General features: G+C 34.2%; 6 protein-coding genes and 2 long non-coding RNA genes across 19 annotated transcripts; 4 read left to right on the top strand and 4 right to left on the bottom strand.

The window, feature by feature from the left end:
* Nucleotides 1-8,017: 8,017 nt before the first annotated feature.
* Nucleotides 8,018-12,768, top strand: LOC7467694 (lysine histidine transporter 1). Its single transcript, XM_002298561.4, has 8 exons — nucleotides 8,018-8,186; nucleotides 10,351-10,505; nucleotides 10,623-11,006; nucleotides 11,243-11,636; nucleotides 11,729-11,834; nucleotides 11,949-12,040; nucleotides 12,150-12,218; nucleotides 12,299-12,768. The coding sequence occupies exons 1-8, from the start codon at nucleotides 8,139-8,141 to the stop codon at nucleotides 12,395-12,397; spliced, it is 1,347 nt and encodes a 448-aa protein (XP_002298597.2). The 5' UTR covers nucleotides 8,018-8,138; the 3' UTR covers nucleotides 12,398-12,768.
* LOC127905482 (uncharacterized) lies at nucleotides 12,521-13,936 on the bottom strand. The gene is made up of 2 exons (XR_008059541.1): nucleotides 13,767-13,936; nucleotides 12,521-13,646 (listed from the first exon to the last, which is right to left on the bottom strand). It is a non-coding gene; the product is annotated as an uncharacterized LOC127905482 (long non-coding RNA).
* A 472-nt stretch (nucleotides 13,937-14,408) lies between these two features.
* LOC7467696 (lysine histidine transporter 1) lies at nucleotides 14,409-19,244 on the top strand. Of its 6 annotated transcripts, none has more exons than XM_052454065.1 (9): nucleotides 14,409-14,544; nucleotides 14,682-15,694; nucleotides 16,417-16,565; nucleotides 16,708-17,091; nucleotides 17,454-17,847; nucleotides 17,967-18,072; nucleotides 18,154-18,245; nucleotides 18,374-18,442; nucleotides 18,526-18,887. In XM_052454065.1, the coding sequence occupies exons 2-9, from the start codon at nucleotides 15,665-15,667 to the stop codon at nucleotides 18,622-18,624; spliced, it is 1,323 nt and encodes a 440-aa protein (XP_052310025.1). In that variant the 5' UTR covers nucleotides 14,409-14,544; nucleotides 14,682-15,664; the 3' UTR covers nucleotides 18,625-18,887. The 6 variants fall into 6 exon arrangements, 3 of the variants coding, with proteins under 3 accessions (XP_052310025.1, XP_052310028.1, XP_002298599.2); XR_008059539.1 differs by lacking the exons at nucleotides 14,409-14,544; nucleotides 14,682-15,694 and adding exons at nucleotides 15,727-16,010; nucleotides 18,992-19,244 and having other exon boundaries at nucleotides 18,526-18,751; XR_008059538.1 differs by lacking the exons at nucleotides 14,409-14,544; nucleotides 14,682-15,694 and adding exons at nucleotides 15,727-16,010; nucleotides 18,951-19,004 and having other exon boundaries at nucleotides 18,526-18,751.
* A 2,294-nt stretch (nucleotides 19,245-21,538) lies between these two features.
* On the bottom strand, nucleotides 21,539-22,597 carry LOC7467697 (TLC domain-containing protein At5g14285). The gene has a single exon (XM_002300049.4). It carries the CDS (start codon nucleotides 22,315-22,317, stop codon nucleotides 21,574-21,576), a length of 744 nt encoding a protein of 247 aa, XP_002300085.2. The 5' UTR covers nucleotides 22,318-22,597; the 3' UTR covers nucleotides 21,539-21,573.
* Nucleotides 22,598-23,694: 1,097 nt separating this feature from the next.
* Nucleotides 23,695-29,979, bottom strand: LOC7456210 (transcription factor GTE8). 2 transcript variants are annotated; one of them, XM_024582928.2, is made up of 11 exons: nucleotides 29,667-29,979; nucleotides 27,923-29,312; nucleotides 27,792-27,840; nucleotides 27,556-27,690; nucleotides 26,626-26,699; nucleotides 26,419-26,491; nucleotides 25,761-25,841; nucleotides 25,555-25,670; nucleotides 25,381-25,447; nucleotides 25,090-25,220; nucleotides 23,695-25,003 (listed from the first exon to the last, which is right to left on the bottom strand). In XM_024582928.2, exons 2-11 carry the CDS (start codon nucleotides 29,156-29,158, stop codon nucleotides 24,734-24,736), a joined length of 2,232 nt encoding a protein of 743 aa, XP_024438696.2. In that variant the 5' UTR covers nucleotides 29,159-29,312; nucleotides 29,667-29,979; the 3' UTR covers nucleotides 23,695-24,733. The 2 variants fall into 2 exon arrangements, with proteins under 2 accessions (XP_024438696.2, XP_024438694.2); XM_024582926.2 differs by having other exon boundaries at nucleotides 27,923-29,219.
* Nucleotides 29,980-31,488: 1,509 nt separating this feature from the next.
* On the top strand, nucleotides 31,489-39,276 carry LOC7456211 (thymidylate kinase). 5 transcript variants are annotated; one of them, XM_024594436.2, is made up of 8 exons: nucleotides 35,209-35,879; nucleotides 36,019-36,067; nucleotides 36,210-36,261; nucleotides 36,412-36,768; nucleotides 37,693-37,804; nucleotides 37,891-37,950; nucleotides 38,530-38,634; nucleotides 38,955-39,276. In XM_024594436.2, the coding sequence occupies exons 3-8, from the start codon at nucleotides 36,230-36,232 to the stop codon at nucleotides 39,069-39,071; spliced, it is 783 nt and encodes a 260-aa protein (XP_024450204.2). In that variant the 5' UTR covers nucleotides 35,209-35,879; nucleotides 36,019-36,067; nucleotides 36,210-36,229; the 3' UTR covers nucleotides 39,072-39,276. The 5 variants fall into 5 exon arrangements, with proteins under 5 accessions (XP_052310014.1, XP_024450204.2, XP_024450215.2 ...); XM_024594447.2 differs by having other exon boundaries at nucleotides 36,210-36,265; XM_052454054.1 differs by lacking the exons at nucleotides 35,209-35,879; nucleotides 36,019-36,067 and adding an exon at nucleotides 31,489-31,505.
* Nucleotides 39,277-39,625: 349 nt separating this feature from the next.
* LOC112326488 (uncharacterized) lies at nucleotides 39,626-40,893 on the top strand. The gene is made up of 2 exons (XR_002980084.2): nucleotides 39,626-40,231; nucleotides 40,596-40,893. It is a non-coding gene; the product is annotated as an uncharacterized LOC112326488 (long non-coding RNA).
* A 10,973-nt stretch (nucleotides 40,894-51,866) lies between these two features.
* On the bottom strand, nucleotides 51,867-55,421 carry LOC18095268 (kelch repeat-containing protein At3g27220). 2 transcript variants are annotated; one of them, XM_024610860.2, is made up of 7 exons: nucleotides 55,101-55,413; nucleotides 54,764-54,952; nucleotides 54,345-54,574; nucleotides 53,439-53,595; nucleotides 53,165-53,272; nucleotides 52,841-53,047; nucleotides 51,867-52,215 (listed from the first exon to the last, which is right to left on the bottom strand). In XM_024610860.2, the coding sequence occupies exons 1-7, from the start codon at nucleotides 55,299-55,301 to the stop codon at nucleotides 52,051-52,053; spliced, it is 1,257 nt and encodes a 418-aa protein (XP_024466628.2). In that variant the 5' UTR covers nucleotides 55,302-55,413; the 3' UTR covers nucleotides 51,867-52,050. The 2 variants fall into 2 exon arrangements, with proteins under 2 accessions (XP_024466628.2, XP_024466625.2); XM_024610857.2 differs by lacking the exon at nucleotides 51,867-52,215 and having other exon boundaries at nucleotides 52,899-53,047; nucleotides 53,165-53,270; nucleotides 53,435-53,595; nucleotides 55,101-55,421.
* Nucleotides 55,422-56,405: the final 984 nt, after the last annotated feature.

The raw sequence follows: 56,405 nt of genomic DNA, 5'->3' as shown, positions 1-56,405 counted from the left end.
ATCATTTTACACCACCGAGAGACGTTGCACGTGTTGCCCAAAATGCACGGCATCTTCCACGCGCTAGCGCATGCTAGACCTGCGTTAGTAGATTTTTGCATTTAAAAATCATAAATTAAATGGTAAATTACATTACAACCCTCAACCAAACCAATAATTACAAAACAAACCATGAGAAAAAGATGTTAATACCCCTGTTTCAATGGCTTAATTTTTTTGTCCTTAAGGTTATATACGTAAATTTACTGTATTCTAAAAAAAAAGACAACAACACCTTTGCCCTACAGTGTTAGTTTTTTTTTTTTTTATCCCAGGAGTATTTTGGTTCTTTAATTATTCATAAATATATTGAATAGACAGAATACCTCCAAACAAATTTATAATGACTAATGCACCGTATAAAATGATAAAAATACCCCTGGTTCAAAGGTAAGCAATTTTTCTTGAGAATGATAAAAAAAAAGTCACCACAATATAGTGGTGAATAGAAAATATGAGGGAAGCTACAATGTTTTTGCCTTCTGTTTTAGTTGTTTTGTAATATGAATGCTTGTAGTGTTGATCCCATAAAATCTTTAAAGACCTCATATCATTTACAATATGTTCTCTTCGTGTGCTTGTTGCAGATGAACCCAGTTTTTATCAATATATCTTTACCAAAAAACACTAGATCAAGAAAGACTTTATGCCTTACTAGATAGAAACTTGTCCAAAGTGAAGCAATTTATGAAAAATCACATACAGGTTGAAGAGACCAATTTGCTACATCATCGACTTCCTTGTTTTTACAAGAATAACCAGTGTAAATGATTTTTCAAGTGAAGTAATCAGGGTATTCGAAGCAATCTTAATGTCACCTCCAAGACATGTTTTCTTCTAAGAACTTCTCTCATACCTATCACTCAAATCACCTCAGGATGTATAATCCTTGATAAAAATACGAGTTTCTTGAATATGAATGACTTATTCAAAATGACTATTTATTCTTTTCAATTGATGGCTGAAGACCTCTTAAAACATATCCTAGGAAAGGGATAAATGTAGTCTTCCCAATGCTATATGCATCAATCTAGTCTTCCTAGTGCTATATGCACCAATCTTTAAGTGATAGACATAGTCTCCCTAGTGTTATATGCACAAATCTCCAAGGGATAGACATAGTTTTCCTAGTGCTATATACATAACTCTCCAAGGGATGAACTTGGTCTCCCAAGTATAAATAACAACATCATGTAATCACCACTCACAGTAAGGGGCTCTCATGACCCGTCAAAAATAAAATAAAAAAATAAAAAAATCATGATGACCACTCTTTAGTGAAAGGTTTTTAAGCCCTATGACAATATTGAGAAAATTACAGGCTCTCATTCACCAAGAACCTATAATCACTTAGAAATTTCTAACTATAGGTTCACCCTCATTGGGTTCCACATAACCACTTAGAAATTTTTATAGATAATGGGTATGGTATCCTCAATCTCTTAGAATTTTTCAAAGTACATATTCTTGGTTTTTTGTATATGAAAGAATTTCTTTTAGTCCACTTGTATATTCTCTATTTTTTCCCGGCTTACCCCCTTTTTATTTGAGCAAAACTTACTACTCTCCTTAAACTGAAAGATTAATTAAAGTCTTTGCATATTATTATATCGCAAAGACTAGGAGGTTACTGATGAACCAAGTTTTTATCAGTATATTTTTACCAAAAAAACACCAGATCAAGAAAGACTTACGGGTATAAATTTTTTGGACCAACCATAAGACCAATAAAATGAATGGAATATAACTTAAAATGCAACTCAAAATATCATGAATATGAAGTTACATTTTAGCCTCTTTTCCTCACAAAAGGATAACTCATGGGCTATAAACACATTATGAGACATTCAAAACAAAGATTCACAATCTTTATTCTTTACTGCACGCGCGCACACACGTATATATATTCAGAGCATCCATCTCTAGAATATTATTGTATTTTCTCTCTCTAAAAAGATATTTATTTAAGTATTGGAAAGTCCTCACCTCCATCAAAAGGGACTTTTTGCAGATATTAGCCACAAGCCACATTGGTCTATCAAGCACCTAATATAAGTTATCAATCACCTTGGCTAAATAGAATGGATGAGATTGTTAGCATCAATTGATTAAGTAATTATCCAACCCATGAACTCTACTCCTAGATTATTGATATTTGGTACTTCATCGGCATATAATTGCTCGTAACAATTAGCAACATTAACATTTTTAATTAATGATGGAAGTGTTGCAATCACTTCAAATTCAGAACTACTTTAAGGCAACCAGGTTCGATGGATTTCTGGAGTGTTAATTTGGGTAGCCAGCGAAGCAATCCCCTAATTGCCTAATGGGTATGTGTTGACATTTGACAAGAGGGAAATACTTGCCACCCATGGAAGCCAGAGCTTAAGTTTTTAATTGCCTAATGAAATTTCATGTTTGAAATAATTTTAAGTGTTAAAAATTGAATTCCAAATAGAATTCAATCTCTAAAAAATATACAAAAGTATATCAAAAGCCAACCTTTCTAACTTGCTACACTAAAATGATAAATTAATATCAAAACTATTTTCCTCTAGATACTCTTTTTTTTTTTAGAGTTTCGAAGGAATAAGATGAAAGTAATGACAGTAATACAAGAAACAAATTGAATTGAATTATATTTATTTTAGATATGTAAATTCAATTTATTTTTTAATTGAATTCAAATTAAACATTATAATTAAATTTAATTACAATAAAAAATCGATTCCAAACAACGTGTTTTCCGGAATATGCTACCATGGCGACTGAATTGCCAGGAAATATCTCAAATGGGCACGAAGCTGGTCTTCATGGAGTTTCATGGCATATCATGAATTCGTAGAATTTAAGGATAGTTGGCAATGCACTTTGTTTCACGTGTACCAAGAAAATTGGTGATGTCTCGTGCTGCATTATAGCATTGCAAGACCTCTGCCAGATTTCAAATCTCTCTCTATCGAAGCAATACGAGAAACACATGGAGTATAAAAATACAGAATCCCGTAAAAATACAAGAAACACATGGAGTATAAAAATACAGAATCATGTAAAAATTTTAATTTAAAAATTTATTATTCAATACTTTTTTTTCTTGGTAGCCATGCTTCTTCTTTAAAAGGTTTATAACTTTTTAAATTGATTTAAATAAATTAGGAAACCTAAAAATAAAAAAAATAAAAACTCTAAATAAATTTTAAAAAAATAATAAAAGATTTATAAACCAAATAGCAAAGAAAAAAAAATCATACACCAATTAGAAAGAATATTGCAAATTTTAAGCAGTAATTTATGAGCCTTGTTGAAAGCTTTCCTGACCTTTAGTTGCTACAAAATTTTAATATAAAAATAATTAGGTTTATAAAATATTATATTAATTTCAACTTGATTCAACGAATACAAAGTTATCAGGAAAAAAAAATCTCCGGCCTCACAATGATCGATTTGTTGAAAATGCTATCCTGCTCGCTCTGTGTAAATCCTGAAGATCATCAAGATATATAAGTTGCGATAATGCTGGAAAAAAAGGAGGAGTAAAACGATAAATAGAATATGAGAAAACAAACAAAAAATCAAATCATCATTATAGTTGCAGAGGTGGGTAGGTCTCTTCCCACCAATGTGGAAGGCTTCAATCGTGGTCAAGCGATGGAGCACCAGCACAGAGCTGTCGTGGAAGAGATTGTCAAAGCTTAATTATATATGCCACTTAAATAGGATCACATTGGGCAATTTTGATGATTGATTTGCGCAAATTGAGCTATTATGCATTGTATCTCCCATTATTGTTGCATGTGTGAACATATTCTTGGAAGAATAATTTTTCAAGTATTTTAAGGGTAGGGATCTCGTATTTTCATATGAATGAATTATTAACAAGAGAGCCAGAATTTATGGTGATATTATCGTGTTTCAATAAACAGTTTATTTATTATTCATTGTAATATAATAATGTAATTATTATATTATTCCTTAGTTATATTCTTTCTTAGTTTTGTTTCGGGGGATAGGGTGGGTTTTTTTTCCATGACATAAATGTCTTTTAAGAATTTACTAGGTTATTTTGGTAATTTCTTTTTAAAATACACAGTAAAATAACTAATGTAATCCTATAATAAAATAATCAAATGCCTTCTGTATAAGGATGTTTTTGTATTTTTATGTTTGATAGAATACCAGAATTACTACATTACCTATATCATTCCAGTTTTTTAGCCATGGATTCAAGGGCTTGGTAATAATTTCCTCATAGTTTATTTGTTAACTAGTCTTGAGGGTATTCTTGGTTTTGTACAAATAAAAACAAAAACAAAAATTATTGGCGCATGCAAAACAATCGTCAGCGCGTCAACCGCTCTGCCAACTTTGAGCGATGCGTGCAGCTAACTCTGATGGTTGTAATGGCGCTTCCACCACATCATTTGATTCGTCCTGACTTCTTCTTCCTCCCTAGATGACCCGTGTATTGTGGTTTGACGAGGTTTGACCGAAACTGACTTTTCTTTTTTCTTTTCCTTCTCTTTTTTCCTTGGATTGCGTGCTGGCCATGCAAAAAATCATATCAGCCCTTCAATTTATTTTTTCTTTCGATTCAGTCTCTCTTCTCCTATTTGTAATTTTTGTATTTACATTAATTATTTCTAATTGGATTTTATTTTTTATTTCATCTCTAGTCATTTTATTTTTAAAATTTGATACTCAATTCTTTGAATTGCTATTTGTTTTGTTTTGAATCATTTTCTTGATTAATGTTTTTTACAATTCCACCCCTAGATATTTATTTTTATTTAATTTTTGTGTCAAATTTGGTCATGCTTCTTTTAATTGTTATTTTTAATTATTTTCTTAATGGATTGGCTTTTTACAATTTCATCCCTGAATATTTAATTTCATTTGATTTTTATGTTGAATTTAGTCTTAATTCTTTTAATTGCTTTTTTTTTTGCGTTGTTTTTTTTTATTATGAGTTTTTTTTTTCTCAATTTCATCCCTCGATGTTTGTTTGGTTAAGAATTTGGATTTTTTTTTTTTGGGTTTGCCTTTAATGAGGTCACACCGATATCATGACCTGGATCATAGATTTAGAAGATTAGTCAGAGTCGACTTTCTTTTTTTTTTTTAAGCTTTCATGTTTATAGCGTTATCCCAAACTCGTGTCCTAGGTCATGTGTTGGATTTCTTAGCCCGGGTTAGTTGCCAAGTTCGCTCAAGGCCTTTTTTGTTTTTTTTTTTTTTGCTTTAACAAAAACTTTAAAATTTATATTTTAAAATTTTCTTATAATAAACTTCTTGATAGGACCCAGATCTAGGTTTTCATAGGTTGCGAGCTTTTTAATATTTGATCATGTTTAGGATGTTTGTCTAGGTTTACTTGGTTTTTACATATGTTTTCAATTTCACCCGCTATGATTTTTTTTATTTTTAAAATTTGATTATTATTCTTTTAATTTTCTTGTTGCTTTTACAGGTTTTTTATTAGTATTTTTGTAGCGATCTTATCTTTTGAAATTAAATTGGTTAAAGATTATGCTATTTTACTATGGATAAAAAATTTTAGTTTGCTTTCAACAATTTTTTTTATTTCACCCCTATCATTTTTTAATTTATAAATAATATATCATATTACAAATGATTTTCAATTTCATCTCTTATGATTTTTTAATCTTTCAGGTTTGGTCTCGATTCTTTTAATTGCAGTGTTTTTAGGATATTTTTATTATTTTTTTCAAAATTCATCTTTAATGGGTTTTTTACTCTGGATAAAAACTTTTGGTTTGCTTTCAACAATTTTTTTTTATTTCACCCCTATCATTTTTTAATCTATAAATAATATATCATATTACAAATGATTTTCAATTTCATCTCTTATGATTTTTTAATCTTTCAGGTTTGGTCTTGATTCTTTTAATTGCAGTGTTTTTAGGATATTTTTATTATTTTTTTCAAAATTCATCTTTAATGGGTTTTTTCCTGTTAGATTTGAGGCCTTTTTTTTTGCTACTCCTTTTATTTTGTAAGTTTTTTTATTAGTAGTTTTTCAACTATTCCATCATTCAAAATTAAATAGGATAACATTTAAGCTTTTTGATTGAACTCGGATATATGATCTAACAAGTTGCAGGTTTTTTAGATTAGTTTAGGTTTAGGAAGTTCACCTAAGAATGCTTTGTTTTTTCCCTTTTTTAAAGTTGATGTTTTTTTTTTTTTCTTTTCTTTTCTTTTTTGAAGTTTGACTCTCTTTTTTTCTGGTTTTTTTTCAGTTAGGTTAGTATTGAGTTGTTTGATAATCCGGATAGGCTCAGGTGTGATTTTTTCTATCTTTTTTTCATTGTTTTTTGGTCAATTTATTTATTATTGTTGTTTTTTTTTTTGTATTATTTAAATTGCTACTTTAACCAATGATTTGAAACTTAAATTTTTTTTCTTTAACAAATCTTCCATTATAGTTGCATGTGTGAACATGTTCTTGGAAGAATAATTTTACTAGTATTTTAAGGGTAGGGATCTCGTACTTCCATATGAATGAATTATATCATTCTACAAGGACTAAATTGCACATAAGCCTCCTTCATTATTTATCAAAGTGCCACTAATCTCTGAATTAAAAATTACTTCTTTAATAAATTATTTAATTTGACTTAATTCGATAATTTGTTTTTATAGGTTTTTGTCAATGAAAAAACAGCCCATGAAAATTACCTTTGTGCTGTTAAAAAAAGGACTTATTTAATTAAAAAAAAACTCTTAGCCAGCATTTGCCGGCCCGTACACTCAATTTATTTTGATTGTGTCCTTATTTTTTATTTATTTATTTTATTTGAGTTGTAAAGTATATTTTATTCCCGATTGGATGTGACATTACCTTTATATACAGTTTTAAAACTCAATTTGGCTGACCCGAAACTGGAACCGGGCCGGATTAAAGAAAAAACAAGGAAAAAAAAAACCCGGTGTAATCCGGCTGACCCGATGGGTTGATCCGGCAAGACCCGGTAAAAAACCCGATTGCAACCCGTTGACTTATGTTTATTTTTTACTAAAATAACGTCGTTTTGATTTTTTAAAAAAAAATTGACCCGAACAACCCAGTGACCCGGCTAAAACCCGGAACCCGGACCTTGAACCAAGTCGGGTCTAAAAACTATACTTTTACCGGCTTGATAACCTCGAAGGAATAGAATTGAATTCTAATAATGAAAGGATTAGAATTTCTGTCTCTTTCTACCAGTAAAAAAAAAAAAAACTGTCGGTTTTATAGAATTATTATTATACAAGGAATAGAATTGAATTCTAATCATGGAAGGATTAGAATTTCTTGTTGCTATCGGTAAAAAACAACTCTCCTTATCAACCCTATAAATAAGTTATCTTCAGATCGAGAAGGCTATTATTCTCTTCCCCAAAAAAGCAAAAAACAGGTAATATTATTTTACAAACGAGAGTGAAGTTTATATTATTATTAATTATGCTGTAGTCATTATTTTCTGCTAAACTTATTTTTTGTCCCCTCATGATTTCTTTGAATGTTGACACTAATTATGGATGATAAATATAATAATATATAGGTAAAAACGTCTATGTTACTGCTTAATTATACTGTAATTTATCCTGTGCTAGGCTAAACTTACTGGTCCATAGTAAATATTCCTTTTTTTCTTACTGTGATTACCATGCAACCAGCTTAAAATTAAATTACAATGAAAACGATAATTTATTGTGGGTTTGATACTTCAGTGTAGAATATTTTTAAAATAAAAATATATTAAAATAATATTTTTTAATGTTTTTATAATCCATACATTGAAATCATTTAAGAATATATAAAAAAAAATTAATATTTTTAAGCGAATGCAACTTCGTGGAATTTTCAAAAAGATGAGGTAGAAGATAGGCTTTTTGGCTGTCCCCACAAGGACTTTAATCAAGTCAAACAAAAAACTTCACTCGGTTCTCTCCGTGTTGTGTGGTTTATCTTTATAAATAGAAGGAAGGATTAGCGCTTGAGTTCGAACAAAGCACGTTGGATGCAATATTTCATCTTATAGCTCTGAATTTTCTTGAGCTTCTCAGCGTGTCATTCTCTGCAGTTTGAAGACATGGGTGTTGAAACTACCAACAATGATCATGGCTACACCCAGAAAGAGGTGAGCCCACCCCCCTCTCTCTCTTACTTTTTTCCTAGATATTGTTAGTTTTGCAGAGAAACAAGACATGAAAAGTGATGAATACTTTTCCAAAATGGTTGGAGTTTTGTCTTTAGTTAGCTTTTAACTTGATTCTTGCATCATTAACCTCTCCAATTAGCACCTTTTGTTATGTATTAGAATTTCTTTTTCTTAATTCCTGTCCCTTTTTTTGCTTTCGGGACAGTTTTGGCACATCTTTCTTCTTGGCAAGTAGAGGAGAAAATGAAACGTTTCAGCTTCTTGCTTTTATTTTTATCCAATTTCGAGAATCTAATTAATGTAATTAAGAATGTTATTAAAAACAAGAACTCGCCATAAACGTTCAGGTGCTCTGCTACGAATTAAGTGGTAAATCTGTGTGCATCATGTATTCAAGAACTGAGGGCATAACAAAGAACAAATCTGCTGATGTGATTCACTGAGGGATTCACAGTGTCTTGCTTCTTCTTTTTCTTAAAAAAACAAAAGGGCATCTACATTTTGTCTCCTTTAATCTCTTAAACTGCACCAGTCCCTTTAATTTACTGCAATTTCATCAAGCTGGCAATCTTCATGTTCATAGCCTGTGTCCAGTCAGTTTATTTTCGTTTTTTTTTTAATTGTCCGAATTGAGTATATGATAGCGATGCTATATAAAAATAGTTATGTTTATTGCTCCAATATACTTCCCTTTCCTTCATAAAGAAGGAGAAGCATAGAAAGAATCCTCAGTATGTTTCTGCTGCACATTTTTTAGTTTTTTTTTTATTATGGTTAATTAATTTCTCAAAAAAGTTGTGGTTTCTTAAATTATTGTTTTCTATTTCTTGATACTTTAGACTTAATTAGACAGCTTTAGTAACACGTAATTGCCTTCAATATGTTGACTTTACAAATTTAGACTCTACACGCACATCAACTGCTTCGTTCTTCTTGTTAATTTTTCCAAGCCTAACATTTATCTTTGGAAATTTGTATCCACTTGACTCACCACTATGCTCCTCTTTTTCTCTGCCATATTCTAATCTTGCATGTCAGCTACCTAGCTAGCTAGGTCAGCAATTCAAATTAATCGTTTTCAATATTTTTCTTTATTGGTTCTCAACGTTACAAAGTATATTGCCAGTTGCCACTGAAAAATGAAAATAAAAAAACACCTGTAACCATCATCATCATCATCAATGGATTTGGGGGATTCTAGAGTAAAAAATTGATTAAAATTTAATAGAGGGTGCACCAAATAATTAACACTTTCTAAGATACCAGTACCCTTTTACTTAATGAATTTCTAAGATATGCCTTAGTTGTAGCCTTGTCGGTGTATACATACAGCTCATAAATTTTCTACTACTATAATTTTTCCTTTTTCTTGTTATGGGACGATTGCGGTTTTTACTCTTCATGCACATGGCTACTTGCATATTATTTGACCCTTACACTCATTACAGCAAATAAATATGGTTTGTTTTGGAAAATAAATAGTTCTTTTTTTAAAAAAAAAAAAAAAAAAAAAGGATAAGAGGAGTATGTGTGTGGGAAACCATGTTAGATCAAGCAGGACTTGAGGAAGAGTAGATGATTATTTCTGAAGTCTTTATCGGTGGCTATGGTTGTTTTATATTTAGTACAGGGACACTTTTTTCCATTGCCAGAAATGATGGGATCTATGTGTAGCTAGTCAAAGTCAGATTAACGTTATAAATAGTGGTGGTTGGGTGATGTGTGAGCCAACCAATTGGCTGATAGCTAGGTTCCAAAAGTATGAAGATTAAAACTTTGGAAACTGAACTACTAGAAAATGGACTAGTTGACAAATGATCTAGTGCTTGTTATTCCAGAGGTTTAGGGATATCTAGATCCATAGGATTGGAATATTAAAAAATAAATAATGAAAAGAACTAATGGGTGCGCTGAGGACTTTTCTGCAAGCTTTGTTTTACAGAATGAACTGTGTAGTGTCAACTTGTAGGATAAAGGGAGGGAAATAAATTTATTCAACTTTTTTGCGTTGTCTGATATCATTTTCTTGAATTATAGTCTAATTCTGTTGCTGATTCAATAGCAAGAAACAACGATTCTGTTGTATTATTCTGTATGTTTTGCTGTTAAAATTGATGTAGAAATGTGTAATCATCAATGACAGGATGATGAAGTAGCAAGGCAGAAGGCAATTGATGATTGGCTTCCAATTACTTCTTCAAGGAATGCAAAATGGTGGTACTCAGCTTTCCACAATGTCACTGCCATGGTTGGAGCTGGTGTCCTCAGTCTCCCCTATGCCATGTCAGAGCTTGGATGGTATGTTCAGCAGCATATTTTTTTAAAGGGAAAGAAGACGTCTTCCCAGCTGTGGCCCATTTCATTATGATATTAATGACTTTTTTATCAATGTAACGTTCTATTTGTTATTTTCAGGGGTCCTGGTGTGGCTGTGCTAATCCTATCATGGATCATCACGCTATACACACTATGGCAAATGGTTGAGATGCATGAAATGGTGCCAGGAAAGAGATTTGATAGATATCATGAACTTGGTCAACATGCTTTTGGTGAAAAGCTTGGCCTCTACATTGTTGTGCCGCAGCAACTTATTGTTGAAGTTGGTGTGTGCATTGTGTACATGGTTACTGGGGGCAAATCATTGAAGAAGTTCCATGATATTGTGTGCAGCACATGCAAACCGATCAAACAAACCTACTTCATTATGATTTTTGCCTCTGTTCACTTTGTGCTCTCCCATCTCCCCAACTTCAACTCCATCTCTGGTGTCTCTCTGGCAGCTGCAGTCATGTCCTTGAGGTAACCCTACGCTTTTAGGCCTTCACATAAAATTTACAGAGTCTGGGTGCCAAAATTTGTGATATGGAACCCCACAACACAATTAAAAAATAAAAAATAAAAAAGTAAGTAAGAGAAATTTAAGGGGCTAGAAATTGATATGTTTTTCTAACATTCCAAGTCTTAGGAAACTATGTTGCCATCTATAAATCTATGAACTTCACTTGCACTAAAATTGATTTACATTTTCATTGCAGTTATTCCACGATTGCTTGGTCGGCTGCTGTTGATAAGGGTGTTCAGCCAGATGTGCAATATGGATATAAAGCTACTACTAAGGTAGGAACAGTCTTTAACTTCTTCAGTGCCCTGGGTGATGTGGCTTTTGCTTACGCTGGGCACAATGTGGTCTTGGAGATTCAAGCAACAATCCCATCTACACCTGAGAAGCCATCCAAAGGACCTATGTGGAGAGGAGTCATAGTTGCCTATATAGTGGTGGCTTTGTGCTATTTCCCTGTTGCTCTAATTGGGTACTGGATCTATGGAAATTCAATCTCCGACAACATCCTCATCACATTGGAGAAGCCTGTATGGCTTATTGCAATGGCTAACATGTTTGTTGTGGTCCATGTTATTGGAAGCTACCAGGTGCAAATCAAAGCTTATCTTAGCCTTTCCTCCTTACTTCAGATTGATATTTATTGCAGATTTTTCAACATTATTTTTTTTCCACAATGCAGATTTATGCTATGCCAGTGTTTGACATGATGGAAACTGTGTTAGTAAAGAAATTGAATTTCCGGCCCACTATGATTCTTCGTTTCTTTGTACGCAATATTTATGTTGGTAAGAGAACTCCTCAGTTATTAAGTTTAGGTTTTGAATTCAAGGTTTTCATGTGAAATCAAGTAGATCGAGTTTGAAATTAGATTTATTTATCTGTTCTTGTTTTCATTGCAGCATTCACAATGTTTGTTGGCATTACCTTCCCTTTCTTTGGTGGTCTTCTTGGATTTTTTGGAGGATTTGCTTTTGCCCCGACTACATACTTTGTAAGTGGCTCTATTTTATTTCAGTCTAGTATGATTGAGAAAACTATTATGTGATTGGTCTCTTAAAAGATTTTGCATCAATGCCTAACCTCACTGTTTCATTCTTCAGCTCCCTTGCGTAATGTGGCTTGCCATCTACAAACCAAAGAAGTTTGGCTTATCTTGGTGGGCTAACTGGGTAAGTTGTTGAAGATCTACGCTTATGTATTTGCTTTCTATCTAAATTCACTTAACCTTACTTAATTTATTCAACCGCAGATCTGCATTGTCTTCGGCGTTATCTTGATGATTGTATCACCCATTGGAGGGATGAGGCAAATCATAATTCAAGCCAAGGACTACAAGTTCTACAATTGAACAACCTTTCCAAACCTGCATGAAGGGGATTGCTATAAAACAAAAATCCTCAAGTGAAGAAACCAAAATGGTGACAGCAACGATGGCAACAAACAAAACTAGATCTTTAAATAGGGCTTATCCAGTATTATTAAGACCCCAATAGACTGTTTTGGAGTATTGACATGCTTCTTGCTCGTGTAAGTTTGAATGGTGGCCGCAGATTCATAAGAGGGTTTCCTACATGCCTATACTTCCTTTTTTTTTTTTCACCATTTGTGTATGCATATATCACGCCTTTTCCATTTCATGTTTTGTTTTAGCTCAATTTGGCTTGTCAATTCCCTTCTTCGATTACTGAAATGAATACAGATAAAGTGTTTTAATTTGCATTTAAGGTGAATATGTTCGTGCATAGATTACCATCTTTTTTATCTCACGTCAGAAATCTCTGCAGCACTTTGCCATTTCCACATTTTATAACGGAAAGTCTTGCATCTAGTTGCCTGGAATTTGCTCACAGAAATTTGGAATCCTCATGTTAGAGCTATCAAATAAAGAAGACGAGTCAGAATGTCTAACAAGAAATGCACTCTGAATAATCATAGCAAAAAAGATTACTCTGTAACCAAAAAAAGATCACTTTGTAGTGGAATCGAATGGCAAGCTGTACAAAGTAGACTTTGCTAAAATGTTGCTATGGATATCATAATAATAAATAAGAAAATCAAGTTCAGTTTCCCTCATATCATACCATATACTCCTGCTAAATCCTAAACAATATCAGCTTTTGAAATATGACATCCTAGAAGTTGTGTAAGAACCATACCTACAACGAAAGCTGCAGAGGGTATAATAATAGCAAGAAATCCTGCACGATTTTCACCAGCTGATGTTAAGGGACAGCAAAAGGTGATGCCTATACTAACTCAAGGAATTGCAGAAATATACTCTTGATGTGATCATTGGCTTCCAAATGGATCAACTGTTGATAAAAAGGAAGAACAGGATAAGGATCAATATTTGTCAGGACTTAGGCAAAAATGTTAAGGTAACTTATCTCGTTAGGCTTGAGATCGGTGCCCAGAGATGGCACAGGATGCTGTTGATTATAACAAAAATTTGATGTAGGATATTAAACGAAGATTTTGCATAAATTGAAGTTCATCACAAGGGATCATCACCCAATGATAAGCTGGAAAGCCGAGAGCTCTTGTTTGTATTATTCTGATATTAGTATTCCTGGGCAGTGTTTGGTTTCTTTTGCAAGCTTCAAAGGCAAAATAACCAAAGATGTAAAGGTTGAGAAGGGAGCATTAACGCAAACTATCCATGTCTATTTATCTTTCAAATTGTAGATATGACTCAAGGGGATATTTCAGAAACAAACCTTATGCTCTTTGTGTCAGGATAAACTCCTCGCTTCAGTTGTGTGGTAAACTAGATGGCTGGAAGATTTTGTGTTGGACTATAAGGTCACGTTTGATTATTGTTTCAGAATAAAAGAAACTGAAAATAGCTTGGCTCTTTCTCTCTCTCCATTTTAGAGAAACTGAAAATTGGCTAAAAATTATCCTAATTTTATCTTCGTCTCCACAATAATATCCTTCGTATATCTTTCTTTTTCGTCCCAAAACAGCAACAAAATGTTATCTAATAGTTGAAATTAGCTAGTTGTTCAGGTGGGAGACTGCCTTTATGAAAAAAAACTTTCGATAAACTAATAATGATAGCTAGTCTTTTTTATATTAAACTATTATGGTGGTGGGCCTTGTATCACATTGTCTGTTATCCGATGAACTACCCATGAATCTTCTTCTTCATCAACTCCATTCAATCTAATATTTTTATTTTATTATATCAGGTATAAGCTATATTCTAATATTAGAAATTAGAATAGAAAGCTTGGGATCCATCAACCTATCCTCTCTTTTTTTTATTTTTGACTCAGTGGTTAGCCCTTGAATTTACATATGCATAAGTATTCTATTCTTGTAATATTATTTTTCTCATTCTTGATAATATATATATATTTCATATTCTTTCTCCAAACCCTGCTGCTACTAAGAAGGATATTCACTTTTTAAAATATCTCGTATAAATAAGCAGGAACACAGGATGGGGTTCGATTTATCTCGACGAGAGCGAGAATAACCATATAGTAGCAGGTATTTGATTGTGTTCGTGTTTGAGTTGCTTTTAATTGTGGTTAAAACAAACCTTGCTGGGATGAATGGAAAAAATAGCATGCCGTATCGATAAAGAATATTTCCTTCTTACATCCTTGTTTGAATTCTTGGTGCAGCCATGAAAAGAAAGATTGATATGTAAAGAGATTTCCAGGAAACTGCAGGCTGTTCTTGTCATAGATAGAGATTGCAGAATAAGTTGACCTTAGCCCAGAAATAGTAAGGAACGGGACAGCGTGGTTTTGTAGATCAGATATCAATGAGGATTTGATTCAAAATGACGTGCTAGCAAACATACAGCTGTTGATTATACACCAGCAGATTTGTCAGTATTACTAATACTATAACCTTAAACGTATGGTAGCTGTATGTTTCCCAAAGATTCCACCATTGCAATGTTTGGCGCCATGTGTGAGTGCAAGCATAATAAATTATATCAGATGGAGTAGGCAGAATAGATAAATAGAAAAGAAGTTCGACAGTTTCAAGGCCTGCCTGCCACTTCGCCAAAGGCCTCGGTCAGATACTCCTAAGAAGGTGGCGATTCCTTGATAGGAATATCACCGCCATGTTGCAAAAATGGTGATCCTGTGTTTGCATGGAAAGCATTTAGGGTCCCCAGCTGTTGACAGGATTTGATGGTTAATTTTACTTGAAAAGTAGAGGAATAATAATGACGAATTTTATAGTTGGCCAATGTCATTAACCTCTTTGCGGGAAATACAAGCAAATTGCAGCATCTAAATGCTGTGTATGTTTTTTTTTTCTATCTTGTTTAGCAGAAGGCTGCAAGAATTAGGTGCATGAATGCCGACCAACATCAATATCAACAAGCCAAAACAGCCTGCCCACCTGACCAAGAGCGCTTAGGGTGTGCTGAAAATGGTTTTTCCTTTTTCAGTTTTTCTTTTTCAATGCAAAATTGAAAACGTTTTACTGAGCTGAAAATAAAATTCTATATAAAAAAATACGAAATACATTGGACTTCCAAAGCCAAAATCATTCATGTTCAATGCACGCAGGGTGCCAAAAACATTACAATAGAATATGTAACAAAATGGAAAAATGAAAAAAGAAAAAAGAAAAAAAGGAAGAGAGAATGAAGAATCTATACAGAAAAGAATTTAAGGTAAGTATGATATTTGTTTGTTAATTAAGATACCGCTCGTGTATTCTGCTCTTTGCAGTATATATTTCCATTTAAAAAAGATCCATTATATTTAATTCTCTTGGATTATGTTGCTTGTCATCAAGCTGGCGAACGGTTTCCCTTTAAAGTCATCGTCATTTTCGATATTTCCTTAACTCGCAATTCCTAATTATATATTGCTATTTCCAAAGATTCATTGTCATCTTCATTTGTCACAAAATTCTCAGCCTGCACAGAAATGGGTACTCAAGTTCCTGATAATCAAAAACCTGATGTCCCCGAGGAATTATCAGAAGTATGTCCCTCTCCTGTCGTACACAACAACATGTTTTCATCTGGAATGAAAGCTAGACTCTGCTATGTGAAGTTACAGCAGGCTTTGTTTGTCCATTAGGATCTTACCTCTTCTTGTAACAGAAATATTTCTGCTGAGCTATGCTAGGATGCAGGATAACAAAGTTATTAGAAGCAAAAATAGGAGGTTACTTTACATACAATATGCCTTAGGATAGTGCAAATCATGTTAGCTTGTGGAACCAAGATCCTGAGTCTGTGATCAATCAACAAATCATAGTCATGAAACCTTTTTTTTATTTTCTGGAATATCTATCTAGCATGTACTTGGAATTGGATTACTCAATTTTTAACACTGCAGTTTTGTTATTGAAAGTAACAAGGAGATGTGATATTGTGAATGACAGGCAGATAGAAGGAAGAAAGAGATTGATGATTGGCTTCCAATCACTTCCTCGAGAAATGCAAAATGGTGGTATTCAGCTTTCCACAATGTTACGGCCATGGTTGGAGCTGGTGTCCTCAGTCTTCCATATGCAATGGCAAATCTTGGATGGTATGTGTCTTCGTCAGCATCGTCGTGAAATTGCCTGATTCATATTTGTCCTTAAATCTTTAAATTTTTCTAGAAAATGGAATTAGTCTTAATCTGTGACAGCATGATTGGTAATTCAGGTCTTTTTCATCTTTGATTCCAGGGGCCCTGGTACCGTAATTCTTGTGCTCTCATGGACCATCACTTTGTACACCCTATGGCAAATGGTTGAGATGCATGAGATGGTTCCTGGGAAACGATTTGACCGATACCATGAGCTTGGCCAGCATGCCTTTGGTGAAAAACTTGGTCTTTACATAGTAGTGCCCCAGCAGCTTATTTGTGAAGTAGGGGTTGACATAGTCTACATGGTTACTGGAGGAAAATCACTTCAGAAGATCCACAATTTAGTGTGCAAAGACTGTGCACCGATCAAATTAACCTACTTTATCATGATTTTCGCCTCGGTTCATTTCGTGCTTTCTCATCTTCCCAACTTTAACTCCATCTCTGGTGTTTCACTGGCTGCTGCAGTCATGTCTTTGAGGTATGTTGGCCGCAAGTCAATTCACCACCCTCTTTGATTTGCAATACATAATTCTAAATTCTCTGCTGGAAAATTGAAGAGGATAGGATGGAAATGAGAGGGACGAATTGCTTAAATGATTTCTAGAAATTAATCAATGAGGCAACCGTTTAGCATAATCCATTATGAATTCGAAAAATAACGATCAGCTTAGCCAGAGACTGCAGCCTCCTGTGTTATAAATGAAAAGCATTCCTACAGGGTACACCTAATGCAACAGAGAATTCTTAAAGAGTCACAGGAATTCATTTACTTCTTGTTTTGTACTTTCTAATTGATGGTGACCAAACACAATCGTGTTTGGTGTAATGAATCTTTTGCAGTTACTCTACCATTGCATGGTCAGCTTCTGTCCACAAAGGTGTTCAGCCAGATGTCGACTATGGCTACAAAGCCTCGACAACTTCTGGAACGGTCTTCAATTTCTTTTCTGCCTTGGGCGATGTAGCTTTTGCCTATGCTGGGCACAACGTTGTGTTAGAGATTCAAGCAACAATTCCATCTAAACCAGGCAAGCCATCGAAAGGGCCAATGTGGAAAGGAGTGGTGGTTGCCTATATAGTTGTAGCATTGTGCTACTTCCCAGTTGCTCTGATAGGGTATTACATGTTCGGTAATAAAGTCGAAGATAACATACTCATATCGTTAGAAAAACCAACATGGCTCATCGTAGCAGCTAACATGTTCGTCGTTATCCACGTTATCGGAAGCTATCAGGTTTGATTTGATGCAGTTGATCATGTCTCATGAGCAGTTCAATCACCATGATAGCAAAACTAACATGAATTTGTCCTGAATTTTTTTTTTATTATTATTTTGTTTCTGTTGTACAACAGATATATGCAATTCCAGTATTTGACATGCTAGAAACATTGCTGGTAAAGAAGTTGCATTTCAGGCCTTCCAGAAAGCTTCGATTCATTACACGCAATATATATGTTGGTGAGTAAATTTCACCAGTGTTGTCACTTCGGAAGTGTCTGGTTTAATTCGTATAAACTGAGACTTCGATTTTGATTTCAGCGTTTACAATGTTCGTTGGCATCTGCTTCCCTTTCTTTGGTGGTCTTCTGGGATTCTTCGGAGGATTTGCTTTTGCCCCAACAACTTACTTTGTAAGCACTAGTTTCTTGTCCTGTGCAATAAAAAATGAAATTTAGTTGCAGAAATTTCTTGTTTAGTTTACGGACTTTTCAAGGATGCTTCAGTTCCAATTCCTGAATCTCTTTCCTTTCATTTTCAGCTCCCTTGTATCATGTGGCTGGCCATCTACAAACCTAAGAGGTTCAGCTTATCATGGATCACCAACTGGGTATGCTCAATGCTTAATTTTTCACACCACACTTTGATATGCTTTTCATCTCCTCAAACCTGATCCTGCTTTCTCCATTTCAGATCTGCATTATACTTGGCTTTTTATTGATGATTTTGTCACCTATTGGAGGGTTGCGGACTATCATACTAAATGCCAAGGGCTACAAATTTTTCTCTTGATCAATCCTCACACAACTCAGTGTAAATTCTGAGAACTATATTAGACTGGCGCCCTGTAGCTGTATTAAAAATAAGATGTCGTTGACAATAAGTCAGGCTCAGTTTGTGCAGAAGTCATTGCTGATCGGTAGGTATTGTCTTTTCCAGTGTCCAGCAATGTTGTTTTCAAGCCTTGCCACAGTTTGTGTTTTATTTGAACTACAGTTGCCTTGCATTTTGCGTGTCAGCAGAACATAATCTTATTATTTGTTTTTGGTAAACAAGTGTCTGGATTTGAGGACTAACCTTGCCTCGGATTCTTTGTTTCCTATGAAACGCCATGGAAGGAATTCTGGAGTCACTTTAATATCATCAACATTTTGCATAGGTCTTGGAGGTCATGATTCCTCGCTGTCATTCTCACAACTCATCTCTCGTGGTTTTGGAAGAGCTTACTCGTGCAATGTAGACATCTTAGTTCGATTTCCACTCTACAATTTCTCTGAACCATGCTTCAAGATTGTTGTATGGTATAGGGAATTTTCTCACCAAAAGCTACTGTTGAAGAGTTAAATTATTGATGTCCTGTTTGAACTCCAGGAATGACTGGTATGCTTACCTTGTATAATTCCTCCTCCAAATCTAGCTATTTTTTTTCAGCAAAAAAATATATAGCTTTTCTTATATGTAAAAAATTGAAAGCAATTAAAATAAATATAAAAAGAATGAACAATTTGAAATAAAAATTAAAAAAATATATCTCATTAATTAAAACTCATTTATCTCCTTTTAAAAAAAAAAATTATGAGAATATTGTTTTTTCATCGGAATTATAGAAGCAAGAGTTGACAGTATTTGCAAAAATATATAAAAAAATATATGAATAATAAACTTCTCTCTTGTCACTACTTGGACCGTATGGAATATTTTTTTTTTATTAATTATACAATAATAAAAAGAATATCTACAAGAAAGACAACATATGAAATTATAAAAAAAAAATAGCTAAAAAAATAATATTTACTAAAATAAAAAAATGCTATAATCTTATATTAAAAAAAATAAAAATTTAATGATATTTAATAAAATAATTCAAAACATATTTTTAATTATTTACTCTAATGAATCTTAATTAAAATTATATATAAAAAAAAAGCTTTTATAAAAGCACACCTAGTGCCAGACCCATAATAAAGAAGGGCCAGCCAAGTACGCATGGGCCTATATGCCCAGATTCGTGTATTTGACCTTCTTTTCTCTCTTTTTTTCGCTAACTTTTTTTTATAAAAAAAAATAAAACAAACAAGGCATCTTTGACTATAAAAATGCCAACCACCTTAGGTTGGGAAGTCACGAGTCACCCTAAAAAAACCCATCTTGCAATAAGAACTTCATTTTCATGAGCCCCAATTTGCTTTCTCCAGTCAAATAAATCATCAAAAACACTTCAATAATATTCCTCACTTATTAATATCGAACTTAATTTTTTTTTACTTCAATTTAATCAACAATAACCTTTTCTTTTCTTTATCATTTCCCGATAATTTTCTCTCATTTCTCAATTTCAATTACCAAAACATGAACGAAAGGAACTATACCTTTGTTTTCAGTCTGATTTTTTTTTCTTTTAATTGTGTCCTTATACTACAAATTCAAAATACATTTTATTAAATTTGCCTCAAATCAAAACCTTTAAATCTCAATATTATGCAAGGAGAAAAAACTCTCAACCCACGAGATTGTCATTGTTACATAATGTTTCTGTCTTGTCCTGAGATCGACGTCCTGAGTCCTCTAGACATTCTGACCAACCGGCCACTCTACTCACAACAATACCGAGAAATAGTAAGATTCATCCTGGAAAACAGAAAAGCTTTACCACCGCTTTGACTCTAAAGACTGCTACTATTTCCAGCTATGAATTCTATAGAACAAGAGGCCGTAAAGATCACAGGTTGGATACAAAAAGCCAACTACATTTGCCTGCTTCCCCTTCGACACGGGCGATCTAATCTTTCCCACATTTGACTAATCCCATCAGAAATCAAGTACCTGTACAATTATTTTCCCTGACTAGATCACTAGTTCCTAGCTCAAATTCTGAAACTACTCTAATTCAGTTCTGCTCTTCTTTTTCACTCGTCTAATTTATTACAAAACGAAAATCTGTGATTCATTGAGGTTTCTGCAGCCAAAACTGTTCTTAGCTGCTCAAATTGTTTCAGCTGTTACCAAATTCCATACCAGTTTGGTCATATAAAAGTGGGGATCCAACATCTATAAACCTTAGCACCTGCCCACCCATTTTGAACATCAACATAAATGCCGTGAGAGGAAGGACAAAACGATGCAACTGCCATTCCAATCTGCCCATACTCAACCCCTTTTTGAGGAAAATTTCCCAATCATGCAACCACCCTTTTAAAGCCTGGGCCAGCCACTCCTACCCACTTCATTAATCTATACAGCTTTCTTGTTGGCCAGCTCCAACACCATAGTTAAATTTTTAGTTGTAGGTTTTTTTAAAAATTATTTTTAATATCAATATATATCTAAATGATTCGAAATATAAAAAAAAAATTAATGTTTTTCGAAAAACAAGGCCATACCTGTCACGTTGTATAAGAAGGTGGTTGGAAGTGATTTCACCCTTTTTTTATTAAAATTAAAAAATTTTTAACTTCAAATTAAATTTTACTATTATTTTGATATTTTTCTGAGAAATAAACACTTAAAAAAACAATCAACATCACACTTTTAAACACATTCAAACACCGTCTATGTATATCAGAGTTGCATTCACAAGAAAAGTTTTCAGATAATAACTAGTAAACAAATCAACTTAACCACCTAGAGCCCTACAGATAATTGCTACATAAATCATAGATTGCTTGCATTGAAAATGTAAAATGAAGGGAAATTTCTTGAGCCAAAATGAAGAAATGAAAACATAAATTTGAGTTTATTAATTTATGTCGATTTCTTTTCCAATTTAGCACTCCTTTCTCTGTACAATTGAACCCACAAATTGGTAACCCACAAAATACTAACACTAATAGCAATTACAACAACAAACAACCAAGAAACCCAAATCCATTTGGGAATTATACCACCATCAACCCCACTAATAAAAAACGCACCCATTTGATACACAAAATAAGGCCCCAAAATCCCTCTAACGACGGAATAAAAGGCATAAAATGGCAGAGACAAAAAATCATACACTTTGGCAGCAAACTCCACATCGATTCTCCTCGCATTGGCAAGTGTCCACGCGTTCTGACACGCGCTAGTCACCTCTGCAAGAATCAACAGCATCAGTACCGCGTAGGCGCCGCGAGCGACAAGGTAGCGGCAAGTGACGAATACAAAAAGAGTTGCCAAGTGATGCCCGATGAAAAGGATGTCACTTGGTGAGAAAATAAGGTAGTGAATAAGATCCATTAAGAAGTAGGAAATGCTATAGTCAAGGACCGAGGCTTCTGTTTTTGTGTTTAAGGAAGAGAAACCTCGGTTTGGGTTGGTGAATAGTGCGTGCGTCGCTAAAAACACCGCCGGTGTACCGTGAAATATAGAGATTAAGCAACTGGCTGCTTCGGGTCGGATCTTGGGACTCCAGTTACGGAAAACAAGAAAATGGGCTGCGAGGTAAATGGTGAGGAAGAAGGAGAAGAGGATAGGGAGGTCTGGGAGTGATTTGATTAGGGTTTCCATTATTTTTTGAACCTCTTTTTTAATGAATTTAGAGAGTGATTTAACACACACAAAATAGAGAGAGATTTTATAGAGAGGGAGGAGATTGATTTGGTGATGGTAGTGGTGGTGTTAGGGGAAGGGGGGCGTTTGGTGAGAGACTCTCTCTCACTTCTTTTGCCTTTTTCGTCCGTGCTTCTCGAGGAATTGAGAGCTTCAAGGTTTACAAGGGATTGTGAAAAAGGAATTCAAAAAACGAGGTCGTTTTAAAGCGTTCGCTATTATTTCAGGGTTGACTAGAAATTTAACCCGTATTATGCTAACGATGGAATTAATTTTTTTTTAATATAAAATAATATATGTGTTCTAAATATTTTTTTTAAAAAAATCTATACAAGAATTAGAATAACTTAGATAACTAGTTAAAATATAGTTATATAAAAATAAATATTTAAAATAATATTTTTTTATAAATATTTAGTCAAAAATATATTAAAATGATTCAAATTAATATGAAATAACTTCTTTATCTGCATATTAGATCATAAGAATATAATAAGTTTTTAGAAAATAAATTAAAATAAATTATAAAATTTAATTTTTAATAAATTCAAAGTTAAAAGATGAAATTGAAGAAAAATCAATAAAAAAAACAAATATAAATCAACCCGGGTTAACTTGTCAAACTCGTAACCCAAATAGTAAAATTAATAAGTGTTAGAAGATGAAATTAAAAATAATACAACTCGAGTTAATCAAAGTTAATCAGTTAAACATGTAATCCAAGTCATGCGATAAAAATAACCTTATAAAAAATAAATTAAAATAAATTATAAATTCTAATTTTAGATAAATTTTAAAAAAAAAATTTAAATCAACTTGTTAACCACACAATTCAAATCATTTCAAATCATGAGACTAAAAAAATCTCATAAAAAAATATAAAACTTAATTTTTAATAAATCTAATACTAAAAAAATATAAATAAAACTAAAAAATATATATTAATGTGGAGAGAGAATAAAATCTCCTCTGGTAATAAATATAGGTTATTTAAAATCGAATGAGAACGGAGAGTTATAAATAAGAGTTTTCGCATGTTCTCAGTATTATGTTGCAAACGCTTTTACTTTTCGTTTAAGAGTTTTAAAATGTATCGAATATATTTTTAATATAAAAACATCAAAATCATAAAAGAAAAAAACATGAATTTAATATATTTTTTTAATCAAACAGTTTTAAAAAACATCTAAAATCAAAATCCACTATACTCCGAAACAGTACAAATCTCTTATAATCTATTTATGATTCGAAGAATCGCAAATAATTTTAATTTCAAGAATCTCTTTGATTATTTTGAGCACAAATCCTTTCTTTTTTTTCTTTTTCTAGAGAGAGTTGAAGATATTTTTATTTTATTTTTTCTCATTTTCCCAATTTTTTAAAAAGAAGACCGAACTCGCAGCAAATATGATACATGTGATCGTTCAGCAGAAGACACTGGAATAAAACAACATACTAACAGCCCTCCAAGACTTAAAAGAAACCAGATTCCAAAAATGCTCAGCATAGGCTTTCTACATAACCAGGCCAAGAATCCAGAGGAACCAGAAATTCCATACTGTTGCTCCAAATGGTCAGTAGACATTCTGGCCACTCTAGCACATGGAAGAAGCAAGCTTACAGGCATCACCATATAATTGCAATCCCCCTCCCTGTCCACAGACATTACACTGAACTCTCACATTATCACATTGAAGGCATCAGAATCCCAGCGCATTATCCTCAGCCTCTATTAGACTTTGATCAAAAACCTAAAGGACATAAGTTTTTGGTTCGCATAACCTATAATCCACTCCACCTATATCAATTGCACACCAACCCAAAAGCCATAGAACTGATAGTAAGATCAATTACACCACCATTAGCATCAAAACACAATCTACCAAATGCGATCCCATCACCTTCAACCACAAAATTCCAACAACAATACTACATAGAGAAAACAGACTTCCCACCAAATTCCAAGGTCACCCAAAGAAAGTAACTTATAGCCTGTAATCATTAGATACCATATTGGGTTCACGTAGTTCCAAACTCAGCTCTCTCTTAGATAAAACCGAGTCTCAACACAACTCTCTGCTGCTTGCAACAAAGGTCTTTATGCTCTTGGGCAGACGCAGTGCACCAGATCAATCTTTCCATGGCCTACACACAAGCTCTTGTGTCAGGGTAAAATCCCATGTCGTGCATGAGTAGAATATTTATACATCCAGGCTGTCCATGGTCCTGTTCGCTATATCCAAGAGCCCATCTTGTAAAGTAAAGGACCCTAGTGGCCTGACAGCCATTCAGAATTGCTTAGGCGGTGATTTTTCCCCGATAAGAGGTCAAAACATTGCTTCTTGATTCAACATGACAAACAAAGAATCACAGTTCAGTCAATCTCTCCCTCTTCTACTTCATTTAAAGGATTTAAAACATTTAACGGTTCACCCTCTTCCTCCTCTTCATCATCTTTCATGAACAAACCAAGTTGTTCTAAGGGGTTACACGCCCCAAACTTGAACCCACCCAAGCCATCTTGTGAGGGATCTGGGCTCGTCTCATCTACAGAGATTGGTACATGCTCAGCAGGGACAACCCTGAGCATTTCCAGGTCTTCAAGAAACTGAGAGTTCTCATTAATTTCAACAGTCTTTTCCATCTGCACAATAAACATACTCCAATAAAATACAGAACACAGAATGATGAAGAAGCTACAGTTCTGCAGCATGAACTTCATGCTTTTACCTTCAGCAACGCCTGTCGCGCTGCCTCTCTTTCAAGCTCCCTCTTCCGTCTAGCCTCAGCCGCAGCTGCTGCCTCGGCTTGCCTTTGAGCATCTTCGGCAGCTTGTGCTTCAGCAAGCAACCTCGCTTTTTCTGGCCAGACAAGAATACATCATCAGCTTGGAGATGCTAATAAATTAAAATACACATTGATATAGTGCACACCACATGTTCACCCAAACATGCAACCAAGAGAATTCACACAGAACCACAGACATGATGTGAAAAGTTCAAAGGCAATTCAGAACAGAACCTTTCTTTTTATGCAGTTCAAGTTCCTCCCTCTCCCGCTGCAATTTCTGAGGATCCCCCTTGTCACCCTGATTCCAGCAAGATAAAATCAAATGAGATAAAATCCAAAAAATATTATTACACTGCACATGAACAAAAAGGTCAACTTTGAAGGTAGGAAAAATTTGTGCCAGACCTGTGAAAGTGACTTCTCTTTAGCTTTTAATATGGTATCGGCAAAACGGTTCTTGATCAAAGCATGCCTAATACGCTTCTCAAGAGAGACCTGGCTATCACTTGGAGCACTTTCCCCTAAGAATTTAGATGTTTATGAATTGATTAGTGATAAGATCCCCAAAACATAAAACAAAAAGAAAAGTCCTTCCATCCTCTTAAACTTACCATCTTGCTGGCAATCAGACTCAACAGAACTCAGCTTTTCCTGGGAAGTCTGTTCGAGCTGATCCAAACCACTGACAGATTCTGTACAGGACCCCAATTAGAAAACTTTAGGGATAAAAACAGGTAAGAAAATTTGCAGCACTACACCAGGAAAAACAACGTAAAAATTTGAGGGCATGCAAGATGCCTTCAATGAGCTCAGAAAGATATTATAGACATGTAGCTCAACCTTGTTATTTTTCTCTCGACGAAAAATTGAGAATATCAGATGCGCAGTTCAGTACAATTGCAGCTTTTTAACATTTTAAAACACAATTCAGGTATACATGAGCTCAAATAGAATTTGCATCAGCTTACAATTTCAGAACAATCCAAATAGAAACTATACCTAATAGTGGAGTTCAATTTCGTTTCCCCTAAAAGAGCTGGCATCAGAACAAGAATGAAGGCTAAGCATGTATGATAAATTATCTCTCACCTAAGGACTATCAAACAATAATAATGATGTGGCAGCCTAAAGCAAGGATATGCATGATATATTCCAAGGCTCAGCTTTTCTCTTTAAGGCTTGTCAACAAGAACTATTAAACATTGAAGTGTTATTTCTACTCGCATTTTGGAACATGCAAGAAAGCAGGATTTAGTAACAAATACTCACGATTCCTCTCGAGCTGAGCACCAGCATTTGTTTTGTTGCCTAATCGAGCTCCACAAACCAAGGTTTCAGAAACCTAAAGTTAAAAGGGAAATTAAATAACATTTTCCAAACAGAAAATAAAACAAGACAGACTGCTCTATCCAAATCATGAATGTTTAACAAAGATAGAATTAAGAATATTCAAAATTATTCAAACAAGCAATTCACCCTTGATGCATTTGGTGGACTTGAAACTTTTGCATTATCTGATTCACTTTGAGAAGAACTGCCAGAATCTGAATCTGAAAAGAATTGAAGAACAAATTACAAAGCTCTTTCACATGACTAAATAGACAAGTATGACCTGTATTCTTTTGTAAGGCAAATTATATTCCCCTTTAATTTAAACATTTAAACAAAAATTCTCTTTGGAAGTCGAAATGATTCATTACATGAGTAGACTTTTGTGAGCAAGAAAACATTAATTTTCTTGCAATACTGTTGCATTAAGTTACTGATATGACATCACTGCTTGTCAGTGTATTAAGGAAAGCCGTCTCCTAACCGAAATTTTCCATTACCACAGTGGACCGTCAGAATCACATTTTTTCAATCAATACCATAGGTGAATTCCTGTCCTTAAATCACTCATACACATGTAAATGATGATGGATAATGGATGATGGGAAACTCCCAGGGGGGTAAATCCAGGTACCCAGACCTTGAAAGATGATTCTAACAACAAAGCTAGGAACTAATTAAAGTACATGATCTGACAGGAAAAAAAAGATAAAGAACCATAAATCTCACTGAAGCATATCTATGAAATAAAGAAGTTTGACAATTGCAATTTCCATAACCCTTACTCCAAGTTAGTTTCATTATTTCCATCCCTCTTCACTTAAAAGTTTCAACTTCACAGGTTTACTCCCCAGTATTCAAAAACATCAGTAAGAACATAAATCTATTAGGAAGCATTTAGTGAGCAAGAAATTAGAACTCTAAACGAGTACTCATTAACATGTTCTCTTCCAAATACACATCAATCGTGCATATTCTTTCACCTTTGTGGGGATTCTTGGACAAGATTTTGGATATAAAACAAAAATTTTGAAGCACAAACAAAAAAAAAACATAGAAGGGCAAACTTTTTTTTACCACTGGAGCTATCTGAGCTGATTTTGCTGCTCTTATGGCCTGTATCCTTTTCCTTTTCTATCTCCACAGGTTGATAGCTTGAAACAGGAGGCCCGTTGCCACCAATGTCAATTTCCTCATCTCCCAGGTCATTCCCTAAACACACAGCCCACCAGAATCAAGTGAACAAGAGGTTCCAATGTGCAAGCCTGAAAGCAGATTATCATCAACTGTGACAAAGTGTAATAGAAAATAACCTTTTTTCTGTTGCATGGATGAATTGCTTGGCCCAGATTCATTCAATAGCTGTGACAAAAATAGACAATTGCTGTCATACACAAAAAAGGCAGGAGAGTTCTGGTTAACCAGTAAGCCAACAGTAAGATACCTCTATTTCACAAGGTTCCCCTCTGGTTTGATTCTTTCGTTTCTCTTGCAAATAGTCATCTAGGAGCTTCCGCAATGTGAACAAGGTGTCATCACTGAGTTCATCAATATCTATCTCAATTTCCTCCTCTCCACCATGCCTCCCACTTGAACAATGTTCCCTCAAGAAATCAATAATATTTACAGGCATTTCTCCCAACAAAGACTCCAATTCTCTACCTAAATTGAGCCTCTCTTCATCTGTCATTCCTCGCTTTCCAGGCTCTGGCATAATGTCATGTTGGAAAGAGGTTACTTTTCTCTTTTTTGCAGGAGATGTTTCAGCAGTTTCAAAGTCTTCGTGAGGACCTGAATTTTCCTGCAAAACTTCACCACCAGCCCTTGGTAATTTCTTCTCAATAGCTTTCCATCTCATTTCAAAAAATTTATTAAGAGTATCTGCCATAATGTAGGCATCAGACCCTTGTGGATTGTACACCATAGCATTTTTGAAAGTAAGCCTCACATCAGCCATAAACTCCAAAGGGCTTGAGTAAGCACCAGAAGATATCTTGCTCTTTATGGTTCCCAAATCCATTGGATTCTTAATAACAGTGTAATAATCCGGGATGTTCAACTTCACAATATCAACTGGGCTGTTGAAGACCCAACCGTATTGATGAGACATCAACCGTTTCAACAGCGTCTCACACTGTTTCATCAATATTATATTTGGAGTGATTGGTGTTGTCTGTCTTGAAACTTGTTTTGCAGACTTAAACCTTCCTGAATTACCCCTATTCCATACACGTGACTGTCCTGTCAGATTCACTTTCTTCCCAGGCCCAGAGGTCATAACCGAAGACTTCCTAAAAGTTTCTATCCGAGGCCTATTTGTTCCATTGCTACAACTAAGAATGTCACTGGAAGATGACAGTGTAACACCATTTGTTCTCTGTAAATCAACTCTCTTTTGGAGATTCCTTACTTGTTCAAGTTCCCATCTCAACCTTTGTTCTAAATCCTTCCTTTCAGATGGTGACAGGTGCGATGGAGAAAATATCTGCACAGGGACACCAAAAGTGTCCTCTTTGTTGGAATTTAACTTGCTAAATTTCCGCCCAGGAGCACTAGAACCCTCAGATACTGTAATCTCCGTGTCAATCCTTCCTGAACTAGCAGAACCCTCAATTTCACCTGCTGTGTGAAATCTACTTCTATGATACCTTCCACTGAATTTACCTTTCTTTGCCATCATCTTAGCCAATAACTAAAATCCAGTACTTCTTTTGTTCGTGGGTTGGTTTAATTACCCAACTCTGCATAAATAAATCATGGGAACAAAATTATCCCCCGAGAATTTTAAATACTGTCATTATCTACTTGTACTTCTCGACAATTACACAATTTAACTGCAAAACAATTTTCTAAATTGCATTACTTTATTGGGTTGAAATATTCATGTCTTGAAAAACAATGAATCAAGAAAAAGATTTTTGCTTCCCTTTCGATTTCCCCATTACTCCCAGCAACAAAAATATGGGTAAAATTAACCATAAATAACATTTAAACTTACTTAAAATTAAACCGCAAAATTAGAGCTGCTTAGAGTTCAAGTCAATAAGGATTTCAGTAAATTTCAAATTTATCCGTTCAAAATTACAAAAAAATATATAGGAATTAAAAAAAAACCTTAATCCTAATTGCAAGACCAATCATATAAAATTAGAGAAACAAAACCCTAATAACACTAAAAAGACATTTACCAGTTGCTATCTCTTCGCTGCTCAATGAATGCGAAACGATTCACCGACACAAACCCCACTAGAAGCTGACGATATATACTAATTAACGAAAGATTTACAGAAACTAATCATAAAAACAGAACCCTATATTAACGAAACCCCGAATCTAGCCAAATCGAAGCAACTAGAAGAGTGACTTTGACTAACTGAAATCAACGGTTGAAACTAGATCACGAGTCGAAGAGACAACGCTCTGAAAAAAACCTAGAGAGAGAGAGAACATCTTTTTTTTCAATTTTTTATTTTAGAGAGAAAAGAAGAGTTTGGAAGAGTCTGCTTGTCACTGCCTGCTTATAAATAGGGTCATTTGGACATATAGCGGCCGTTGGATTTTCTGTTTTTATAATTGGACGGTTTTAATGTGCTTATATCTCACCCGTGGGATCTAATACCAGTGCTTGGGATGGAATATTAATTACTATCTAGTTTAGGTTGTCTTTTCTCTGGGCAAAATTAGCAAATTAATAATGAGTGGCGGTGATAGTGTCACGTGCGAAGTACATTAAGGATTCAGGAGTTAAATGTGATTGGATAGTAATGTATGACGTGGACTATTAGAAGTGATTTATTGGATGGAAAGAGCTGCGTATAACGGGCATTCTTGTGTATTAACTTTTCTTTGGAAGCTACTAGATATAAACAACAATACAACATCGATGACCTGCGCTTCATAGCAGCCGGTTGCCGGTTAAAATATTTTAAGCACGCAAAACGGATATTTAGATAATGATAACTTTTTTAAATAAATAAATAAAAATATGATATTTGAGTTATTAATTCCATTGGATCTAATAAAAATAAGTAATTTAATAATTTAATTTTAACTATAAGAATAATAGTAGATAAATTATAAAAAAAATATTTGACAACAATTAACTAAAAAAAATGAGTCATCAATATCATACCCCGGAAAAAGATGAAAAAAAAATTATTGGAAACCCACAATATTCCATTATGAACATCGTTCATCGTAAAAAAAGCTTATTGAGATGATTCAAACCCAACAATAAAAGTTTGGACAACAACATTAGAAGAATTCGCATGGATCGCAAGAGCAACGTCCTAAAATAGTAAGTTGAATAAAACAAAATGAAATGAGCATTTGTTGTGTTAAATAAATCAATTATATTTAATTCAATAATAGAATTTATTTTAAAAAAATAAATTTAATAAAAAAACAATAAATAAAAAGATATGAGGTGACCAATTAAATAAATAAAAAGAGAATGATGAAACTAAGGTCATAAAAAGCATGAAAATCAAAACTTGCTTGTTCACCATTTTCATAAGTAAATAATATTTTTTATAGTAAATAATATTTTATTCTTTATAGTAAATAATAAAGAACAAGAAATAAAAAAGAATGATGGAACATTTTATTCTTTATAGTAAATAATATTTTCCCTTTTCATAAGTAATAATTCTATCTCATTACATGTTAGTCTTGCTATTAGCATGGAGTCGTCTTTGATTCCTTTCGAGTTCACCATTGTTGCTTCCTAAATGGTGTAAACACTAGCTTTTATGCTCCTTCTTCTCTATTGTTATTAACTTGCTCATTCTCAAGTCATTTTGGAAAATCAAAACTCACTTTCAAGGTATGCCTTTTGATATTTGTTTCCTTTAATTTCATTTCAATTTTGCTCAATCTCTCACTCTAATTAGGTTTTTATTCATTTTGCTTCAATTTATTACTTGTATTTTTTGGATTTGCTTTGCTTCCTTTAATTTGCAGGCTAGGCTCAAATCCACTCTTAAAGCTCTTGATATTTCAACCATGGTCAACTAAACTAAAATCAGGTGCTTTAGATCTAAAATGATGGAAAGTTATTTTAGGCGTTGAAGGAGGAAAATTTAATAAGCATTTTATGTGTGTATACTATATGTAACTATCATACATGAAAAAATAATCCATATAAATAGAAACTATATATATATAAAAGTATTCCATATGAAAATTTTAAGAAACATTTCATGTAAATATAAGCTATATATATAGCTATTCCACGTGGAAAAGTTAAGAAACATTTAATGAGGATGTATATTATATATAAAAAAAATATGAGGTAAAATATTCACAAATTAACTTTATTTTTTTTATTTAATATATATATATATATATATATATATATATATATATATATATAAAGGTCAAGTTTTACCTAGATTACATTGAGTTACCCGAGTAGGGTTGACCTGACGGGTCATTCGGGTTTTACTACGCTAATTGCAAGCCTGAGTTTAAACTATTTAAAACTTGGCCAAGGCCTTGGGTCACCCAGATCCTGAGTCAACTTGTCGGGCTGGGTTTTACATTCATACACAAGAGTACAAAATGGATATGCCATCACTATCGAACATTCTCACTTTTGGTTCCATATAAATACCCAAACTTAACACTGCCCAAAAGGAGGATATTTCTTTTTTTTTTTTGGCAAAGAGGAGACTAGAGATCATTACAAAAAAAGAAACTAAAAGGACTTAGTATTTTCCTGTAGCATGTAAAAAGAATGAATATGGATTTAAGTAGTGTAATAATGATTTTATCATTTATTGCTCTTAACAATTGCCTTAACATTGAGGGTAAAATTGTCTTTTCAAAGGGATTTAAATGTCATTTATGGATTGATCAGATATATTTTTTTAATTTAACTTTAAAAATACACAGTAAAAATGTTCTTTTGCCCTTGAAATCTAAAAAAAGGGGGTATTTTATTAAGGGTTTTTTTTTGTGTTTTTTTATTTGCATAGTAAAATAACGCTTATACCCTTTAATGCTTAGAAAAATGACCTTGCAGAGAGGGTTTTATTTGTCTTTGTATTCTTTTTGTATAGTAAAATTACGTAGTTAACCTTTGACTTTTCAAATTTAAAGAATGACCTCGGAGGACATTTTTGTCTTTGCACCATGGTTGTTTTGTAATAATGGTGTGCCCTTGGGGCTTTTTTTGTAATTCGTCTTATTAAAATATTAATAAATCAGTAAAATATGCTGACACGTGCCATGCACGCGTCGGCACGTCAGGGTCCTCTGTGCTATTCCAGAGACACATGAGGACAATTATGGTGGCTAGAAAAACCCAATCGTTGTCTCATCCGATGCATAAGGATGTGGTGCAGCTGTTGGGGTGGCGTGTTTGCCAAGACGAGCGGCGGTTCGGTGAAGATGAGTTTTTTCTCCTGCCCTTCATTTCTCTCTCTTGGCTTTAGTTTTCGTGCTAGACTTTTAAAAATTTAGCCGCGTCCTCCATTTTATATTTGTTTTGGGTTTGGATCTCATTTTTTTTTTTATTTCTATTTGCTTTGATTTTAATGCTTATTAAAGTTTATTTTTTTTCAATTTTATCCATATTCACATTTTATTTAATGTGCTTTTTTTGTATCCAATCTAGTCCTCATTCTTTTAATTTCTTTTTTTTTTATCCTTTGCATTTATTTTATTTTTTTGATTTTGTCCAATGAATTTTAATTTATTTTATTCAAATTTTGATCCTCATTTTTTTTTCATTACTCCTTTTCTATCATTTTCTTTATTTATTTTGTTTTCAATTTAATCTCTAATTAGTTTCTTTCAATTATTTTTGGTGTAAGATTTAGTCCTCATTGTTTTTATTTTTTATTTTTTTTATAATTGAGGGTTTTGCTTTGTAATTATTTCTGCCTTTTATAAGGTTGTCTTGTTTTCGTGATCCAGTCCACCAGTTTTAATGATTTACTTAGTATAAGTTCATTTTTTTAAAACTCTTTTTTAGATTTTTTTTTGTTTGACATTGACTTATTAGGCTATGAGTTTTGTGATTTGTTCAACATTTTTTTTATTGGGTTATCCCCATCTCATATCTCAGGTTGCAAGGTAGTCGAGTTAACATGGGTTGACTCAGTTTTTTTAAAAATTGATTTTTTATTCAATTTTATCCTTTGCCATTAAATTATTGACCCTTAAGCATTGTTATTTTTTCCACCTTTCTTTATGCAGGGTTATCCCGGGTGCAGGATGATCAAGCATCTTAACATCCCTTCCACAAATAAGCGATGCGTCTAGTTCAATAGTGGTTGAAGTGGCGTATGTAGCCTTTTGTTTTTTCCCCCACTCTCCTACTTGATTTTCATGTTGGTCTTAAAAAATATCAAGTCAACCCCTAGGGTTTGTTATACTTAAGATTTCATCCTTATTCTCTTCATTATAATTTTTAAATAATTTATGGAATTAAAGGGTTTTTCCAATTTCAACATTGTTCTCTTTATTGCAATTTTTTTCTTAAAATACTTTATTAAATTAAGATTTTTTTTTTAATTTCACCCCAATAGATATTTTCACCTATCAAATTTGATTCATGTTCTTTTTATTGCTATTTTTTTGGATGGTTTTTGCAATTGTTTTTGTTTGGCAATTTCATTATTCTTTTTTTTTCCTGTCAAATCTAACTTTTTTTTATTATTGTATTTTTTTGACCTTGCAAGATTTTTTTTATTTCATTCTTCAACATTTAATTGGATGGGTGTTAAACTTCTTAGTTGAGTCTGAGTCTAGAATTTAACGATTTATAGGTTTTAAAAATTGACTCTAATTTATGAAGTTGACATGGACACGGGTTTTTGTGGTTTTTTCACTTTTTTAAAGTTTTTTTTTCCATCCTTTCCCCTCCTATTATTTTTTATTCGTTTTCTATGAAATTTTTGTAGTCAATTTTAAAATAGTATAGGTCGCTTTACTTTTAGTTTTTTTGGTCTTTGTTAAATTTAGATTTTCCAAAAAAATTTTGTTTTTGAATTGAATTGAATTAATTGATTTCATCATCCAACATTTAATTTTTTAGGCGTTGAGCTCGGGTCAAGAATTTAATGGATTGCGGATTTAAGAGTTTAACCCGGGTTTACCAGATTTGTATCGTTTTGATATTTTTTCTCCGATGAAAAATATGGTTGGCTCTATTTTAGTTTTTTATTAAATTAAATTTATTGATTGCATCCTGACATTTAAGGTAATACTTGAAGGAATTTTGTTTTTAATTTTGTTTTGAAAATTGGTATTCTTTCTTCATTTATCTTTTTTTTTCTATTGAGTTATCTTGGTATCATGTCTCAAGTCATGAATTCAACAGGTTCATCAGGTTTGGCTTGACCTTTTTTTTTCATTGCTTTTTAATATTTTTGAATCTCAAGTCAATGATCATAATCTTGAATTTTATTTTATTTTTTTTAAAATATACATCGTTTTGATATTTTTTTTATGATAAAAAAATAATAAATCCGCAGTATATTATAAGCTATCTATAAAATAATGATTGTCCTATTAGTTCTACTTGCGAGTTTTGATAAGTTACTTGATTTTGCTAATGTTATGTTTTTTAATTTTTTTTAATGATATTGAGTCATAATGTTTTTTTACGCTGCTAAAAAAAAAAAAAAATCAGCACAATCCACGGCAAATCACAGCCATGTATCTAGTACATACCACCTGATCTCTCGCTGCCACATTCAAAATCCAAACACCCCCCCTAAAAAAAAAATAAAACGTTTTTTTTTTAGACTAAAAAAATCAAAATCACCCTGCAGTCTTCTTGCTCCCGCCACGAGCCATCCTCAACAGCAACCAGCCTCCTTCTCTCCCTAGTCGCCACCTTCACCAGCCCTTGACCATACAATCTCCATCTTCCTCTCGCCATCTCCTCTCAATCGTGAGCTACTGTGACCCAAACACCATCAGCCACAACAACCCAAAACCAGCCACCATCAGCAAAACCGACCTCCGCTGACCAGAGCCGCCTCTTTCCTTTCCTTGGTCTCTGCCTCAAAACCGACACTTTTTTTTCTCTCCATAAAACAGAGACCACGGATCTCCTCCAAAACAACCTCCACAGCAGCCTCTTCCGCGCAACTGACACCACCAGCCGACACCAACACCTACACCGCGACAACCATCCAACGCCGCTCACACCTGCAACTGCAACAAAAAAAGAGAGACTGAGATAGTAGAGAATCGGGAAGAAGATAAAATATCCCGTGATTGTTGTGGATTTTTATTTTTGCAGGTGATATTGATTCTCACTGCAGGCACATCTCGTTCTCTTTCTCCGCGCCGTTTCTTGCTTCTGATGTTAAAAAAATTCCCAATTTGAATCCGGTACTCAATAGCCCATCGAAGCTTTTGGAAAATCAAAACTCACTTTTACGGTATGTCTTTTGATCTCTTTTTTCCTTTAATTTCATGTCAATTTTGTTCGATCTCTCACTCTAATTAGGTTTTTATTCATTTTAAAACAATTTATTACTTGTAATTTCTGGATTTGCTTTGCTTCCTTTTCATTTGCAGGCTAGGCTCAACTCCACAAGCACGGGCAACTAAACTAAACTAAAATCAGGTGCCTTTAGATCTAAAATGATGGAAAGCTATTTTAGGCGTTGAAGGAGGAATACAACGTGATTTGAGATTGATTGCCTTTATTTAGTTAGTGATTTGGGTTTAAACCCAACGTTTTTTTATTTGCTTTGTTGACTGTATAGGCTATTAAGTTTGGAGGGACATGATACATGCCTGCTATTTTACCAAGGCTTTGTATGTATATATTTTCTCACCTATTTTTTGCTTCTTTTTTCCTATCCTTTTTTAAGTTATAAGAGCAACTGCGATTGTTTGGGATTTGAAACTTCTCCTTTACTGTCAATATGCTATTATCTAACCTATTTTTACATACATTGCATTTAGAAATTTGAGGGCTTTAACAGCAAGGAGGTTATTGAGTTTTGGCCTTGACCATCCCAACAAGTGTTGTGTTAGCTCAATAAGAATGGAATCCAGTAGTAATTGCAACCTGAGGGCTAGCAGCAGTGAGTCAAGAGGTGCCTTGATAGTTTTAGAAGGATTGGATCGTAGCGGAAAGACTTCACAATCTAGTAGATTACTGTCTTACTTGGAGGGACTAGGGCATTCGACTGAATTATGGAGATTTCCTGATAGGAGTACTAGTGTTGGACAAATGATATCTGCATATCTTTCGAACAAGTCACACTTGGATGACCGCACGATCCATCTCCTTTTCAGTGCAAATAGATGGGAAAAGAGGTATGTTTTATTATCACGGGTTGCATGGATTGCCTATATTTATGAGAATTTAAGCTGACCTCTAGCTTTGGTGCTTTTTTTTTTTTTTTTTTTGGGGGGGGGGGGGGGTTAATCAGGTAGCAGTATACTCTCTTGGTTTCTCCAGGCTATCTGGGACATTCTTAATGTGCATCTCAAAAAAATAAGCAATTTTGTACCCACCTTGGTTTCTATTAGGGGTTATCCATTGTCTAAATCTCCTTTAGCTTGACAAAAACAATAAGAAAATGCATGCGCAAGTGTGTTTCATAATCCCCCCCCCCCTCCTATTTTTTAAAGAGTTAAATTCCAAGAAATATAACTACTGAATGGCCCTGTTCTCCTCAGTCAGAATTGGCGAGTAATCGAAAGAGGAAAAAACTGAAGATTTATTCCCCAAGACCCTCTTTCTTTCCAACTACTGGCCAAGGCAAACTTGGCCAGTCTTCAGCTTACCTGCTTCCCTTTCAGGTCTATTTTTTGCGTGTACCAATTGAAGTATTTTGAAATAGACTGAAGCACTTTTCTTAGCAGGAGGTAAAAAATCCTCTTTTGGTGACGGTTAAATATTTGAGATTTGTTATATTAAGCTTCCTTGAATTCGTGGTTGATGCTCAAAATTTGATCAAATAAGATTTCATTGGAAATGTGTTCTAAAAGTTTAGCATAATGGCTTGTTCGATGACACAACCATGTTCTTGAGGTTTGGATGATGATACGCTTTGCTGTTTAGAGTAACTGTTGAGGTTTCACTTCCCAGAATTTTGATTCCCAGAAATTTTGCCCTTATTCATGAAAGTGCACTTGTATCTTCTTAAAATCTGTTGTATGGGAAAAAGAGTGGTACATGTCACATAAGCATGGGCTCACATAGTTTTAAAACATGTATTTGGAATGGTTTTGCAGATCATTGATGGAAACTCAACTGAAAAATGGAACCACTCTTGTTGTTGACCGTTATTCTTATTCTGGAGTGGCCTTTTCATCTGCAAAAGGACTTGATATTGAATGGTGCAAGGTGAATTCAAATTGAGTTTTTTTTGAAAGGTGCTTTGTCTTTTGTGGTTGTCAAGGTGAATTCAATGAGATGATCTTAATTTGCAGGCACCAGAGGTTGGCTTGCTGGCTCCGGATATTGTTTTGTACCTTGACATACCACCAGAGGTGAGCTGTAGACCACAACCATTTTCTCTAGACGTGGAATACTGCTAAGGTTTAAACATGATCACTCTAGATGTCAGAAACTGAGACACCCCTAATAAAGCAGACCTTTTCTTCTAGCAGGACTTTCCTGCTGAAAATTAACTGGCTTTGATGGTTTCTAATTGCAGTTGAGTGCCTATAGCTATATCAAAAAATACCATGAGCATTTGTGTGGCCATTTGATATAAGACTGGTTTGGTATATTATGTCAGACACACACCACATACATAGATCTTCTAGGGGGTCATGGAAAGTTATAGTAAATGAACACTCAGAAGACACGAGGCATAATCAATATTGTAGATACACCATTTTTAAATGGTGTTTAACTGATAGGAATGAAGTTTGCCTAACTGCTGGAATATGGATAGTAATATATTGGTTTCCTTTCTTCCATCTAGAATCATTGACTTAGAACATGAAATGAAAACTTTGTTTCTTTCATTATTAAGGTTCAGGATTTGGGCTTCTGTACTTGGTGAACTATCTTTTTTTCTCCGAATAATTCCTAAAACTATGATGTTAATTCTAAATCATCAGAAAGCTGCTGAAAGAGGAGGCTACGGAGGTGAAAGATACGAGCAACTTGAGTTTCAGAAAAAAGTTGCAAAATGCTATCAGGCCCTGTGTGATTCCTCCTGGAAGGTAATTCTTTCTTTTTACTGTAATAATCAGACCTGCATATAGCTTCTTGATTTTGATGCTATCGGTTATCACCTTCAATCCTGAAGCCTTTATTTAACACAAGCTTTCATTATCCTTCTCACCTAACATGGGCACTTTTGAAGTTACGCGGAAGTTCCCAAGCAATGCATATAAGTTATAATTACTGCTGGCTTAAGTGTCTTACCGCCCTCATACTGTTCTACAATATAAATTCGCTCTCATTTTCATTTCCCTAGCTTCCTTTCCCACAAAGTAGAAGCTTGTTCTGAACACTAAATGTCGGTCTGATATGATTGCAGGTCATTGATGCTTGCCAACCCATTGAAGATATTGAGAAACAACTGCAAGATGCTGTCCTGGATCATGTCATGGCATGTGAAAGAGGGAGACCCCTCTCCTATCTTTGGCCTCGTTAATTTTTATATTGGAGGATGGTTTTAAATGCTTATCTGACAAAGGCAACTCAAATGTTCGATGATGTGTGGTTGGTTGTGTTTTATAATTCGTGTTCAAATATTGTTTTCAGCCTTCCTTTTCCTTATACATGGATGATGGCATAACATTATGGTTTATTTTTCATCCTGAGCTAACGTCTGGTAATATAGTTATCTCTTTTGCTTTGATGTTGTGTGGATCATTGCAGGCCTTCCTGGTTGTGAAATGATAAACAGTTTCCATTGGGTTATGGTTTTGGTTTGGGCCCATTAGTTTTGTGTTCTGAATAAGTAAGCTTTCTAGTTCTGGATCTTAAAGTCCACTTGTCTATTTCCTGACCCCTGTTTGTCGTGCAGTTACGATAATCAGGTGGCCTACTGGAATGCCATCCAAGTGTCTTCAAAATAATCTATATTTAAATTAAATTTAAATGAAAACTAAAACATCTTATGGTTTTACTGTAACCTCTATTTGGATTGTAATAGTGCATCATGTGCTTTTGTTTTATTTGATTTTTCTATCACTGAACTTTTTTTTTTCTTCAATTTGATCATTTTACATTAGATTGTGTTATGTGATTTGTTTCGATTGGCTTGGTATAGAGTTCCTCCTGGCGTCGGGAAATAAACTCAATATTCAGTTGATGCTTGATTTGTCAAATACTTCAAAATTTGTGACAATTATAGCCTTTCAAAATCAATTATAGCCTTTTGAATATCATTGTTAAAATTGTGTGGATAGTTATTGAGGAGTCTGATTCCACCTCACTTTAAAAGAACATCACTTCGTGAAATCTGCAATTAAACAAAGGGCTAGTTCTTCATGAAAATTTCATAAAACATAAATTGGGGCTTACACATATCTAATACCTAATGGTAAAGGTAAAAGACTGTAATTGAAACAAGAAATCATGAAGGCATTCATAAAAACTTAGTTTCATTTGTTATTAAAAGTTGGAATTTGGTCTTATGTACTCGTGAACTTTTTATTTCCTGAAGAACTCCTCAAACTACGATGTTATTTCTAAATCACTAGAAAACTGCAGAACGAGAAGGCTAAGGAGGTGAAAGATACAAGCAACTTGAGTTTCAGGAAAAAAGTTGCAAGAGGCGATCAGGCCTTGAGCGATTCCTCCTGAAAGGTAATTTAATTTTTCACTTTTACAGGCCCCTTGATTTTGAAGCTATCGATTATGTCACTTTCAATCCTACCATGAGATGATGGCCTGGAGGCTTTATTTAGAACAAGCTTTCGTTATCCGTTGCACCTCTGTATTGTGTTTTCTTAAAAACAAAAGGTCTTAAGGGTAAATGGAGTGGAAGTTCGCAAGCCATGCATGTAACTACACTTGTCCTGAGTGTCTCACCATTGTCGTACTGCTCTACAATATAAGTTTTTTATCCTTTATTTTCATTTCCGCAGCTTTCTTTCTTCACACAAGTAGCTGCTATAGGCAATTTAGAAGCTTGTTCTGGGCACTAAATGTCGTCATGATATGATTGCAGGTCACTGATGCTTGCCAACCTATTGAAGATACTGGGAAACAAATGCAAGATGCTGGACTTGATCAGGTGAAAGGAGACCTCTCTCCTATCTGTCCTTGTTAATTTTTATTGTGGAGGCTGAATTTAAATGCCTATTTGACAAGGCAACTCAAATATATGATGTGTGTCTGTCTTTTATAATTATACGTTTGAATAATATTTTCACCTTTTTTTTTAATCAGAAAGAGTGTTTCTGAGTTTTATATTTAGCTTCATTAACATATTGGAACTTGTGCTAGAAAATGTTTTTTTCTCCCCTTCATATGAGATATAAAGAACATTATTTTTACTTTCTTTAGAAGAAATGAGAGAGCTCGAAATGAAAAAAGAAAACTGAAGATATAAAAAAAAAAACCTATTTCCTACAACTAAACCAAACGCGCTCTTAATTTTTTCTACACCATCATTGTCTAATGAATAATTTGAATTGATATAATATTAAGAGTGTGTTTGGTATTGCGGTAGCTGTTGTGGTTGTGGTTTAAAAAAGTTGTTTTATAAAAAGTACTTTTAGTTGAGGTTGGTTTGAAAAAATAGATGTTTGGTTAAAACTGTGGTTAAAATTGAGGTTGAAGAAAAAGTAGTTTTAATGTGTTTGGTTAAAAAAATGCTTTTCAAATTGAGGTTATAAAATTATATATATATATATATATATGATTTTTAACTTAAATATTGTAGATTTAACTACTGTTATTACATCATGAAATAAATAATATTGAAATCAAATATTTTTTATCATCATGAAATAAACTATGTGCAATATCATTATATACGAAATCTATCCAATAAGGACTATATTTTTCATGGTTTCTTAAGCGCGCAACAACAAAAACTGAATTTTTTAATTTATGTAGTGTTATTAAATAATAAAGATTGTGATATCTTTATTATTGGAATTGCAATCAAATTCCACAAATGCTACGTCATCATGCGATATCTTTTTAATTTATGTAGTGTTATTAAATAATATTAAATACTAGTTTTTCGAGTACAACACAATTTTTTTTAAAAAATTTACAATTTCATTACAGTACGAGTAAATTTAATTCACCTTAAACTAATTTTTTTTAAAAAAATATTGTTCATGATTAACTGCACTGGTGTTCGGGAAAAAAAAAACTAAACTTTTCTCATTGGTTTTTTTTTTATTAAAAAAACTGAACATTGCGACAGTGGACCCTACCGAGCAAAATCAGGTTTGTTTCCTTTACCAAACATAAAAATGTGTGGCTGCGGGTGAACCTCAGCATCTAAGTGTTTGAACATTAATGACTATTATAATTGAGTACTTAATTATGCTTTATTTTCTTTTAAATTAATGTGAACAAATTTTATAAACAAAATAAGATGGTTTTTTTTACGGCTTAAGTTGTAATAGTGAACTGGATAATATAATATTTATATTTTCTTGAATCCAATATGATATTAATATAATACACATATAGATGAATAATATTTATAATTTTATCATTTAGTGTATACGCGCGCACACTCTTCATATATATAATTTTAATTTTTATTAAATAATAAATAATAGTAAAAAAAATGAATATCCATATAATACTCTGAAACCTAATAAATAAAATATAACTATTTAAATCTTATAACCAATAGATAATGAATAATATATGAATTTAAAAAAACTCGACACATCGCCATCCCTAAGTCGATCGCAAGCAAAAAATAGAGATTTTTGTTTTCCTTTAATCCTTTTCTTGAAATTGACAAACCAAAATATATTTTATGCGTATTTGGTATTGTTGTGTGCTGTGCTTTTTACTTGAAAAGTATCAAAATAATTTTTATTTAGATTTTTTTTATTTTTGATATCAGCACATCAAAATTATTAAAAAACTAAAAATACATCAAGGCAAACACATTTTCGAAAAACACCCAAAACACACCTTTTTCATTTTACTTCTCTCTCATGCTATCTACCTCAACACCAATATATACAAAATCAATCAATCCTTAACCCTAAAAAAGTTTATAAGAAAACAAATTGTTAGGATATTCTTCACAAGTTACTAGAAAAAAAAAAGGAGAAGTAAAAGAAAGAAAGGGGAGGAAGAACTAACAAATTACTTAACTAAGATTACTTTTTATTGCTTGCTCATTATTTATTTTTGCATAACTAAGTTCTTGACTAACTAATAAACTAACTTCTAATTATGCTTCCAACTAACTCTAATTGTTAACTAACTTTCAATCAGATAGAACTATTAGCAATCACATGTTGAAATTAACCTTCAAAATTATTTTTACCACTGTGCACTAGTTGTTTAAGTTGGTGTTAGTGCCCTTCTTAAATCTTTAATATTATAACAATACCCTTTATATTAAGACATTTTTCCCTTAAGAATCCATATTAAAATTTAGAAATTGCTTGTTTAATTCCTCCAAGTCTTCCTACTTAGGATTATTATGAAACAAGTTAAAGCATTTGGTTGATTCCATGATATTAACACTATTACCATTTATTTCATTTGTGAAAATAAAGGGGATTTGTTATCCACCAATATCCTTGGCTTCACAAGGAACTTGCGATTAAAAAACTCCTTAAATATTAATTACTCAATAGGATTTTAGCATAAAAGGCTTCATCCTATATCCACATAATTTGGATGTAACTCCTTTAATGTTTATTGTGGAAACCTTAGCTCTGTAAATGTTAAAATATCATGGAAAGGTTGATATTGACTATTGCTAATAAATGGAGTTCTTTTTGGCACAAAAAAAATTAGCCTTGAAATTCAACTAAACCTTAATATAAAAGTGTTTAATATCCAAATAGTCCTCCCAAACATTGGTCAATCTTTTATAGTAAAAAGCATACATCTCCTTAGTGATCTCTTTAAGCTTGCACAACTAGATAAGTTTCTGCATGTTAAGGAATTGCCACCCATGAGGAATATCCTTATTCTTCTTTTTCTTGGATTCTTTTTTGGTTCATCATCCTCATCAACTTGTTACAAGATTAGTTGCTGGTAAAATGAAAGAAACTATTGAAGAACAAAGAGTTAGATCTTTTTGAATAATATGACCATTAGAATGAAGTTGTCGATGATACGCATCGTTTTATCTATGCTATACACAATGTTTTAATTAGTTAACATGATGGGCACATGTAAGCTTATAGGAGAGTTAGTTATTTGTCTTCTAAAAGCAATGTTTTATTATATTCATTGTAACAAAATTGCCAAAAGATATGCAAATAAAAAAAATGAATGAACGATGTAATGACTTGATTCTTTCTCTCTCCCCTTCTCTCGTTTTTCCTACCATTAACAACACCATACTTATCTCTAGAGGCCATTAATATAGGTTCCATTAAAGTATCACTTACACCTAGTGGTGTCAGAGCTTTTGATCTTCAGACTTTATTCACGGTGCCAGACATTAGGTCCCAAGATCTTAGGAAGTTGAAGGAGTATTTTAAAGGTGCAAACAAGGAACAATCATAGAGACATGAACAAGTTTTGGGTTTATTGGAGACATATAGATAGAAATTACAAGCCACCAAATCACTCAAGATGCTAATATGAAGGAGCTTAAAGAACTTATCAGTGGGACCAAATCACTCAAGATGCTAATATGAAGGAGCTTAAAGAACTTATCAGTGGGTTGTCTTACTAGCAAAATTCTCTACTATAGAAGCTATAAACCAATACTGGAGAGACTAACATAAAAAATAACCATCAACCATTTAGTTGGGAGGATTTGGTGGCTAAATAAACCCAAAAAGAACTTTTTTACTTTTGATAGAGATGATATTTATAAGTGGTTCTACAAATGCAATCAATACTTCGACATAGAAAAAATTATTAAAATTGATAAGCTTAAGTTAGCTTCTTATTATCTAAATGAAATAGCCCTATATTGGCATCAAAATCTTATAAGAAGCAAGGAAAGTCAGGTAGTAACCTGGAGTGAGTATATAAAGGCTATTGCTATAGGTCTGGGTGACAGAAAAATCCAGTAGGAGAATATAAGAATCTCAAGTAGATGTTATATATATATATAATCATTTTCAACCAGAGGATATTCTTTGAGGTAGTCAACATGACAACCATAGTAGTTCTACCATTGGAGGAACCAGAAGGGGAGGTTTGTAGTATTCATGACACTATGAAAGTAGAAAAGCCAAGAATGGTTATGGTTTTGATTTTGTAGGAGGAAGTCATTGAACCATGCCTGTTGGTAAACCCAATACATATAGGAAGTATTGAAGTCATGGGGGTTTGTACGGAAGTGTGTGTGTATATATATATATATGTAACCATTTTCAACCAGAGAATATTCTTTGAGGTAGTCAACATGACAACCATAGTATGAGCCATGTCAGGCAACACTGTATCAAATTACAAGGAGTTAGTGGATGTTTTTTTAGTGGTCTGAAAAAGAAGTGGTACTCAGAGGAGAAAACCCCGTTAGGCTGCAGACACTCAGGTTTGAACAACATGTTGGACAAGACAATCTAACTCAGATAGCAGGGATCGGCTTGTATAGTCTAAGACCAATTTGAGAAGTTGATAGTGAGATATGCTCAACGCTTGCTACTCTTCCACCTAAAGCTGAAATGAATCATGCTTTAACAATATTGTTGGAATCATATCATGATATATTCAACGAACCAAAAGGCTTACCTCCATCAAGACCACACGATCATTCTATACCTTTAAAGAATGGTACTAACCTATGAACCTGAGACCTTACAGAAATTCAGCGTTACAAAAGGATATTATGGAGAAGATGGTTTCTTAAATTCTATTGTCTGGCATCATATAACATAGTCATAATCCTTTTGCTTCTCCAGTGGTCTAAGTGAAAAAGAAGAATAGCTAATGGAGACTTTGTGTGGACTCTGTTAAATTAATTGAGATCAAATAGAGAAAGGAGGCTAGAATTCTGAATAATTTGTATATTATGAATGCATAGTCTTAACCTAAATACAAATAAAGTATATATAGGTCAAACTGAAAGTACTATTTTACCCTTAATAAATAAGACTACATAAATATTATTTAACATCTCCCCTCAAACTCACGATGCGGCAGCTACAAGCATCGAGAGTTTGCCAACCAGAAAACGAAAACGAGAGATGGAATGCGCCTTGGTAAAGAAATCTGCAATCTGCAAGGAAGAAGGAACAAAAGGCAAAGCAATGGTGCCATGTTTGAGATGATGACGAGTAAGATGACAATCGATCTCAATGTGCTTAGTGCGCTTATGAAAAATCGAGTTATGAGCAATCTGAATAGAACTCTGGTTGTCACAATACATAGGAGTAGGATGAGAAAAGGAAATTTCCATATCAGCAAGTAACCAACGTAACCAAACAATCTCTTTGGTAGTAGATGCCATGGCACGATATTCTGCTTCGGTGGATGATTGAGAAACAATAGATTGTTTCTTGCTCTTCCAAGAAATAAGAGAATCACCTAAAAAGATACAAAACCCGGTAACAGACTTGCGATCTGTGTGATCACTACCATGATCAGCATCAGAGTATGCACGCAACTCCAATGATGAGGTGGATGAAAGTAAAAGACTCTGAAAAACTGTACCCCGAAGATATCGCAAAATACGAAGAACAGCTGCCCAGTGAATAGTAGTAGGAGAAGCAACAAACTGACTAACAACATGAACAACATATGCAATATCTGGACGAGTGATGGTGAGATATACCAAACTCCCAATAATAGTGCGGTATAAAGTAGGATCTATCAAAGGTAAACCATCAGAAGAAGAGTACCTTGCGTTAACCTCAATAGGAGTATCTACAATCTTGTTATCAGTAAGTCTAGCCCGCTCAAGAATATCTGCAACATATTTCGACTGAGAAAGAAGGTAACCTCTAGGTGAGTATGCTACCTCAATACCCAGGAAATATCGAAGATAACCCAAATCCTTCATTTCAAATCGTTTAGCCAACTCTGTCTTCAAAACTGAAATACCATCAATATCATCACCAGTAATAATCATGTCATCAACATATAAAGACAGAATGATACGACCTGCATCATTGCACTTAATAAAAAGAGCAGAATCATGACTGCTAGAAACAAAGCCAAGAGACGAGATCATAATAGAGAATTTCTCAAACCAAGCACGAGGTGCTTGTTTGAGACCATATAATGCTTTCTTAAGCTTACAAACATATCCAGAGTCATGTGAAATACCAGGAGGGGGTGCCATATAAACTTCTTCTTGAAGATCTCCATTCAAGAATGCATTTTTAACATCAAGCTGAGAAATATGCCACTGACGAATCAAAGCTACGGCAATAAGAGTACGAATAGTAGTCATTTTTGCAACCGGGGCAAATGTCTCCTCATAGTCCATGCCATACTGTTGAGAGTATCCTTTTGCAACCAGCCTAGCTTTGTATCGCTGAATAGACCCATCATAATTAGTCTTGATCTTATACACCCAACGACAACCAACAACACTCTTACCAGGAGGTAGAGGAACCAGATCCCAAGTATCTGTCTTATGCAAAGCAGAAAGTTCCTCATCCATAGCTTGCTGCCAAAGCGGATCAAGAATTACCTCTTTATAGGAAGAGGGCTCAAAGAGACAATGAATAGAAGCTAAAAAGGAAGTAAATGATGAAGAATAACAAGAATAAGCAAAATCTGGTAGTTTTGTGGACTTACGAATGCGGATGGACTGACGTGGAGGTGGATCCACAATCTCAGATGAAGCTTGAGGGGCTGTAAATGAGAATGGAGCTTCAGGTGTGCCAGAGAGTAAAGTACCAGTACCTGCAGAGTTATGAGTACAAATTGATCGAACATAGAGAGAGGTATCATTATCAGAATCCTCAGAAAAAGGATCTATATGAATAAGATCAGATTTTGTCAGGCTATGAGTAGTGGATGGAATAGAAAAGAAAGGTATATGCTCAAGGAAGACAACATGACGAGACACATAAAGTTTCTGAGTTATTGGATCAAAACAACGATACCCCTTTTTACCTTCACCATAACCTAGAAATACTCAAATAGCGGATCGAGGGGATAGCTTACTGCGTTCTACATGAGGACGAAGAACGAAACAAGTACAACCAAAGACTCTAAATGAGGAATAATCAGGGACATACCCATATAAGTTTTCAAAGGAGATAGACCCGAACTATGAGAAGATGGAATTGTATTAATCAAACTTACAGCAGTAAGAACAGCTTCTCCCCAAAACTCACTAGGAAAAAAAGCAGACAACAAGAGAGAACGAGCAGTTTCGACAATGTGCCTATGTTTTCTTTCAGCTACACCATTTTGTTCAGGAGTATCTGTACATGAAGTTTGGTGGATGGTTCCATCTAAGGCAAGCATTTGACAAAATTTATTAGAGGTGTATTCCCCACCCAAATCACACCTAAAGCATTTGATCACAGCAGAATGTTGAGTTTTGATAAGAGCTCGAAAAGCTGCATATATCTCAAAGAATTCAAAACGATGTTTCATTAAATAAACCCAACAATAACGAGTATGATCATCAATAAAAGAGACATAATATCGAGACCCTCCTTTTGTGGAAACAGGAGAAGGTCCCCATACATCAGAATGAATCAAATCAAATGGTGAAGATGAAACAAAAATACTTCGATTAAAAGGTAAAGCAGAAAATTTTGCCAGTTTACATCCACTACAATCAGAAATGTCACAAGTTTTCAAATTTCCTAAAGCTCCTGTGGATGCCAAAAATCTCAAACGAGATGATGAAACATGACCTAAACGGGAATGCCATAAATAAAAACTAGAAGATGAAAGACTCAAACGAAAGGAAGACAAATCAGCAGTAGTAGTAGCAGCGGCAGCAGCAGCAACTGACACTTTTAACTCATCCAAAATATATAGTCCATTCTCCCTACGGCCTGTCCCAATCAGCTTCTGAGACTGCAGATCCTGTACACAACAAAAAGAACCAGAAAACATGACTAAATAATCACCAGAATCACATATTTGACCAACAGACGCAAGATTCAATTTGAGTTTTGGAATAAGATAAACATTAGGGAGAGACAAGTGAGGTGTGACAACAGAACCAACACCTGCTAAGGGCATAAGAGTGCCATCAACAATCATAACAGGAATGGAGGACAAAGGGAACACTGAGGTAAAAGATGAGGAATCTGGAGACATATGATGGGAAGCACCAGAATCCAAGACCCATTTAGAGTGTGACATACCTGAGGAACTATGAGACAACTGACTTATGGAAGAAGCGGACATTGCTTGTGGCTGCAAGGAGAGAAACTTCTGAAATTGCTCAGCCAAAGAATTAGGATCGGTAATAGAGCCTGGGGAAGCTACTGCTGCAGTATTGTGGTGTGGTGGTTTATAACCCTGAGGTGGTCGATGAGCATTAGATTGTGATTGACTGCCAGACTTCCAAGCTTGATTCTGTTGTCTCAACTTAGGACACTGAGCCTTCCAATGACCTTTCTGCTTATAGAAACTGCACTCATCAAAGCCAACCCTTGTGTAGGGCTTGTTCTGATGATTAGAGAATGGCTTAGAAGGTACTGCTAGTACAGAAGGATTTGAAGCAGAAAGAATTCCCTTTTCAGAATAAGACTGAAGACGTATTTCTTCAGCCAATAACTCACTGACAACAGAGTCAACAGAAGGCAGTGGAGTATGATGTAGAATTGAACCTCTAAGTCCTTCGAAGTCACTGCGAAGTGCTGTTAAAAACTGTACCAATCGTTGCTGCTCTCTACGCTCAATATAGGCACCACATGCCTTTAATTCTGCTGATTCTGTAAGAGCCAATTGATCCCAAAGATCTGTCATAGCAGAATAAAACTCTTGAATACTCATATTCTTCTGATGAAGAGCTCGTATGTCATTCTCTAATTGATACTGTTTTGCAAAATTTGATTGCGTGAATAACCTTTGCAGATGATCCCAAACCTCTTTTGCTGTCTCATACTTCGCCAACTGCGTACCTATCGAATGCTCAACAGAATTGTTGATCCAAGTAATGATCTTTGCATTATTTGCTTCCCATGTATCTATCAAAACAACATCCCCCTCCTCAATATTCTTAGGTATTATATAAGTTCCACTAACATACCCCCACATCTTCTTACCCTTAAGAAAATTTCGCATTACATAGCTCCAATACGAATAGTTCTTCCCATCTAACCTCACACTCACAGACTGAAGCGAATCATCTCTTTCAGTAGCCATAATTAACAATCACAGAGAACCAGAATGCAAAAGCAGCGAAAAACAAAATACCAAATTGCAGAAACTGAACAGAGATTGCAGAAACTAAACAAATATCTTCTCAAAATTATACGATTACTCCAAAACACAAAACCAATTTGCAGAAACTGAACACAAATACCAAATTGCAAAAGCTGAAGGGTAGACGAAATACCAAAATAATTGCAGAAACTGACGAAATACCAAATTTTGCAAAAGTTGGATCCGCGAACTTGTGCTTGGGATTAAGCCTCGTTTCATAAAACCAGCTCTGATACCATGTTAAATTAATTGAGATCAAATAGAGAAAGGAGGCTAGAATTCTGAATAATTTGTATATTATGAATGCATAGTCTTAACCTAAATACAAATAAAGTATATATAGGTCAAACTGAAAGTACTATTTTAACCTTAATAAATAAGATTACATAAATATTATTTAACATACTCCATAGCACTTAACAAACTGATAGTTAAAAACAAATTTCCAATACCTTTAATTGAGGAATTGCTTGAGGAACTAGTGGGTGCAACATTTTTATCTAAGATTAACCTAAGAGCAAGCTATCGGAGATCATAATAAGCTCCGGAGACATATCCAAGACTGCATTTACAACTTATAATCGCCATTATGAGTTTTTGGCATATCTCTCTTTCTCCCTCCCTGCTGTATGTTTATTTCTTATGTGCTTGTTTAATGTGTCCATCTCAACTTGGATAAACTTTCTGCAGGAAATATTGACGGATCTCGTGAAATAAGAAATTACTATGCAACCCATGGGCTCATGGATTCCATGCGAGGAATGTGAACCAGGTCGTGAAATGGAGCCTCCACACGTTGCAATTGATGGTTGCTTTCAAGAATAATGATTTGACAGTTAAAACTAAGGGATATCATGTCTTTTGGCTGAGGATGAAAAGTCTTTCGATCAAGTAAACACTAGTAGAATTGTTAATGCAACAAAAAGTACAGTGATAAGTGGTTGTTTGTCTTTGTGGGTAAAGCTCAAAAAGCTAATCTCAACTGTTACCATTTTTGAATTTGTGCTGGCATTTTAACAGAAAAAATTATTTTGGAAAGAATCAATAAAAGGGAGAAAATTACTGAAGATGGAAAAACCACATATCTTACAGGGATCCATATTTAATTTGAAAATCTTTGACTGGTCGCAGAACCTACATTTATAGTGATTTCATGGTGTGAAAGGGGCAGGATTTCTTTCTTTCTTTCTGGCCGCGTGGAGGTTTGAATGTTTTGCATCATTTGCTGGTTTTTTTTCCTCGTACAAATCCGAACCCGTTCGTTAATCATTTTGCCTCGTGTCTTCAATCCTTTTGTTTTCTTGTTTCACAGGTAGTTGTATTTTGGATACTGTTCAGGGTAACCGATGAGTACTAGTTTCACAGCCTCTAGTAGGCCTTTAAGATGAAGTCATGTTTGTTCTATTCAACTGTCTGGAAGCTGTGTATCCATGTTGATAATTGATTCATAAGCATAGATTAACGGACGCTTCTTTCTACCTTGACTCTTGACATTTTTGCACTTGTTTTTACCTTATCTTCAGGGCAGTTATAGCGCTTTTGCACTTGTAACGGGAGATTTAACAACTGAAAGAAAGAAAGAAAGAAAAAATCCCTGGCTTATTCGTGTATGTCTATAGATGACTTGTTCATTCATGGCATATTGGCCACATTGTAAATGCAGGGCTGGATAACCAAAGTTAACTGGACCTTGTTTCTGTGATTTGTGTTTGTAAATTCCTTCTTTTCGAAATGTGTTCATATATTCTCCAAGCTGAGATCTCTTATTCTTACTACGCAGTCTTGGATCCATTTCATTTATCAGATTTCTTTGTGGTTTAGTTTGTGCTGCTATAGGTTCTGTATACGAGAACAATATGAAAGTTTGCACAATGTTGCCGGAAGACAGAAGGGTGTCTAAGATCTAGCCAACCGGTCAAACAGCCAACCAGGACTCCATTACTTATCAGCAGAGCGGCAAAAAGGTTCGATATGAAAACAATAAAGTGTAATGATATTGATAATCGTAAAATGCGTAAATGGGTTGTACAAAAAGTGCTATTGAAAATGCACAAAAAGAGGATAAATTGATGCCTTTTCAATTGTAGGAAGGAGGCAATGTCAAAATTGTAAGAGCTGTAATATTGTTGAAAGAGTAGCCAGGTTGACAAATTGATTCACAGGTGCAATTTGGTTCTCCACAGCTCTCCAATGACTTTCCTTGGCTGTGGATTATCTGGTCCTCTGTCCCGCTGCCCTGATGTAAAGTACAACCAGCCATCCCAAAAACCAGCAAGGGTAGTCTTTATTCGGAAAGGAAGCTTTCCGATCACTGACCATGTCTGCAATTCAAAATGGACAGAAATTTTCAAATGTTTGCCCATTGTAATAACCATCTGTAGAAAACTGATATAAGAAATTTGTTTAACAGTCACCGACTTCTCTTGTATTTATTCAAAGGAAAATTATTTAGCACTAACACCCAAAATCTGGATTTTAGTGAGCTGTAAGTGAGTACATAAAGAAAGATTAGCTTAAATTAGCGGAGTGGCCTTGTTGCAAGCGGGGTTGGCATTGCTCATTTATGCGAAATGCCATTGATGACAGATGACACCATTGCTTACGAAACAAGGCCAACAGCACGCGTATCTGGTGAATAGCTGCTTACTTCTTTAGATTATAGAGGACATGAGGGTATCAAAACATAACGTATGAAGACGAGTCTTGAAATTTTCCAACGCACAAAAGGAGACTGCTTTTGGGAGTTTTGATATTTTCCAAAGCACAAAGGAAAGAAGTGACTGCATCATCGGCTCCTAAATGAGTCAACACAGCAAGAACGACCGGCTACTGTCGACTAAAGTGGTCTATGACAGGTATTCTATTGACCAAACAGACAGCTGAAAATACATGATATGAACATGAAGCATAATCCTTCTTAAGAGTGGGAAAGGTGAAGATCAGTACCAGCGAGTCCAAATGGAATTGGAACACCTCTCCAACCAGCATCATCCTTTTCGTGTTTGGGTGCTTTTCTGTAGTACCTCCAGTGATGATAATTGAGTTGTTGACAATTACCCAAGCACACTCAATATGGGAGTCGGGTTTTGGCATTTCAGGTAAAGTTTTCCACTTCATTTCATCATCTAGCATATAAACGTCGCCATAAACTACCTGAAACATTGCAGAGTCTGAAAGCTATATCATATACCGCCAACAATGACAACGAGAGAGCACAGCTCGCTAAAATCCAATATGTTCTAATCAAAACAAAATGATCAACCTGTATACCTCTTTCCTTCGAGAACACTTGAAAATAGGCGACCCAGGTTTAGCCATGAAATCACCCTCTTGACCCCCAATGACAAAAAGCCGATCATTGACCACGATACAGGCCCTGTCACCAAAGTGATATTCACGGTTAGAATACGGAAGATAATCACCGCATTATTAGAGTTGGGTGTGAAACATTTTCGCAGGAGATGAATGATCCAGGCGAATTAACCCTCAGAACAGAATCTTGTTTCCAATTTCAAACATAAATGAAGGCAGCAAGCAGACCTATGTGACGGGGAATGGGTATTTCAGTGCGCCACTCCTCCAATGCTTTTCCATTCTTTACTGCAATACTCCAGTGATCTACTCCAGGTGTGTGGCGATTTTCCTTGCTGCCACCCATCACATGCAGTCTGCCTCTCCATAATTGAGTTGCAGGAGCATACCTGAAAACTCATGTTAATAATATTCATTTAAGGCATTGAGTACATAGCTTTGAAATATTCAGCTTTGGATAGACTGCTAGTAGACACATCTCCTATTTCACAGTTGCAATTCTTTCATGTTCTCTAATGTCAATGCCAAACTACATTAGGTCCTGCTAGTACAGAACTAAATTTGATCCTTTGAGATCACAACTGTTACCTAAGCATCAAAAGCTAAATTGATGTTGCAATGCATAAAGGAGTTAATCCAGACAAAGGCCTATTGTGGTACCAAACCTACCGCAGCTCATTATACATATTAAAAATCAGTTAACGGAAACCAATTATCTTAAAGAAACTCCAATACAGAACCAATAACTAAAAAATGGCAAGAAAATGATGATAAATTGGCGTTTGGGAACAGGGTTACGATGGAATCATTCAACCTGCATAGATGAACATGCACATCACATGAATATTTGAAAGAATCTGATGATTACAGGCTATCAGATTTTTCTCAGGAATGTGATGACAACACTTGTTTTCTCTAAATAAAAAGATCAACAACTCTCAAAACATGACAAATTAGCTGCCAAGGTAGTAAACACACAAATACAGGCACATGAAAGAGGTTCATTGGTCAAAACACTAGAAACAGGAATTAGCTTGATAATGAAACGGACTTGAAATAAGCAGTTGAAAATTCTGATCCCCAGATTGGATAAGAAAGTAAGTTCAACATTCATGGATTTCCTGCTCAAGTCAAGTACCTTGGTGCCGGTAATGGAGGCAATCGGTGCCATTTTCTTGTCTCAGTGTCCAGTGAGAAACAATTAGTTATGGCTGTCCTGCATTGAGCACCATATTGTCCCGAGACAATGTACACGTATCTCCCATCTGTTGCCACTCCCAAATGTGAATTTGCCATGTCTTTTGGGGTATCAAATTTGTCACACCATGTATTATCACTGAAATTGTATACATCAACATGAGAGTGTACCTATAAGATACAAACATCCAATCAGACAAGAAATAAAACACAAAAAATAAAAATCATTGATTTTAATCACAAAAATCCATTCCACGGTTTAATACGAAATATTTTTGAAGCATTGTTGAAAATTAATCTTCAATTGGACTCAAAGGTAAGAGAACATAATAAATCAGGCAAAGAATGAAAGATTCTCACATGGTCAAGGTTTCTATATCCAACAAATACATAAAGAAGGTTCTTGATCTGTACTGAATAACCATCAAGACGAGGCACAGGTGCTGATGGCATCTGCTCCCATTCTAACTCCGGTGCTGGTAAATCAGCAAAAGTGGCAGATAAGACTCTCCCTTCTACATTGCCATTTTTATCTTCAGAACCTTCTTTCTAAAGGAGAAAGAAAACAATGAGCATTCAATATCAATAACAAACATCATCAAATCAAACAAGATCAATATCCCAGTTGATAACCATACACATTGGATAGAATTCAAAGTAACAAGAAAGAAGAAGACGAAAAAGATCAATGTATTACCTGGTGGTCTTGGTTGGTGTGATTGTCACTGGCTACATTGTTATCTGCAATGGATTGATTAGTAAAAGAAATGGAAGAAGAAGAGGTCCCAAGAAAACGGGCGAAGAGAGCGATCCCTACAAGTGTTGCCAATGACAGTGCAAACACCAACTTCATTAAACCATATTGCTTGTTATTCTGTCCAAACCCTAACTTAGACATTTTTGTCTGAATTCAAGAAACCAAAGAAAAGCTATTTTTATAGCAGCACATTGAAATACAGAACTTCTTTAGTAATCCGTCGTCCATTCGACTGATTTGTTTCGAGAAGAGTTTCGGCGCCAATGGTTTTTAGTCAAAACGTGTGGTATCGTTTTCTTTCCCTTTACGTGAGTGGTATTTTTTTAATTTATTTATTTAAAAAACAAATAGGAAAAAAAGAGAAGTAAATAATATAGAAAAATTGATGAAAAAGAAGACATTATTTTAGAATAAACTAATATTAAACTTAGCATTATTTTATAATAAAGAATAATTTTATAATTTACTTTTTTTCATGTTACCTGGTAGACTAGTGAAGACGAAGAAAAATGAAAAATAAACAAATTCAATCTCTTTGTTTTTAGCGATTCAATAACTTACACTTTTTAGTATTAAAGACCATAACTTATTCCTTTAATTGTCCATGACTTTTAATTCCTCAAAAATTATGTTTCGGCCCTAATGTGTTGAGGAAGGAGAGAGGAAAATGCAAGAAAATCATGAAAGAGAGGGAAAATATTCTGTTGTTTATATTCTGGTAATGAAAAAATAATAATTTTGGCATCAATAAATTCATTTTGGAGAATGAAGTTCTATAAAAGGGGTTTAGAATTTTTATTTTGCTAAAAAACATAGATTTAAGTTCAATATGATTTTTTGGAATATTTCAAAAATATTTTTGATTGATTTTATGGTGTTTTGAGCTTTAAAAATAGATTTATTTATTAATATTTTTAATTGTTTTTAGATAAAAATAAGTTAAAATAGGGTTTTTGGATTCAAGAACCCAAAACTTGATTTTTTGACTATCGATGGTGTCCAGAAATTGAATTGACACGCTGTTCATCTTGTTTAAAAAAAAATTGAGTAAACAACACATCATTCATCCATTTAAAAAAGTAAAAGTCAGGAAAAAAAAAGTTAAGCGTGCAAGCTTGACATTGTAGTCCCAGAATGCCAAGGTTGCTCCTTTTAGGCTAGGTACGTGGCCTAATCATCCTAGGCCCAACACTTGCCTCATTTTATATTACTCTTCAAAATTTTTCTTTTTATTTTTATTTTGAA

This window comes from Populus trichocarpa, chromosome 1, assembly GCF_000002775.5.
Source record: "Populus trichocarpa isolate Nisqually-1 chromosome 1, P.trichocarpa_v4.1, whole genome shotgun sequence".
Classification (NCBI taxonomy): domain Eukaryota; kingdom Viridiplantae; phylum Streptophyta; class Magnoliopsida; order Malpighiales; family Salicaceae; genus Populus; species Populus trichocarpa.
This window is presented reverse-complemented; position numbering and strand designations above follow the sequence as displayed.

Coding starts and splice junctions, on each gene's coding strand:
- LOC7467694 (XM_002298561.4), top strand. CDS start 8,139: ATGGGTGTTGAAACTACCAACAATGATCATGGCTACACCCAGAAAGAG. Junction 11,007..11,242: donor GCTGCAGTCATGTCCTTGAG/GTAACCCTACGC, acceptor TTTTCATTGCAG/TTATTCCACGATTGCTTGGT. Junction 11,637..11,728: donor ATGTTATTGGAAGCTACCAG/GTGCAAATCAAA, acceptor TCCACAATGCAG/ATTTATGCTATGCCAGTGTT.
- LOC7467696 (XM_002298563.4), top strand. CDS start 15,954: ATGGGTACTCAAGTTCCTGATAATCAAAAACCTGATGTCCCCGAGGAA. Junction 16,566..16,707: donor GCAATGGCAAATCTTGGATG/GTATGTGTCTTC, acceptor CTTTGATTCCAG/GGGCCCTGGTACCGTAATTC. Junction 17,848..17,966: donor ACGTTATCGGAAGCTATCAG/GTTTGATTTGAT, acceptor GTTGTACAACAG/ATATATGCAATTCCAGTATT.
- LOC7467697 (XM_002300049.4), bottom strand. CDS start 22,317: ATGGAAACCCTAATCAAATCACTCCCAGACCTCCCTATCCTCTTCTCC.
- LOC7456210 (XM_024582928.2), bottom strand. CDS start 29,158: ATGATGGCAAAGAAAGGTAAATTCAGTGGAAGGTATCATAGAAGTAGA. Junction 26,492..26,625: donor GTCCACCAAATGCATCAAGG/GTGAATTGCTTG, acceptor TTTTAACTTTAG/GTTTCTGAAACCTTGGTTTG. Junction 25,671..25,760: donor GTCTGATTGCCAGCAAGATG/GTAAGTTTAAGA, acceptor CTAAATTCTTAG/GGGAAAGTGCTCCAAGTGAT.
- LOC7456211 (XM_052454054.1), top strand. CDS start 36,230: ATGATACATGCCTGCTATTTTACCAAGGCTTT. Junction 36,262..36,411: donor TGCTATTTTACCAAGGCTTT/GTATGTATATAT, acceptor CATTGCATTTAG/AAATTTGAGGGCTTTAACAG. Junction 37,951..38,529: donor ACCTTGACATACCACCAGAG/GTGAGCTGTAGA, acceptor CTAAATCATCAG/AAAGCTGCTGAAAGAGGAGG.
- LOC18095268 (XM_024610860.2), bottom strand. CDS start 55,301: ATGTCTAAGTTAGGGTTTGGACAGAATAACAAGCAATATGGTTTAATG. Junction 53,596..54,344: donor CCTCCATTACCGGCACCAAG/GTACTTGACTTG, acceptor ATGAGTTTTCAG/GTATGCTCCTGCAACTCAAT. Junction 53,273..53,438: donor AAATACCCATTCCCCGTCAC/ATAGGTCTGCTT, acceptor CACTTTGGTGAC/AGGGCCTGTATCGTGGTCAA.